This window comes from Apium graveolens, chromosome 7 (genome assembly GCF_009905375.1).
Source record: "Apium graveolens cultivar Ventura chromosome 7, ASM990537v1, whole genome shotgun sequence".
NCBI classification, from domain to species: domain Eukaryota; kingdom Viridiplantae; phylum Streptophyta; class Magnoliopsida; order Apiales; family Apiaceae; genus Apium; species Apium graveolens.
The window spans coordinates 190045458-190117546 of NC_133653.1; the positions used below are offsets into that span (position 1 = coordinate 190045458).

Below are 72089 nucleotides of genomic sequence, written 5' to 3' on the forward strand. Positions count from 1 at the left end.
TAACGCGCTTACTCGTAAGACTGAGAAGTTCGAATGGACAGAGAAATACGAGAACAACTTTCAAGAACTGAAGCAAAGATTGGTGACGGCCCCTATGATGGCGTTGCCGGATGGAAAAGGAGATTTTGTGATGTGTAGTGACCCTTCGCATTAGGAATTAGGGTGCTTCTTATACAGCACAACAAGGTAATCGCGTACGCGTCAAGACAATTAAGGGAATATAAAATTCGATATCCCCACCCATGAGCTTGGGCTCGTGGCAATAGTTTTTCCCTAAAGATTGGAGGCACTACTTGTATGGAGAGAAGTGCAAGATTTACACAAACCATAGGAGCTCTAGTACATTTTTTACGTAGAAAGAGCTCAACATACGCCAGATGAGGCAGTTAGAGCTAATCAAGAATTATGATTAGGAGATTCTTTATAATTCGGGGAAAGCCAATGTGGTGGCTGATGCCCTTAGTAAAAAGGAGAGACTCAAGATGATAATATCTTTGGGAGAGTTTATAAGAGATTTTGAGAAAATGGAAATAGAAGTGAAGGTAACCGGAGTCGGTACCGAAAAACTGTTTGAGATTGCAATACAACCTGAATTATTGGGAAAGAACATATTGTGCCAGAAAAAGTGATGAATGAAGGCAGAGAGCCAATAAATAGATAAGAGATTAATACCGAGAAAGATGATAAGGGAATAATGAGGTATTCCTACAGAATTTGGGTTCCAAATGTTCAAGAGCTTAAAGATGAGATCTTAGATGAAAGCTAGTTTGAGGAATAAGATTTAGAGCAAACCCTGAACGTGGTAGTCAGGGAGGTCACCATCAAGATAGAAGGAACCCATAACATTATGAAGTGGAAAATGAGGATTTAAAACATGTAGGAAACGTTCAGACTAAGGAAACAGAAGTCGAGTAAGGAAAGGAGACCCGAGACGGTACTCTTATACGACAATTTATGGACCTTTCTAGACAGATTTTAGACTATTATCCCCAACCACCACCCTGAGGAAACAATGCGGTGAGAAATTCTTTCAGGACCTTTAAGTCGCTAAGCTCTCAGAGTTCCAAGGAACAAGCTGATCCCGTCGAGGCAAGAGCCTGGCTAAAGGAAATATAGGAATCATTTGAGATTCTAAATGATTGACGAATCACAAAAGACTGTTTTTGTCACTTACCCTCCTAAGAGAGAGGCCACCCGCTGGTGAAAGGCCAAGGAAGGCACGAAGCAAGAGATTATAATAAACTGATTTAAGTTCAGTCAATTATTTTCAGGAAAGTACTTCCCAAGGTTATGGAGATAGTGTAAAAGCTTTAGAGCCAGAACAAAGGCAGAAGAGTATGATGAATTATGAATCTAAGTTGTAAAAGTTGTCAAGATTCGTTCTGAGGACACGAATCCAGAATGACGGGATGTTTGAAATCAATGCTTATGTTGTGTTGGTTCATGTAATGGTTGTAATGGAAACGAAAATAAAAGACTGAAAAAGGAAGGAGTATAAATGGATATAAAGGAAATAGAGTTGAGAAGTGATAAGGGAGTTAGGTATGGGAAACCGTAAGAAACCCTTGCAATAAATATAGAGAAGTGTGTCATCATCAGCACGATGGTGACTGATCATGAGATAAATTCAAGGTTTGAAGGCGTAAGCGATACGTAAAGTTAATTCCCTTGAAGTTGACAGTATTCGATGAAAATTTGAGATAGATCGATTGATTAATAAGGAAACACGGATGGACTGAGGAGACAAGAAAGTAAGAAATTAGGAAAATTGGATGAAGGAAGTGACCTTCAAGAATGTGAAGTGTAAGACCGGGGGCATGATACCCAGAAACAGAGATGCTAGGTATGAAAGATATCCCAACATTGAGATGACTGTTGAGATAGACAACAAAAGTAAATAAGGAATTATTAAGAAGAAGTTCACGTTGAATATGACCAATATCTTCCAGAACATCCTTGTTATCGTTACCCAATTTAGGCAAGAAAAGCGGATAACCGTTGTTATCTTTTGGAGGCCATATTGATTGACCTCATTTTGAATACAGATGTTATCGTGAAATTAGGCATATACTATCGAGGTGGGAATGATTGAATAAGACACCCTTATCAGGGATATATGACTTGATTTATCCATTGAAGGATGCATGTGCCATTTTAAAGGTGGAATTAAGGATAAAACATCGATAACTTAAAATGAATCCTAGGGGAATGCATAAAGGTTGGCATTTCACCCTTAATAGGGATAGTATGAGTTTGACAGTATGAATTGGAAAGGATTAAGGTAATAACAACCTTTAAGGATCAGTGGAGAAATTTTTCAGAAGTATATAGACAATGATTCTGGTATTAATAAATGGTATCTTGATATGCCCTGTGCCTAGGGTGTACCTGATGAAGGATTTAAGGATAACCTTAGAGGTTTTACAAGGAGAAAGGTAATATTCAAAGTTCTCAAGAATAGAAATTTTGATGAAGGAAATATGGCGTAATTATAATAATGCCAGGTGGGCACGTGTTAAACCATAAGAAGTATAGATTGAACCAATGAAGGTCAGAATTGTTAAAGCAAGAAGGGCCCAAGATAAAAGACGTCCTAAGTATGATCGAGAGTCAGCCATGATAATGTTTATATTTTGAAAGGCATATGTCATAGCTTATTTGTTTATTCGAGGATTTAACTCAACTCAAATAAGGATGTAACAAGTAAATAGTGGTCCTATCGTCAGAGAGATCTCTCAGAGTAACATATGTCAAAGGATTAAGTAATATTGTTCTTCTACAGACTTGATGACTTAATTCACTGGAAGAAGCTCAAGAAATTGATCAAGCCTCAGTGATATAAATCAAGATTGTGGATTTAATCAAGTGACAGAGATCTCGCCAGGGTATCAATTAATTACAAGGATTTAGTCTGAAGAAAATCAAGAGTATCAAGGTCAAGGCATGAAGAAACGTCACGGAAGTTAGTCACTCATGAACCAGACAGTACATCGAGTGTCAGCATTGAAGTGGTGGAATTGATTCATAATTGACAGTGACTTTCAGAAGATTTTCAGAAGAAGGGTTGTTGTTCTAGAGTAGTATTAATTCTCTATTAATTAATTAATCTCAAATATAATGTCACATTTCTATAAATATAAAAAAAAATATACAGAGATGTGACTATTGAGGAATGGCTACTATAGTTTTATTTATAAAACTGTTTTTTGCCTTAATAACTAACTTCAAAGCCTATTTATACACCATTCTAGTTGTCGACCATTCTAGTTCTTGTGAATCGGGATCCCTCATCTACTACACTCATTCAAAAAATTGAGGTTGATTTCCGGCGATAATTTGTAATTATCCAAGTCTAAGAGACATAATCAATTTATTTTAATTAAGAAGAAAAAAATTAATATAAATTTGGAGCCAATTTTGATTTTAATTTTATTTTCAAATTATATCCTTATTATATAATATGCATAAGGGATCTTATTCAAATGTTTGGTAGTTATGATCCATGTACTACCAATTTAATATGAACTGTTAGATCTTTAAATAAATTGATCATAGCCGTTAGATCTAAAATAAATGAATATTATATAACCAACTATAAGTAGATATTCAAAATTAAATAGAATATCCTACACTTTCAATGATTTAAACAAAAAATAAGTAGGTATCCTATACTGAATAGAATAATATACAAAATTCATTATTATTTCTTTTATTCAAATTCTAAATAATATTTTCTGAACATAATTTTTAAACCATCACTTAATTAAACATTAATCTGTGAGTTTCACGTGGGTTATAAAATTGTTAAAATCTGATTTATAGAATTCAAGATAGAGGCAAAACAAAATAAACGAAACTCAGATTTTTTCTTTTTGTTTATTTAAACTTTAATTTGATTTTTTAACTATTTAAAATTAATAAATATTTGTTAAATAGAAAAATTAAATATTCATGCATTAAGAAAGACTGAGTAAGTACACTGGAGATGTTGAGAGAGGAGACATGAACGATAATGGAAGAAGAAATTTTGATGATCGAAGGAGGGATCAAGATGATCAAGGGCGAAAACCCCGACCACGAGACCCGGTAATCAACATGTTCTTTGGAGGACCAACTGTGGCTGGCTCTTCAAAAAACTCAAGAAAGGCTTATGCTCGAGAGGTCATGCACATGGTTGGAGAAGGCCTGAAAAGGGCCAAGACTGGAGTATTAAACTATTTCTGTATCAACACCAAGTTATGATACCAATTGTTAGGCCGTAAATAATACTGTAGAGGAGGAGGTGAGTACAGTATATAACAATCAGTTCGAAACTAAAACTCTAAGTATGAAGAACAATCTTTATATAAATGGATAAAAACTGTTTACAAAACTCTCTCAAATGATGAAGAAATATCCTTGATAGCTGGTAGGTTTTACAGAATGATAAAACAATAATCGACACATCGACACATGTAGTATTATGCTAATCGATACATATAGATTTTATATTTTTGACGGTGTTATTATAAATTTAAATTTTAAATTTTAAAAATACTATAAATATTCAGCGAAAGAATATAAAAAGATCTTTAAATTACGTAATAAATAAAAATTGAAAGAAAGATATTGAAAGAAATAAGAATACAGATACAATAATGCATGCGTCTTAATCGAGGTGATTTTTAATTATAAATTCCAGGAAGTGGGACTAACGTGTCATATCTGCCTGCCAATATTGAATTCGAGCAACTTTTCAACTAAATAAACTGACGCAATAGCAGGGTCTAACGACTTACTAGGAAAAACAACGATTAGATACAAATAAATAGGGTGTGTGTGCCCAGAATACTAACATTAATTGGTTTTGTTTGAGCATTTTTATTACTTTTTTTTTGTATACAGAAATTTCATCATATTTATAATTTAAAAATCAATCTGTTCCACAATCACAAGAGTTATTGTTTATTTTGTGTCATTGAGCACACATTACCAAAATTAAAATATATAATATGACAATTTATTTTTTACTAGTTGGTAACCCGTGTGAAGCACGGGACCAAAATTAAATATAATAGTATCAAATTATTAATTGCATAAAAATGCAATTCATAATCCGTGCAAAATACAGAACTAAATATAATATATAAAATGTTATTATAATATGTAGTTAAAAAAGTCGAAATTAAGTATAACTCTAAAATTTCAACGTATAGTTCTAGTTATGCATGCACCTAATTATTTATTTATATAAATTTGACATGTTAACTTACTAATACAATTATTTTAAAGTAAGCCGACGCTTGAATATTCAGCAACAAATAAAAATTGAAGGGAAATAAAATTTACAGAGAGTAAAAGTTAATTTTTGTCGGTTGAGATTTTATTACATAAAATTTCAAAAATAATTATATAATTTTCTATTGGGTACCAAGATTTAGGACCTAAACATGGTTTCCTTATTAATATAGATAGTTGATAACTCGTGCGACACACGGGTCCGAGACTAAAAATATCGAATTAATATTTGTAAAGAATTATTTATAATCAGTGCAAAACATGAATTAAAATTAATATATTAATATCAATATTAAATTGGTACTTGTAAAAAATAGTTACGTGGTTAAAAAGAATCGAATCAGTTATGAAATTTTCCATTATAATTATAATTTTGCATTGGTTTTACTTGATATAGAAATCTAACATATTAATATTATTTTTGTGAAATGAATTGTATCTCTATCTTATGAACCAAGTATCTGTTCTTTAGATAATTTGATAGTAATTAATATAATTTGATAATTATCTTTTAATTAACTTTTGCAATATAGTTTATTTAATATTACTTAGTTATCGATAAAAATTACGATTGGATGAACAATAACTAAAAATAAAATAAAATTTACAAAGAATATAAGTAGTTTTGTGTAAAAACAAAGTTTATTAAGAATAGAAGTCGAGTTATATCAGGTAAGTATCAAATTTGGTACTGGTACTTTGGTATTTTTAGCACCAAATTATATATTATTTTGCTTATTAATAAAAAGTATAGATATGATCTATAACGGGGCAGTAGAGTGTAACTTGTAAGCGTGTGGTTTTGTGAATATTAAATTTGAAAATAGTTATTTATTTTCTGAATTTTTTTATATATATCTTTCTTAAAAAATTATAAAATTCTTTTCATATTTATAAAATAAGATTTAATCTATAATTTCTATTATCAATAATTATATCCTAATAAAATATAGGTAAAATATTTCAAAATTTTAAAAGATTAATTCACTTATAACTTATAAGTTATAAGTAATATAGGGCCTTAAGAAAGGAACTATACCCAAAAATTTAACAAATTATATTGGTATTATCTAATTAAATGGATTTTTCCAAAACAAAATGGAGAATATGAAGATTTTTGACAATTTTTTCCATTCACTGCCAGGTTGTTTGGTTTTATATGTTAATAAATGCAATTTTTTATTTACTATATATAGTATTTGATTGGGAATAAATAAACCCTGATTGCGTAATTAATATCGTATTAATTGTATTAACATTGGGCTGACAGTTAAGCCCATTAGAAGAGGCCCAAGACCCTTGATAGGCCAGGACCCTTGATAGGGGCAAAAAATAGCCTAGGAATATAATTGGTATTAAAATTAATTAGACCAGATACGGTCCAATAACGAAGCTCAATTAGAAAGGGCCCAAAATCCTGAATATTAATTAATTTCATAATTAATTAATAAGGGATAAATCAGCTGTCAAGATGAGTCCCAATGAGGATATAAATCCTTGAAGATTAGCCCCCAAGGGACCTGATAGGATAAGGAATCAGTTTCGTACTTCCTAGGACTATAAGTCCATTCTAATTCTGAGACTTGCCCACCAAGTCTCCTAACCCAAGTCCAATTCAAGGACTCCCAACATCTATATAAGAGGCCTCACCCCACAAATCAGAACTAATTTTTTTGGCTTGATCCTGGGCAATCAGCAAGGTACGTAGACATCTTGTTAAGGTAGATTGAGTCACGAAACACAAGAGCAGTCAAATCGAGCCTCGAATCTCACGTTCCTTAGTAATAAATGCAGCAATTATTATACTTTAGTTTTTGATCCATAACATTTGGCACCGTCTGTGGGAAAACACAACAACAACCATGGTGAGAACACGGAGAACAATTAGAGCCCTTGAAGGAGGAACACCAGCGGGGAAAACCCAAGTGATTTCGTCAACCGTGGAGGTACCTCCTCATTCAACTTATGCAGCCACCCAAGGAGAAGCCCAGATAGGGGCAACTGAACCTCAGCCACAAGGGACGATTCCCTCGGCTACTCAAGGTACGAATCCCCAACTTCAACAACTACATACACATGTGAATTCTCAACCCATTGGGTATGAGTATTCAATTGTTGTGACTACTAACCCCCCATATGGGATGCCCCTTTACCTCGAGGTTGGAGGAAGTGGACATGCTGGACGGAGTGAAGCATGAGGGCGATCGCCCCCCTATATACAAGGTTTGGCTCCTATCCCTGAGGATCAGGAATTTTCTGGTCCTTACACTGAGAGAGACTCTGAATCTTCAAATGATGAAGTGACCCCAAGAAGGAGGCGTGCTGGCAAAGAGCCGATGCCTGATGGTAACCAACGTCCCAGGAGCACCCGAGGGACGAATCCCCAGGAAGTGCAGGAGAGAATCAGGGCTCATGAGGCTGAGATTCAAAGGCTGAAGCGCGACTTGGAAGCGCACCAGGCTCCCAGGCCCCTATTACCACCTAGGGGGAGAAATCCTCCTCCAGTCATAGACCTGGATGGTCCGTCACAAAGAAGGGTTGTAGTCCCGAGAACTGATCCAAGCACTCTTCTTCCCCTTGGAGATCCTGATGATCCTACTCCACCATTCACTGAAGAGATAATGAATGCCCATATCTCAAGAAAGTTCAAAATGCCCACTATCAAAGCTTATGATGGCATGGGAGATCCCGCTAATCATGTCATGACATTCTCCAATGCACTGTTGTTGCAGCCCGTGAATGATGCTATTAAGCGTCAGACCTTTCCTCAAACCCTGTCGGGTATGGCCCAAAGATGGTATAGTTGTTTGCCCCCGAACTCTATTGGGTCCTTCAGAGAATTAAGTCAGGCTTTTATTAAGCAATTCATCAGCGGGAGAGTACATGAGAAAAGTTCAGCATCCCTCATGAGCATTGTGCAGGGAGCGAAGGAATTCTTGAGAGACTACCTGAATCGTTTCACAAGGAAGCTTTAAAAGTCCCGGACCTTGATGACAAGGTAGCTATGATAGCACTGCAACAGGGAACTAGGGATGAGTTCTTCAAGATGTCCTTGGCCAAGCGCCCCCCTGAAAGCATGTTGCAGCTCCAAGATAGGGTCGGGAAGTACATCAAGGTGGAAGAGAGCATGAGGAAGACAGTAGTAAGTAACGAGTCCACTGGAGGCAAGAAGCAGAAAACTGATATGGAATATATCGCTAAGGACAAGTATCCTAGAACTGAGCAAAACCCTGATTCAACCCCAAAGAAGGGAGGACCTGGGCAAAAGTTCACTGAATACGCTAAGTTGAATGCTCCTAGAAGCCAGATCTTGATGGAAATCGAGAAAGATCGAGATATTCGTTGGCCTAAACCCTTGAAGGCTGATCCGGCCAAGCTAGATAAGAGCAAGTATTGTAGATCCCAAAAAGATGTTGGTCATGACACCGATGGGTGTAGACAACTGAAAGATAAAATAGAGTTCCTCATTCGAAAAGGAAGATTAAACAAGTGCACTGGGGAAGGAGTAGATAGGAATAATAATGAGAGAAAGAACTTTGAAGATCGTAAGAGGGACCAAGACGAACAGGGGCAGAATCCTCAGCATAGGGGACCAGTTATAAATGCAATCTTTGGAGGACCGCGACCCCGAGGGCTTGTGATAAACACAATTTTTGGAGGACCAACTGCTGTCGAATTATCCAGAAACTCCAAGAAAGCATATACCAGAGAGGTTATGCATATTGTAGGGGAAGCCCCGAAGAGGGCCAGGACAGGAGTAACTATGGCATTTGATGATTCTGACTTAGAGGGTGTGAAATTTCCTCATGATGACCCGTTGGTCATGACACCAGTAATAGGGAACAACCCGGTGAAGAGGGTCCTTGTAGATAATGGTGCTTCAGTGGATGTCTTGCTTCATGATACCTTTTTAAGAATGGGTTACAATGATTCTCAATTAACCCCGACCGATATGCCAATATATGGATTCACAGGAGTGGAGTACCCCGTGGAAGGGATAATTAAGTTGCCAACAACCATAGGTCAGGAACCAAGACAAGCAACTCAGATGTTGGACTTTGTGGTGGTGAAGGCTAGTTTAACTTACAATGCTATCATGGGGAGAACAGGGATACATGCCTTCAAGGCAGTCCCTTCTTCCTACCATTCAGTTATGAAGTTTCCCACCCGGAATGGGATTGGAGAAGAGAGAGGAGATCAAAAAATGGCTAGAAGTTGTTATGTGGCCTCACTGAGGGCAGACGGAGTTGGGGGGCAGGTTCTGCCTATTGAAGATCTGGATATTCGAGAGAATGATGAGAATAGAGGAAAGCCAGCATAAGACTTGGTTTCGATTCCTTTAGCTCCCGAGAATCCTGAGAAGGTGACTTTCGTTGGAGTTACATTAGAGGAGCCCCTTAGAGGGAAGTTGGTGAAATTTTTGTAAAAAAATAGTGATGTTTTTGCATGGTCAGCAGCTGATATGCTAGGCATAGACCCGGAACTGATTACTCACAAGCTAAATGTAGATCCAAATCAGAAGACGGTGAAGCAAAAGAAAAGAAGTTTTGCTCCAGAGAGGCAAGAAGCTATAAAACAGGAAGTAGAGAAGCTCTTAGAGGCCTGTTTCATCGAGGAGATACAATTTCCAGAATGGTTAGCAAACCCTGTAGTGGTGAAGAAGGCCAATGGAAAATGGAGGATGTGTGTGAACTTCACTGATCTGAATGACGCATGCCCTAAGGACTGTTTCCCGTTGCCAAGGATATATACTTTGATAGATGCCACTGCTGGACATGAGATGCTGAGCTTCATGGATGGATTTAGTGGATACAATCAGATCAAGATGCACAAGGACGACATCCCAAAGGTATCATTCATCATTGACTTTGGTGTTTATTATTATCTTGTTATGGCATTTGGTCTCAAGAATGCAGGAGCCACCTATCAAAGGTTAGTAAATAAAATTTTTAAGGATCTTATTGGCAAGACCATGGAGGTCTATGTTGATGACATGTTAGTCAAGAGTCTAGTGAAGACTGATCATATAACCCATTTGAGGGAAGCTTTCGATGTCTTGAGGTACCACAAGATGATGTTAAATCCTACAAAGTGTGCTTTCGGAGTAGGGTCTGGAAAGTTTTTGGGATTGATGGTCTCCAAGAGAGGAATCGAGGCCAATCCTGATAAAATAAAAGCAATACTGGACATGGAGCCACCAAAAACTATCAAAGATGTTCAGAAGCTCGCTGGAAGGGTTGCTGCGTTGGGACGATTAATCTCCAGGTCTGGAGATAAGTGCTTGTCATTCTTCAAGTCTTTAAAGAAGGTTAAGGATTTTGTATGGAGTGAGGAAAGCCGGAAGGCATTTGAGGATTTTAAAGAAATATATGGCCCAGGCCCCGTTTATAACGACTCATGTATTTTTGAATTATTTAAATATGTGAGTATGGAAATTATTAATTAAGTAAGATATGTCTATTGGTTTTGACCGCTATGTGTTATTTGATTATTATGTATGTGTGATTTATGATGTATCGGGTTGTCCGCGTGATTAATTAAGGAATTGTATTGAATTGTTTTTACTTTTAAAGGTGAATTTATTTGCATAAATATGTGGATTGTCTCTAAAATTGTTTTTATGACTTTATAATCTCAATATTTATTTTTAGGATTTTATAAAATTCAGAAATCAATATTTCATCAATTATTTAACCTCGTATGATTTTCTGATTGCATTTATTTGTAAAATCTGTATTTAATTCCCGAATTTTTCCAAAATTATGAAACTCATATTTATTTAAGTTGGGAATATTTCGGGAATTTTAAAATTATTTTGAGGATTTTTGAGATTAATCTCACCCGCGCGTTAATTCGTTTATTTGTTAAAAGCAGGTATAAATTACATTTCAAAAATTATATAAAAATTACGAAATTTATGTTTTTATAAAATTCGGGATATTTCTAACATTTTAAGACTATTTTCGTGATCTTCTGAATTTATTTTAAGTACATCTCAGTTCGTTAATTATAAAATGCAGGTATAAGTCGCGTTCCAAAATTTATCTAAAAATTGCGAAATTTATGTTTTATTAATTTGGGGATATTTTTATAATTTTTAAACTTTTTTGACAATTTTCCGAGTTTATTTTTGTACAACATGGTTCGCTAAAATCAGAATACGGTGTTAAATTACGATAAATAAAAACAGACAAACAGATAAGTACTATTATTCTTATCCCTGTTCTGGTTTCACTCGAGAAAACTCTCGAAACCTCTCCTATTTCTTTATCAATTTCTCGGCTTCATTGGAATCAGGTTATGGGGGGATTAAATTCTCTTGTGCTCTCATACATCCTTCATCTTTTTCCTTTTATTTCTTTGATTATGTGTCTTGCTAGTTCCCCTATTTCGAGCTGCTCGTGGTTCGTTGCAGTCCCTGTTTGTGGTAATTACCGGATATTGTCCTCGGTGATTCCGATATACGCGTATGCATATATGTATATATATGCGCGCCTGTTGTGTGGTTGTACGTCTGTGTGTCTGTTGCTCCTTGTCGATTCTCCTATGCCGCCTTGTTCTTTTCTTCCGGCCGCCTTGATGCCGCCTGTTTTTCCGGTGGGGTGTCAATGGTTCGGTGGTGAGGGTTATGTGTGTATTGGTATGTGTGTGTTGTGTATATAGGTGTGTGCTGTGTGTGTGCGTGCTTTTCCGGGATGATTCCCGGCTGGGTTCGCTTGTTTAATTTGTTGCTGTGGTGCCGCGTGTGTTACATGCGCGTGTTGTCCTGTTGCTCCTGTGGGCTGCGTTTTTGGGCCTATTACTTTGGGCCTCTATTGAGGCTAATTTGTGCAGTTGGATTAAATAGTATAAATTCTGATTTACTTCATTTTATTGCAGGAATTATTTGAATAAATATAAGTGATATTAATATTTCGTGTGGGAATTGTTAGTAATAAATCGGTGGAATCTGTGAGTGGAAACCCAACTCGGGTACCTCAGGATTTTACCGCCGTCCGCGATGAATTTCGACGAGCGGATGGTGGACGGTGATGAATTTATTCTGAGTCCTAATTTTATAAAATAAATAAAATGAGTCGTGTAATTAGTTTCGTATGTGAATGGTTGTGGAATTGTGAAAAAAAAATTGGAATATGATTTGTTGTTATTGACGTCGATGATGTTTCGACGGGTAGTCTGATAAACAAAGGGGATGCTGTCCGATTCACGGGAAAATCGAACTACAGAAATACGGGAGCGTATTCGAGGATTATCGGGACGTCAAGCGAGTATAAGTAAATACATATACGTATGTTTTATACAAAACCTGATTGTATGTTGTGTTGAATGTTCTGTCCAAAACTCAATAACCCTAAGTTCGTAAAATGACAAGTATACGTATTTTCTGAAAACGAACATTAAACCGATTTCGAGAACATGAACCCTAATTGTTGTATGTGTTATTATAATATGAATAATTACAAGTCGGAATATGCTATTGCATGGGTAGGTTGCTAGTGAGGATATGTCAAGCATAACTGGGAATTTAACATAGAGTATTTCGAACCTATAGGTTCTAGTCGGAAAATCGAAAGTGATCGTTGGACTAAAGATAACCTAGTGGTCAGTCGACGAGCTCAGTAGAGTTTCAACAGAATAATCTGATTGTCGAAGTCGAATCCAATGTGATCTAGTGGTTGGACGTTAAAGCCTGAGCGGCAGAGTCGGCTCAGAGTTGATCAGTAATAGTTGTAAAGCCCTGTAAGGCAAGTACTTCTAAACCTTTCTCGAGATACAGTGAAATTTTTTCTAAATTCTCTTGTGACATATTGTTAAACATTCAAAATAATTCTGTTTTATATTGTGAGTATTTTGAATCATATAGCCTTGACACCGGATCATATCATTTGAACTTTGAGCCGTAAGCCTTATTCTTTGTAAACCATCCTTTGTTGATTTTCAGATACCAAATCACACATATATGATACTACTCCCCAAATGTATAACTACCAAACACCAAACACTGGAACAAAATTGTTTGAAAACACATAAACTTTATACCCCAACCATTCTTTATAACATCAAAGAACTAAACCTTGTAAAATCATTATTCGTCTAATACTTAATCCTCTTACAGGCTGAAAACCATTTCTTATACATACCTTGATATACCCTTATGATACTCATGAATCGTATTACGCTTTTATACAAGTGCTTTATCAATGTTGATTATGATCTTGCTTATTGAATTACATTGTTTATTACACTGAATTATTTTAGAATTGGATAGTTTTCTAAATATGGACCAGATTCATGGTCAGACCAGATTTGTGGTCAATTATAGGCCAATGTGTGCCTTGGATCCAGTATATAGAGCAGAGTTGTGTGCCTGGCTCGGGGTTAGTGCGTGACTGATCAGCAGCCTAACCTTGGTTTTAAAACTTAAAATGAATATCCAATTCTAATAATTGTTTAATAAGAAACCTGATTCCTCTAAATCATCTCGTTTGATCATTGATTGACCTCAGTTATTGTTATTGAGACTTGCTGAGCTAGTTAGCTCACTCTTGCGAACCTTTTTATGTATTCAACAGTTAAGAAGGATACAGTTGATAGCGAGGTTTCCCAGTTCAATGTACGAGCTAGGACCCCAGATTGAGTTGGATCAAGCTAGCAGGAGCTTATTGCGGTAGTGAGATAGTAAGATTGTAAGAATAATTTCATTATCAGTTGTAAGTTAAATTAGTTGGGATTTGGTACGTTGTAATAAAAGTTAAGGTTGTGGCTTGTTTTCATACTTTAACTTATTGCGATCCGTGGTTATATAAAGCAGGGTCATTGCAAATAATATTTCTTATACATGTTGTTATATGGTGTATGTGTTGTGGACCCCAAACCTCTTACCCGGGTTTGGAGGGCGCCACAGGTTGGTATCAGAGCTACATGTTATAAGTCACTGAAACAAGCCTAGATTGTAGGAATTGGGTAGAGGGTTAGGATTAGGAATATGAAATAGAAAGATTAGACGCTGTGAGGTTGAGTGCGATTGTATAGTAGGTCTCTGGCACGGTTCATTTTGCGATTCGGGATTCTTAACTTGTGACGTGATTTCCAGACAACGGCAATGGCAGATCCTGATTTCCTTGTATCATCTGATCGTTTGGAGCTTTCCTTTCAAGGATCGTCATCTTTTCTCAGATTTGATTTGCACCTTGTTTTTCCATCAGTATTAGTGGTATTACCTTCTGCTATAATAGTTGCACCTCTTCAAGCTATTCTACGCTATTCTACCACCTCTTGATATGAGACTACTTATTTTAGAATCTCCATCTATTTAGTCCTGTTTTACTGGACAATCGGCTGTGAGTGTATCTTTTCAATTTACCCTACATCCTATTCTATACCCTCAGTTTAAAACTTGTCCTATGAAGCAATAGTACCTATTAGTATGGATTCGAGAGCTACAGTAAATGGTGAGTACCTGAAATATAAATAAAGGTGAGAAGAAGTTTAGAAAGAAGATTTAAGTGTTTCGGAGGATAGCTGCTACCAGATTAAAAGAAGCCATTAGTGACTAGGCCACCCGTGATTAGTTGTGGGATAGATTAGATGAATTTTGAAAAAGTTAGAGAGAAAAGTATAAATCTGGAATTTTTGTAGAATTAAATGATGGTGTTATGATAAATGCGATATGTAAAGTAGTAATGTGATGTGATATAAGCAAATTTTGTTATATGAAATAGACTTGTTGACTATTGGATAACCTGTTCTACTTAACAACTGCAAAGTTGATGACGGGAGCATTACCAGTATGGAAGTTTTGATGTGAAGCTACGAATACGATAACACGCAACAACAATTGAAGTGATCGTTAATTAAGGAAGGCAAATGGACCCAATAAAGGAGAGAAGGTAGATTGAAATGAATGGACCTTTATGTGATCATTTCTTTAATTTGGTACCTTGTTATAGGTCGGAAGGACAACAACCAACTCATATAGTAAGGACAACCAGATTTGTGATTTTCAAAATTTTTAACAAGTTTTCGAAAAAGATTTTTTTTCCTTACAAAATTTCTAAAAGACTTTTTGAATAAAATAAGTTTTAAACATTGGTTGTCAAGTTACTACGTGAGTTTCTTGTTTGTTAAAAGACCCGGATCACCTGGAAGGATACTTGTTTCAGACTTAGTATTGTTAATTCAGAGAACAAAGTAACCCGTGATTATGAAGAAGTTGATTATTCCTAATGGTAAGGTGCAAATATTTTTTGACAAGGTTAATAACGGAATCCGCGTACGGAGTAATTATTCATCCAGTTGCAGAGACCATTAAAGTTTAAAGAATTTATTGATTTAAAAGGAGCCTGGGCGTGATCAAAGAAGATTAGGAAGATTTCCAGACTTTTCTAAAAAGAAGAATACTATTAACAAAAGGATCGTTATATTGAATGATTCGTGGTTATTCTAAATTGAAAAGAGGAAACTCGAGGTTATCTGGTAGGAACACCATTATGATCAAATTGTTAAAGTATTATACTTGTAGGTGCGATGTTAAAGACGCAAGACTTAACAAGTAAGAATCTACCATAATGCTTAATTTGAGAAGGCATTTCAGCGTACCTTCTAAAGTTGATTATATGACACAATTGGGATACGATCGAACAAGCTCGAAAGATGAACACAAGTGAAATATGGATGATGACCAATGGTATCATTCTTGTCCTCAATATTACAGCGTATATTCATTTTTGATTCCTAAATATGTATGAACTTCTTTTTTAATAAACTCTTTGATATGATATCGAAAAGGAGGATATTGCATTCCTTTCAAATTTAATTATTTCCCTCAGGTTTTGCTTTCTGATTGGGACAAACAGTGTTATGGTGAGACACTTTGTAAGAATGACGAAGAGTCGGGTGGGACGCCACCTAATCATGTGCTGTATGCCATATGGTATGAAAGACTGGTCATCTTAAGTACCAATGTGGTTGTCTCACTCATATTCAAATCATTACTTCCTCTTTCTTTTCAACTTCAAGTTTATTGAATTATGAATCCTTCTAGTTATTTCGTTATACCGTCGTTCTTTGAACCAAGCGGACAAAGTTCCAGCTACCTCTTATGCACGGAAAGGAGACCAAGGCATATGGCAAGGATTGCAATCACTAGCCCCAGTGAAGGATCCACTAAGAGCCAAGGGAATCTACTCCAATAAGGAATACATCTCCAAAAATGAGAGCTTATGACTTGTCTGTGAAATATGTTATTCAGAATACGGATGCGGTGACGTGAATGATTATTGTAGATACCTTACGCGTTAAAGTATTAAAAGATGTGGGAGAAACTTAATTGTTTATCTCTCAAAGTTTTGTTGATAGGATGAATTACCCTGTCGAATTGATAAGATTATGATTAAAAGACTAGCAAGTCAAGAACGTTTAATTGTTAGATAAGTACCAATGGTAGAAGTAAGATTTCTGGCAATAAGTTGTGAAGAATTGATATCATTTGAGATAAGAGGATTTGACATTATTCTAAGGAATGGATTAACTATTTAAACGTGATGCCCAGACAAACCGTCATGATGAAAGGATAGTTCTGAAGACGTCAAATAAGAATATGATGAGGTATAAAGGAAGAAGGGGGGTAAAGAATTTGTTAATGATGATTACGGTAATCAAGATGTGAGCATTATGGTGATTATGAGATAAATAAAAGTCAGAAGCAAACAAAATTTGAGGATTTTATAGCAATTAAGGAGTTTCAAGATATGTTCCAGATGACTTATCAACATTTCCTCCAGATAGAGAAATGAAGCTCGCGATTAACTTAGCACCTGAAACGAAGCCAGTGACCAAGGCCTTACACAAAATGGCACCAGTTAAAATGAGGAAATTAGCAAAGCAGATGCAAGAGATGTTAGAAGAATGAGCGATTAGACCTAGTGTACCCCATAAGGTGCACCGATATTAATTATTAATAAGAAAGATGGAAGTATGAGATTATACATCGACTAGCGAAAGCTCAACAAGTTTACAATCAAGAGCAAGTATCTGTTACCTCGAACTACTGATTTGTTTGATCAAACAGAAGAAGCAAAGTATTTTCTAAAATTGATTTAAGATTTGGGCGTTATCGATTGGAGATTGAACCTATGGACATATCAAGGATAATTTTCAGAACTAAGTACTGCTGCTATAAAGTTCTAGTGATGTCATTTGAATTAACCAATATACCAATAATATTTAAACTTGATGGACAGAATCTTTCAGGAATATCTGGATGAGTTGTATTTGTGTTACTTAAAGTCAATGAAGGACCATGCGAAGCATTTAATGACAACTGGGAAGTCGGAGAAGAAAGAAGTTGTATGTAAAGTTTACAAGATGAAAGCTTTAATAGCAGGAAGCATAATTCTTAGCATAAATAGTCAGTGAGGAAGAGGCAAAAGGAGATCCAATATGAATTAAAGTTATTATAAATGAAGGAAGACCAAAAGCACCAACAAAAGTAAGAAGTGTTATCATGGGCTGGTTATTATCGAAAATTTATGCAAAATTTCTTGAAAGTCGCAATACCTTTGACGAAGCTAACCAGGAAAAGCAAGAAGTTATATAAAATGGAGAAGGGTGAAGAAAGTTTTGCGGAGTTAAAGTAAAGAATAGTTACAACACCTGCTTTATCACTTTGAAAGTATCAAGGAAATTTGGTAGTTATAGTGATACTTCCCATAAGGGAATAGGATGTGTGTTGATGCAGCACAATAAAGTTATTGTATATGCATCCAGACAACCGAAACCTCATGAGCAGAAGTATCCTACTCATAATTTGGGACTTGTAGTAATAATATTCTCTTTGAAAAAGGTGTAAGATCTATATGGACCATAAGTGTTTAAAATATGTATTCACGAGGAAAAGCAAAAGTAGAGGCAAGTGATAAGCAAAAAGGAGAGAACGAACATAGAAACTATACCAGAAGAATTATCTATGGAATTTTAGAAATTGGAATTGAAAGTCAAAGTTTATAATCTAAAAGGAGAAAGGATGGATAGTATGACCTTTCAGTCGAAGTTGTTAAGAGAAAGATAAGGAGATGTCAAGAGAAGATAATGGATCACAATGTTAGCAGCTAGTAAGAGGAAATTTATGCGCCCAGGAGAACGATCACGATATCCCCAGGTTTTCTTTCAACATTTGGATGCTACAAGTAGAAGAATTAAGAAATGAGATTCCACGGGGAATTCACAATATAAAGTATTTAATTTATTGAGGAAATGCCAAGATATTTGGAAATTTAAAGAAAAATAGTGATAATCAGGTATAAGAAGGAAATTTCAAGATGGATTAAGAAGTGTTGGACATGTCAAAGAATTAAGACGAAGTATTGGAGGCCTAGTGGATAAGACAGACCCTGAAAGTGGTTTTACAATAAGCGAATCGTGAAGTGTACCAATGATGTTAAGGGAGAAAAGGAATGAAATTATGAGAATATGTACTGATTATCGGGATTTTAACAAAACAATGAATAAGAAGAAGTAAGACCCTATAAAGAATTGATTACTAATGAGACCTAATTCAAGAAGTGTGTTATGTCTCGAGGATTAACTTAAGATCCGACCTGAGAACATATTAGAGATTATGATTAAAACGAATTATGAACATTACAAGCTCTAGTGATATTATGTGAAATAACAAGTATATCAGTTGACTATAAGGAATTAAGGAACGTGGTGTATAAGGAGTACTTGGATAAGCGAACTGTATTTATTGATAATATCCTCAGCTATTCAAAGAGTAAGAAAGTCTGTGTGGAATGCCCCAGGACTTTCCTCCAGAGATTAGAAGGGAAGCAACTATACGCTGAGTTTTCAAGTATGAAATTTTGATCAAGGTTAACAAAAGATTCTGATTAATCCATTATCAACTACCTAAATAAAGCCGTATGGTAACAGATGCCTTGTGCAGAAAGAAAGGATTGGACGTAAATGATTTGGAAAGAGTGGAATATGAGTTCAAATACCTAAAGGTGATAATAAGTGAATATATGAGATTAATTTTCAGCCTTAATTGATAGAAACGAATAGGAGATATTTAAATGTTTGGAAACTAGGTTAAAAATGAGCACCGCCTATCATCCTTAAACGAAGGGTCAAAATGAGGAAGCGATTCAGGAAAAATAAGATATGTTGAGAGGTTGAGTTTTAAGGAAAACTGAGATGATCATTTATCATCGATGTCAGCTTTAGAATGCCAATTTAGCAAGTCTTATGTGGACGCAAGTGTAGGTCCCCACCTTATTAAGATAAAGTGGGAGAAAGGAAGTTGTCACATCAGAAGTTAATCCAGTACACCAAGGGCATAATGATATTGATTGAAGCAGTTCGGAATAGACAAAGAAAGAAGGCGGAATTGTATCGAAAGAGAGCATGAATATAGAAATAGGACTAGTAGTGTTAGTAAAATTTTCACCTTGAAAGAGATTGGATGAGTCGGAATAGAGGGGACAAGTTGAGTCCTAAATTTAGTGAACCATTCGAGGTATTAATAGATTTAGATAAAGTTGTTCATGAGTTGATGTTACCGTCACAACAGTGTGTACATATAGTGTGTTTGCATGTCAATGATAAGGCGATAAGTATCAGATGCAAGTTAAGTGATTGATTAGGAGCCAATGTGCTCTTGTCCAAGTTTGTTCTACATATAGTGATCGATCCAAATTCTTGATCGTTAAAGGTGAGTCCTTGGAAATGAGTGTATATCTATAGTGAGTACGTTTAAACCCTCGAGTAGAAGGGTCTACTGGGGAATTAGAGTCAGATATGCTTGACGAATATCCTCACTTGTTTAATTAGACCAAATTCTGTGGATATAATCTTTTTAAGGGGGAAGGATATAACGACTCGTGTATTTTTGAATTATTTAAATATGTGATTATGGAAATTATTAATTAAGTCAGATATGTATATTGGTTTTGACCACTATGTGTTGTTTGATTATTATGTATGTGTGATTTATGATGTATCGGTTTGTCCGCGTGATTAATTAAGGAATTGTATTGAATTGTTTTTACTTTTAAAGGTGAATTTAATGCAACTTTATTTACATAAATATGTGGATTGTCTCTAAAATTGTTTTTATGACTTTATAATCTCAATATATATTTTTGGGATTTTATAAAATTCAAAAATCAATATTTCATCAATTATTTAACCTCGTATGATTTTCTGATTGCATTTATTTGTAAAATCTGTATTTAATTCCCGAATTCTTTCAAAATTATGAAACTCATATTTATTTAAGTTGGGAATATTCCGGGAATTTTAAAATTATTTTAAGGATTTTTGAGATTAATCTTCCCCGCACATTGATTCGTTTATTTGTTAAAAACAGGTATAAATTACATTTCAAAAATTATTTTAAAATTACAAAATTTATGTTTTTATAAACTTCGGGATATTTCTAACATTTTAAGACTATTTTCGTGATCTTCTCAATTTATTTTAAGTACAGCTCAGTTCGTTAATTATAAAATGCAGGTATAAGTCGCGTTCCAAAATTTATCTAAAAATTGCGAAATTCATGTTTTATTAATTTGGGGATATTTATATAATTTTTAAACTATTTGGACAATTTTTCGAGTTTATTTTTGTACAACATGGTTCGCTAAAATCCAAATGCGGTGTTAAATTACGATAAATAAAAACAGACAAACAGATAAGTAATATTATTCTTATCCCTGTTCTGGTTTCACTCGAGAAAACTCTCGAAACCTCTCCTCTTTCTTTTATCAATTTCTCGGCTTCATTGGAACCGGGTTATGGGGGGATTAAATTCTCCTGTGCTCTCATACATCCTTCATCTTTTTCCTTTTATTTCTTTGATTCTGTGTCTTGCTGGTTCCCCTGTTTCGAGCTGCTCGTGGTTCGTTGCAGTCCCTGTTTACGGTAATTGCCGGATATTGTCCTTGGTGGTTCCGATATACACGTATACATATATGTATGTATATATGCGCGCCTGTTATGTGGTTATAAGTCTGTGTGTCTGTTGCTCCTTGTCGATTCTCCTGTGCCGCCTTGTTCTTTTCCTCCGGCCGCCTTGATGCCGCCTGTTTTTCCGGTGGGGTGTCAATGGTTCGGTGGTGAGGGTTATGTGTGTATTGGTATGTGTGTGTTGTGTATATAGGTGTGTGCTGTGTGTGTGCGTGCTTTTCCGGGATGATTCCCGGCTGGGTTCGCTTGTTTAATTTGTTGTTGTGGTGTCGCGTGTGTTACACGCGCGTGCTGTCATGTTGCTCCTATGGGCTGCATTTTTGGGCCTGTTACTTTGGGCCTTGTTGTTGTTGGGCCTCTATTGAGGCTAATTTATGCAGTTGGATTGAATAGTATAAATTATGATTTAATTCCTTTTATTGCAGGAATTATTTGAATAAATATTCGTGATATTAATATTTCATTTGGGAATTGTTAGTAATTAATCGGTGGAATCTGTGAGTGGAAACCCAACTCGGGTACATCCGGATTTTACCGCCATCCGCGATGAATTTCGACGAGCGGACGGTGGACGGTGATGAATTTATTCTGAGTCCTAATTTTATAAAATAAATAAAATGAGTCGTGTAATTAGTTTTGTATGTGAATGGTTGTGGAATTATGAAAAAAAATTGGATTGTGATTTTTTGTTATTGACATCGATGATGTTTCGACGGGTAGTTCGATAAACAAAGGGGACGCTGTCCGATTCTCGGGAAAATCGAACTACGGAAATACGGGAGCGTATCCGAGGATTATCGGGACGTCAAGCGAGTATAAGTAAATACATATACGTATGTTTTATGCAAAACCTGATTGTATGTTGTGTTGAATGTTCTGTCCAAAACTCAGTACCCCTAATTTCATAAAATGACAAGTATACATATATTCTGAAAACGAACATTAAACCGATTTCGAGAACGTGAACCCTAAGTGTTGTCTGTGTTATTATAATATGAATAATTACAAGTCGGAATATGCTATTGCACGGGTAAGTTGTTAGCGAGGATATGTCAAGCATAACTGGGTATCTAACATAGAGTATTTCGACCCTGTAGGTTCTAGTCGGAAAATCGAAAGTGAACGTTGGACTAAAGATAACCTAGTGGTCAGTCGACGAGCTCAGTAGAGTTTCAACAGAAAAATCTGAGTGTCGAAGTCGAATCCAATGTGATCTAGTGGTTGGACGTTAAAGCCTGAGCGGCAGAGTCGGCTCAGAGTTGATCAGTAATAGTTGTAAAGCCCTGTAAGGCAAGTACTTCTAAACCTTTCTCGAGATACAGTGCAAATATTTCTAAATTTTCTTGTGACATATTGTTAACATTCAAAATGATTTTGTTTTATATTGTGAGTACTTTAAATCATATAGCCTTGACACCGGATCATATCATTTGAACTTTGAGCCGTAAGCCTTAATCTTTGTAAACCATCCTTTGTTGATTTTCAGATACCAAATCACACAAATATGATACTACTCCCCAAATGTATAACTACCAAACACCAAACACTACAACAAAATTGTTTGAAAACATAGAAATTTTATACCCCAACCATTCTTTATAACATCAAAAAACTAAACCTTGCAAAATCATTATTCGTCTAATATTTAATCCTCTTACAGGCTGAAAACCATTTCTTATACATACCTTGATATACCCTTATGATACTAATGAATCGCATTACGATTTTATACAGGTGCTTTATCAATGTTGATTATGATCTTGCTTATTGAATTACATTATTTATTACACTGAATTGTTTTAGAATTGGATAGTTTTCTAAATGTGGACCAGATTCGTGGTTAGACTAGATTCATGGTCGATTATAGGCCAATGTGTGCCTTGGATCCAGTATATAGAGCAGAGCTGTGTGCCTGGCTCGGGGTTAGTGCGTGACTGATCAGCAGCCTAACCTTGGTTTTAAAATTTAAAATGAATATCCAATTCTAATAATTGTTTAATAAGAAACTTGATTCCTCTGAATTATCTCGTTTGATCATTGATTGACCTCAGTTATTGTTATTGAGACTTGATGTGCTAGTTAGCTCACTCTTGCGAATCTTTTTATGTATTCAATAGTTAAGAAGGATACGGTTGATAGCGAGGTTTCCCAGTTCAATGTACGAGCTAGGACCCCAGATTGAGTTGGATCAAGCTAGCAGGAGCTTATTGCGGTAGTGAGATAGTAAGATTGTAAGAATAATTTCATTATCAGTTGTAAGTTAAATTAGTTGGGATTTGGTACGTTGTAATAAAAGTTAAGGTTGTGGCTTATTTTCATACTTTAACCTGTTGCAATCCGTGGTTATGTAAAGGGGTCATTGCAAATAATATTTCTTATACAGGTTGTTATATGGTGTATGTATTATGGACCCCAAACCTCTGACCCGGGTTTGGAGGGCGCCGCACCGTTGTTGGCCTAGCCAGCTTTGAATGACGTTTTATATTTGTACTTGGCCATTTCAGAGAATGCCTTGAGCGCTGTATTAGTTAAGGAGGAACTGAAAACCCAGGATCCCGTATACTATGTCAGCAAAATTCTGTATGGAACTGAGTTGAATTATTCAACTATCGAGAGGTTTGCTTTAGCTTTGGTAATGGCTTCAAGAAATTTACGTCCTTACTTTCAGGCTCATCAAATTGAGGTGCTAACAAATCAGCCCCTGAGAAATATCATTCATAGTCACAAGGCTAGTGGAAGGTTGATCAAGTGGGCAATAGAGCTGGGAGAATTCGATATCAAGTATAAGCCACGAACGGCAATAAAAGCCCAGGCATTGGCTGACTTCGTGATGAAATGTACCATATCCGACCAAGAAGTCGGGGGACAGGAGGATACCATACCTCAACACAAGGAAGTTGATAAGAGGGACAAAGAATAGGATGATAAAGAGAAAGAATATTGGGTTCTCTATTTTGATGGAGCATCAAAAACAAATTCAAGTGGAGCAGGTTTGGTTTTACAAAGCCCTGATGGGTTCTTGATTGAGTATGCCATGAAGTTAGACTTCCCGACCACAAACAATGAGGCAGAATATGAAGCTCTGATAGCTGGCCTCGGCCTAGCAAGGACACTGAGAGTCAAGAACTTAAAGGTCTGTGGAGACTCGAAGTTGGTCATATCCCAAGTGAAGGGAGAGTTTGAGGCAAGGGATGACACGATGGCTAAGTATTGTCCGCCTAGTAAGGGCTGTGATGACTCAGTTCGATGAATGCTATGTTGAGCACATCCCAAGGGAGGAAAATACTAAGGAAGTTGCATTGTCTAAGTTTGCTTCATCTGAGATAGAGGAAAGTTCAGGAAGTGTATACTTCCGCGTTCTGAAGACACAGAGCATTGATGTTAAGCTTGTAGCTCCTATAGGTCTAGGGACGTCATGGATAGATCCCATTAAGACTCATATTCAAACCGGTTGGTTGCCTAATGATGTTGCTGAAGCACGGAAGTTGGCTGTTCGAGCATTAAGATTCTCCCTGATATATGGGATTTTGTATAAAAGATCTTATGTGGTTCCTTACTTAAGATGTCTTAGGCCCGATGAGGCACGCTTGGCTCTTGAAGAAGTACATGAAGGTATCTGTGGACAACACTTGGGGGCAGAGCACTAGCTCATAAGATAACTCGTTTAGGCTTCTATTGGCCAGAAATGACGGCTGATGCCAAAGAGTATGTGAAGAAGTATGACCGCTTTCAGAAGCATGCACCTATCGTTAGACAACCCCCCGAGATGCTGACCTCCATCAACTCACCTATCTCCTTTGCTATGTGGGGAATGGATATACTTGGGCCTTTCCACATGGCCACGGCACAAAGAAAGTTCCTGATTGTAGCCATTGATTATTTTACTAAATGGATTGAAGCCAAACCCTTGGCCAAAATCACAACTGAACAGGTTGCACAATTCTTGTGAGAAAATATCATGTGCCGATATGGAATCCCACGCATCCTTGTCACGGATAATGGGAAACAATTTGATAATGCAGAGTTCAGAGAGTATTGCGACGATAACAACATAGAACTTTGCTTCACCTCGGTTGCACATCCTCAGGCAAACGGGCAAGCGGAAGTTGCTAACAGAATCATCCTTGACGGACTTAAAAAGAGGGTAACGCTCGAGAAATACTTGGGTGGATGAGTTGCTGCCTATACTATGCGCATATTGTACCACCTGCAAAGTGACAACTGAAGCTACCCCATTCATGCCGGCTTACGGAGCCGAGGCAGTGGTGCCCCTTGAAATCATACATGGATCCCCTAGGATCGAAGATTATGAATCGAAAACCAATGAAGAAGGCATGAGGCTCACTCTCGATCCCATTGACGAGGTCAGAGATGAGGCCAACGCCCGCAATGCAGAGCATTAACAAAGTGCCTCCCTCTATTTTAATAAAAGGGTTAAAGAAAGGTTCTTTTACCAAGGAGGCTTGATCTTAAGAAAGATTGAGGCTTCAGGAGTTGAAGAGAAATAAAAGCCAGTCCCTAACTGGGAAAGACCATATAAGGTCGAGAAAACATGAGGACGAAGATCCTACAAGTCGAAAATCCTGAGCAGTAATAAAGTGCCTCATACCTGGCGCGTTTCAAAGCTGAAGGATTAATATGTTTAGGACATGAAAGACATGTTCCTGGTATTTAGTAGTAAATGGAGGAATAAGGTCGACTAGTGTACGAGCATCCAATGAATAAAATTCCCAAAGGACCAAAGTACCGAAAATAAAAGACGAATATGAAATCAAACTACAAATGCAGGAGATCCTGAAGGATCAGAAATCAAGTCATGATGAACAATTAGGTTACCCACTGAAGATGTTCAAGTCCATGAAGGACCGCAAATAGATAAAAGCCACGCACGACAAACAAAGCCATGCAAGGCCTAAACACTGAAGGACAATCTATAGTCCAAAATCAGATGATTGACCAATAATGGCAACCTTAGAAACAACCCAAAGGCTAGGAAAGTCCCGCAAATTTACCATATCCGGGTAAGAGCTATGAACAGAGCCAATGGACATATTAACGGAGCGCACCTCATAATTATGGGTGTCCATCATCTTGAATAAGTCTTCCGACCGTCGATAAACGCTAAGAGAGCTCTAGACTCCCAATCCTGAAACTTTCTCTCAAGTTTCTTCATCAATGCCACCAAGGCCATGTGCTCACTCTTTCATTTTACACTCCTAGTGAAAGAAGCTGCGAAGTAGTCGTTGGCCTAATAAGAAAAAGATATTAGAAAGCTAACTTCACGAAATGTATATGGTCAATTGAAGTCTACATTACAAACTCCAGCCTACCAAAGAAGGCTGATCATCCTCAAGAGAAAGCCTTTGACCAACTGGAGATCCCTCGGAGAGGGCTCCAGCAGACCGGCCTCCAAGGGATGCCTTAAGCCAGCCAGGCTCCTCCTTTAATTTGTGAAGTATTGAAAGTTCTAAAAAGAATAGATGTACCAAATACAAGGCATGAGCCCCACACATCCCCGCCTCAGGAAGCTGTTCGCCTAATTGGAACAAACTTAACTAATGAGAAAATAAGAGGGGTTAGGCCAACTTTAACAAGGTTCCTTTGAATTATGAGGACCCATCAAGAACACGAACGTGATAGTTTATGTTCGAGGTTCATCGAGACATGTTGTCCATGAAACCAAAAATGTTTCCCCTTGACCGACCAGAGGAGGTCGAGTAGCCATCCATGAAGATCTTTGACCGTCTAAAGGGTCCTTGGATGAGGTCCCCACCCGGCAAGACACTCCCTCGAATAAAAAAGAGAGAACTCTAATCCACGAATTGATATTGAGAATATTGAAGTTCAAGAACTTCCACGAAATAGGATCCTGAAGGGCCAAGAAGCTCTAGACATTAAGGTTACGGCCGACCAGGGCCTCAAGGGATTGGTCTCTATGGCCGACCAAGAGTCCTTGAAGCTGACTTCTCCACATGGAGGGTTAGGCCGACTAGGACGTCCTCGAAGGAACGTCTATAGACGTCCGGAACTAATAGGGATGACCCATAAGAGAAGGTTCCAAGAAAACCATGAAGTAGAGCCAAGGGATGCTCCTAGTGAAGAGTAGAACGTTCACGAGAACAAGTACATAACGTTCACTAGAAAAAGGGCCAAACGTCCAAAAAGAGCAGAATTTGTCGACCAGGCCACATGAAGGCCTCATAGCCGACCGGAATCCATGTGGGGTTGATCCAGACCCTCCTAAAGGTTTTCTGGTGGAACTCCTATGAAATTCCTTGAGAATTCTTGAAAAGCAGGCGCCTAACGAAGACAAGTTCCGTGAAGGCTAAAGAGTCCATGAGAACAAATTTCGTGAAGAGTAGGACATCCACGAAAACAAGTTTCATGAAGAATAGAACGTTCACTAGAAAATAATCAGAAAAGTCTGGCTGAGGCTAAACAACAAATCGATAGTCTTAAGGGACGATTATGTTAATCACCATGATAAGAAAAAGCTCACATTCCAAAACCTTCCGGAATGTCCTCGAAGATTCTTAACGATTTCTTTGATTCTTAATGGATTTGGAAATATAAAGGCCTCAGTCAAGGTTCAAATTCAACGAATCAAAGCCCAAATCCAAATATGATTTGGAAATATAGAGGCCCAAATCCAAAGAGGATTTGGAAATGTGAGAGGCCCGAATTAAAGACCAAATACAATAAAGAGCCAAAAAGACCAGGATCTAAGTCGAGATCTAGGTCGTGAATCCTGGAAAAATTAGTTCGAATAGGAGCCTAAAGATGAGCAAAATTTTGACCAAGACCCAAGACGTAAACTCGACTAGGATCCAGGTCGAAACCCTGGTCGTGAATCCTAGTCGAAGTTTCACGAACAGGAGTCAAAAAGTGGCATGAATTTCGACCAAGACCCAGGTCGTAAACTCGACCATGATCCAGGTCGAAACCCTGGTTGTAAATCCTAGTCGAAGTTTTACGAACATGAGTCAAAAGGTGGCATGAATTTCGACCAAGCCCCGGGTCGTAAACTCGACTAGGATCCATGTTGAAACCCTGGTCGTAAATCCTAGTCGAAGTTTCACGAACAGGATTCAAAAGGTGGCATGAATTTCGACCAAGACCCAGGTCGTAAACTCGACTAGGATCCAGGTCGAAATCCAGGTCGTGAATCCTAGTCGAAGTTTTACGAACAGGAATCATGTTGCGGCCAAAATTTCGACCAGGATCCAGGTCGTTAACTCGACTAGGATCCAGGTCGAAATCCTGGTCATGAATCCTAGCCGAAATCGTTCGACCAGGGCTCAGGAGCAGGCCCAAATTCGACTAGGATCCAGGCCCAAATTCGACTAGGATCCAGGCCCAAATTCGACTAGGATCCTGGTCGAAAAAGGGCTGAAAATTTTAGAAAAATCCCAGAAAAATTAGGGAAAATTTGAAAATTATTTTTGATAAAATATTCTTGAAATATTAAATAAGTAATATCTGTGAGTATTAGAATATTCTTGAAAATTAGGAAAAAATCCCAGAAATTAAGGGAAAATTCCTGAAAAATACCAGAAAATTCCTAAAGAAAGGGAAAAAGGTAAGAAAATAATAGGGAAGTTCTAAAAATAACCCTGAAGCCTTGTACAAGGCAAATCGTTATAAATGTCCAGGTCGCTCCACACTTTACGCCAAAACGATACCCTGTAAGGGAACAAATGAACTTAACTTCTGCGAAATCTTTTACGGTTTCCCAGAAGTTGGGGGGCAAATGATAGGGAATAAAATAAACCTTGATTGCGTAATTAATATCGCATTAATTGTATTAACATTGGGCTGACAGTTAAGCCCATTAGAAGAGGCCCAAGCCCTTGATAGAGGCAAAAAATAGCCTAGGAATATAATTGGTGTTCAAATTAATTAGACCAGATACGGTCCAATAACGAAGTCCAATTAGAAATGGCCCAAAACCCTGAATATTAATTAATTTTGTAATTAATTAATAAGGGATAAATCAGCTGTCAAGATGAGTTCCAATGAGGATATAAATCCTTGAAGATTAGCCCCAAGGGAGCGGATAGGATAAGGAATCAGTTTCCTACTTCCTAAGACTCCAAAATCCATTCTAATTCTGAGACTTGCCCACCAAGTCTCCTAACCCAAGTCCAATTCAAGGACTCCCAACATCTATATAAGGGGCCTCACCCCACAAATTAGAACTACAAATTAGAACTACGTTTTTTGGCTTGATCCTTGACAATCAGCAAGGTACGTAGGCATCTTGTTAAGGCAGATTGAGTCACGAAACACAAAAGCAGTCAAATCGAGTTTCGAAACTCACGTTAGGAACGTAATAAATGCATCAATAATTATACTTTAATTTTTGATCCATAACAGTATTATAATAAAAATTTATAAGCAATGTTTGAAAAAAGTACATTCAAAATTTTCCGAGTTAACTACTTCTTCCTAAAAAGAAATTTTATTTAAACTTTCATAAATATATTTTTTAAAAATTATTTTTAAATAGTAAGTTTTGTTTTATAATATATAATTTTGATGTAAATTATTGTAAAGTCAAAACACATATCTGAATATAAATTAACTATTTTTATATTAACTTATAATTAACCATTTAATTTACAACCGGTATCTTAATTAGTTAATTGGTTCCAATTTTATAAAATACTGTACGCGTGTGGTGTGGCACATGGAGTGGGGGAGCTTATCTGGTTGAGATAAATAATTACTAGTAATATCTTTGGATACTTTGATAGAAGCCTTTAACCTGATCGTCCCCATCCCCATCCAGTGGATCCCACTTTTAACAAGTCTTCATCCTCATCCTTATCCGAACTTCTTTGCAATTTATTTTTCTTTTTATATTTCAAGCAATCATATTTCTAGTTCCCTCCGCTTCCTGCTACGTTTTATGTGACTATTTCGTACAATTCATAAAATATTTCGTGACGAACATCAGTAAAAAAATTATTTTAAAAATTAGAATCATTTACAAACTTGTGTTCAAACTTCAAATGACAAAAATACCTATAAATTATAATCCATACTAAAAGTATACACTTTCTTACTTATGACAATATTGTGTTATTATTTAAAACTGCTGCACGTAAAAAAACACACAGAGAAATGTTGTGTGACACCAAATGGGTACATTTCTATGGTGCCCCGGTCACAGTGACAACAATAATTGTGTTACATGTTCAAACCAAAATGAAATGTGTATTGGTCAATCTACAGTGCCAAAATGGAAATTGAAAAATATCTAATGAACTGTTCGTTAATGGGTTTCGTTTTTCATCACACATCTTGTTCTATATATAGCAGCCATGTGGTAGCTCGAAAGAAGAACCACCAGCAGCAACACTACTTACGCAGATATATATATATCGAGAGAGATCGAGAGAAGATGTTGGATAAAATATGGGACGATGTTATGGCAGGGCCTCAGCCTCAACGAGGCCTCGGCAAGTTCAGGAAGCTATATGTCACTACTCCCGGTAAGTATGCTGCAACATTAGTGTATGTATTTTTTTTTTCGACTTAGAACTTACGTGATTTTATATATGTTTTGTACTAACATGTGTACATGGTTTGGTTACTTGATAGATACGGCAGGGAGTGGGGAGGAGAGTGGCAAATATGTGAGGTCGTTGTCTATGCCGTCGACACCAGAGGCACCGGCAACTCCAACTACACCAACAACTCCGTCGCCATCGGCACCGCGCAAGGACAACGTGTGGAGGAGTGTGTTTAACCCGGGGAGTAATTTGGCTAGCAGGAGCATGGGATCTCAAGTCTTTGACAAGCCTAACCCCAACACTCCTACTGTTTATGACTGGTACGTACGTATCCATATTCATCAAAGCATTAAAAAATATAGCCTTGGAGTCTACTGATGAATTAGCATAATCAGTCTTACTTTAGTAACTTTCTTTGAGATCCGAGGTTCGAGTGTCGGTGCAGACACACGATAACAAAACAATCCTACTTTAGTAGCTTGAGATCCAAAGTATAGGAATGTTTTGTGTAAATTTTACAACTGATTATTACCTAGAAATTGTTCCTAATGTGACAGATCTGCTACCTATGGTGCTCTACTTAATGATTTAATGTATAGATCTTCGTATAAAAGTCAATAATAATTGATTGTAGATGTTTATTTCTTTGTAATTAAGCAGTTTATATATTAATCTCCTTTATATCATTATTTTCGAGTGATTTTTCTGAGGTAATAATAATTCTGAAACTGCAGGCTCTACAGTGGGGAGACTAAGAGCAAGAATCATCACTAAAGAGAGTTGAAGAGAGCACAGAGCACACACTGCGGCTACTTTGGTGTTTTTTGTTACTTAAGCTTAATCAATGTAAATGGTGTCTTTCAATAATCATCTTTTTGTATATATTTGCTTCAACATGTAAGAGTACTAGCAATAAACTAGTTTTTGAGACTTACTATTAGCTTGTAATGGTGTCCCTGTAAAACCACTGCTACTCTACTACTGCCATAGTTCTATATGTGGCATAGTTTGTTATAAAAAGGAATGTAATGTGTGAGTGTGTGGGTATCTAGACAGATGGTTTGGTTATGAATTATGATGGAGTAATATTATGGTAAAACGCAAGTGTGTGTTTATTTTATTCAAGGCTGTTAGGTAAATGTCGTTTTACTCTCCTACAATTATTGCATACCATCTTTTCTTTCTTTTTCCTTTTCCTCGTTTTCCGCGATCTATGTATGTTTCTTTTTCCTCCATTTTATTCTCATACAATCTATCCTTGCTCACAACAAGGAGTGAATAAAAAAATATTGAAATAGATATATTTATATAAACAATGTATATGTGTACTATATTTTTAGAAAGGTCGGTGTCATAATTTTACGAAAAGAATATTAATATTGGAGAACATCGTATAGCTGTTTTGAATTATTTGAAACAATGTTAAAACCATAATATATTTTACCATTTGATTTAATCCATGTTATGCTATTTAAAGAAAAAAATTAATATTAATCGATAAATTGAAAAAATTAACAAGTTCAACTAATATTTAAATGATTTATCGAATTGAAAAATATTTAATTTTATGAAAAATAATATACAATGTTATCAAGTTATTATAAAACAAAATATTAGAATCATAAACGAATTTTTAAAATGATTTGAACGACGATATTAATACAAATTTATTTTCGAATTCTTAAAAAAAGTTGTGAATATCAGTAGTTAGTTTTTACGATTTATGAATTATTTTATGTCGTATATAGGACTGATGCTCTGTTAAGCAAAAATAGATATTGGTTGATTGTCCTTGCTACTACGACTACAATATATGAATAATCGTAATTTATATTTTAGATAAATATAATTTTTGAATAATTATAAATGCATGTTATTTGAGAAATTAACTGGATAACGATTAGACATATATATAACTAAGCTATCTAACATATAAATAAACGAAACCAACATAATTTACTCAAAAATATAACAAACAATAATTTACATACATACACCCCACGCCTATGACTTTATATTTACTAATTTCAAAAGATTCAATGCTAATGTTGCATTCGGATTTATTGATACACTATAAGAGAATAACACAAATCTTTTATGTTGTGAAAATGAGAATGATCACTTAAATCTAAGTTTGTTTTCAATGTGTTAAAAACTAGGTGAATTATGTCAATTTTAAATGATGAATTATGACACTAACAATTATCTGACTATAATCCATATTTCGAGATTAAGCGCAAAGATGACAGAGGGGACAGGGCCTGCTTATAGACCGTAGAACAAATCAAGCAACTTTTAGGGTTCAACCCTGAATGGGTAAACAACCTTCCCCTTTTTGGCTGAATCAGCAAACCGATCAGCCCACTACCTTGCTGTTGTTGGTCTCAATAACTGGGATGCCATGCACCCGGTTCTTCACCCATTTGGTCGCCTGCAGGAGAAACTCGACTTGGATATGGGATTTGGTCCCCATTCCACAGCTATATAATTTGACGATAAAAACAAGAAAATATAAAATTTGATTAATGAGTTATATTAGAAATATTGTGTACGTTGTTAATGTCTTACATGAAAATTATACACATCGATAAACATTCAACTTGTATTTGATATACTTTAGACGTTATACAATATTTATCAATAAATAAACGATCAAGAATTTTACTAATATAATTGTATGGTATAAAAAAATATATAGAAAATGGCCCATGTCTTGCACGGGTTATTATGCTAGTTATCTTCATACTACTGCAATAAACAATTTTGGGAAAACATTTTATTTCGTGTAAAATTAATATTGTCCCCTTATTCTTAGAGTTATAAACGCTCGTTCTCTGTCTCTTCACTGTACCGTTTATATGAACTCTTCACATCACAATGAAGTTTTATTGAGTTTCTTTCACTTTTGTATTTTTTATTAACGTACAAAACTGTAATTACCTTACTATCCAACCATGTTTTAGGCGAGATAAAACGGGATGAGAGTGGGGAGGCTCTCAAGGAGAGGGATCGTGTAACGCCCTCCAGACCCGGGGTATAAGTCTGGGGGTTACTAGCTAATCACCAAACTTATACAATCTGATTAACAAATAATAAAGAAATGAATCTAAACCCCTTTAACACTAATCAGGATCTTTTTAGGTTGAAGTATGAAAACAAGAACCACTAACTACCTTATTACAAACCAAATTCAAAATATTACAAACTCTCTTTATTACAAACAGTTGTCTAACCAGTTTTAAACTAATTTCATCTTTTATTCAAACACACACACACACTAACTATCTACACTCCACCTGTTCGGGCAACTCAAACCTTTCTTCCTGGATTATGATCAATACCTTGGGTATGAGAGGATCCCGAGGCTTGACCCGCTTCTTTACCACTCGAGTCCTGATGGGTTTCATATTCCTTCTTAACTGAAACAATAAGGTGAATAACAACAAAAAGAGTGAGCCAAAAATTACTCAACAAGTCCACAAAATATAAACAGTGTTTAAGCAGTTTAATTGAATCGATAAACTGGGTATATCTGCAAAGATATAACCCCGCGAGAATAGAAAGAAGGCCATTGCTGGTGAGTAACTGGACACAAATTCGCATCTATACCCTGCTGATCAGCCAGGATACAGTGCAGATCTATATCCCACTATATAGATACAGTCGGGCACCCATGCACTACGGCCCATCTCAAGGATCCGTTTATGTCCCGGTCCTTAGGATTAAGTAAACTTAATCCCCAAAAGTATCACTATCCAGTCCATGAAATAGCAACCGGAACAATCGGTATGCTTTGACATATTCTAATCACCAGAATATATCAACATATGTGAATAACAATTGGAATATATGATTATGATTATGCCTCCTGAGTCAGAGCCTGTAGCTTAAATGCGGTTTACCTTGGTTCACGTGGTTTGCAGGCTATTGCGTGAGCCCGTAGGGTTTACCCAGTGCGCACCCGAAGGGTCGCGGCTGCGGGTTACCTATGATAATAAAAATTGGAATATATGTTACCATGTATGTAACCTTTCAGAACCACTTTTCCTGTAGAATTACTTACAACTTCACAGTGTTCTTCAAAGAAATCCACGTGATAACCTCTGTCACAGATTTGGCTCACACTTAGCAGATTGTGTTTAAGTCCTGAGATAAGAGCTAATGATTCAATTATGACATTCCCAATATTGATATTTTCATATCCCAGAGTCTTTCCCATGTTGCCATCTCCATAAGAAACTCATGGGCCAACTTTCTCCACAAATTCTGATAGCAGGGCTTTATTTCCAGTCATATGTCCTGAACCTCCACTGTTCAGAACCATGATGTTTTTCCTGTTGTCCTGCAATCACAAAGACCACTATTGGTTAGTTTTAAGGACCCAGATTTGCTTGGATCCTTTGGCCTTTTTAAGTTTGTTAGCATTTGCAGCGGATTTAGTTTCAGAGTTTATGCTAACATACTTTTTATCAGACTTTGCATCAGAATTTATACTAGAAGGAATTACACTAACTTTCTTCAAAGAAGGTTTTATTTGATAATAATCATAGTACAAACTATGATATTCCTTACAAGTATAAATAGAATGCCATAAACTATCACAATGAAAACAAGGATTTTGTGGTTTAAACCTAACAGACTGACTCTTAACTCCTGATCTAGGAGGTAAATAGTTTATATCTTTATTTTTCCTGCAAAAAGAAACAAGATGGTTAGAGTTTCCATAATTATAGCATTTCTTTCTAGGAGCATTAGGAACAGACATATAATTATTGCTTTTATTCACACCTTCCTTTTCATTCCTATTTTTCCTAGCTTCCTTGACCTTGTTCACAATTTTAATCTCTTTCAGCTTATACTTAAGTTGCTTCTTTGTCATTAAGCCAACATTTACCACAGTTGGTTTATCTTGTCTTAGTTTGTCAGATGTTAATTTGTCCTTAACTTCCTTTTCAGATTTTGATTTGTCAGAATTTGACACAAACTTGACAGGATTAACTTTAGGCTTTTCAGCTTTCTTGGTAAAGTTTGGTTTAGATGACACAGTTTCCTTTTATTCTTTATTATCTAGATAACCTAGTCCTTCTTTCCAAATTTCATTTTCTAAGATTTTCTGAGTTGTTCTTCCAGAGTTAGTCCAAGTTTTGATTATCTCCTTTTTCCTTTTCCAGTTCATATTTAAGAGATTTATTCAATTTTAGAAGTTCATCTCTAACATACAAAGCCTCATCTCTTTCTTTCTAAGTTTGATGGAATATAACTAACTCTTTTTCTAAGTAGTCATTTCTGTTTCTAAGAGCAAGACTTTCAGATTTTAATCTTCATTTTCTAAAGTCTGATCTCTAAAACTAATGAACATGGTTTTAAGATATAATCTAAGCTCGGAAATATTATCAGTATGAAAAGCAAGAGTTGAATGAGGTACCTTCAATTCAGCAGTTCCAGAACTGCTATCAGCATTTGCCATCAAGGCATAGTTCACCTCTTCTTCAGAATCTGAAGTGTCTGGCCAATTTTTCTTCTTTGTGATAAGTGCCTGGCCTTTGTCACTTTTTCCTTTCTTATAGTCAGGAGAGATGTGCCCTCTTTCACCACAATTGTAGTATTTGACATTTGAGTTGTCTCCTCTGTCAGACTTTCCTCCTTTGCCTTCAGACTTTTTGAACCCTTTCTTTTCAGAACTTCCACCTTTCCTAGAAAACTTCTTGCCCTTTCTGAATTTCTTGTAGGCTATCTTTGTGATACCCTTCACCGTAAGAGCATACAATTGCATCATCTCTGCATCAATATTCACTTCAGATAAATTTTCAGATTATGAATCATCATCATCAGAATATGATAACTCTAAATCAGACTATATGATGAGAGCCTTTCCTTTGCCCCTCTTTGAGACAACCACTTTAGGAGATTCCTCCTCAGCTTTAAGAGCAACTGTCTTTGACTTTCTTCCATGCCTTTTGCTCCTTTGATCCATCTCAAGTTCATGAGTCTTGAGCATACCATAAATTTCATCAATAGTAGTTTCAGCAAGGTTATAGTTATCTCTTATGGTAGTAGACTTCAAATCCCAATTTTCAGGAAGAGCTAAAAGGAATTTTAGATTTGAATCTTCAAGATCATATTCCTTGTCCACCAGTGACAGATCATTCAAGAGTTTGGCAAATCTGTCATATAAATCAGTTAGTGACTCATCAGATTTTGAGTCAAAGTGCTCATACTCCTGTGTGAGTATTGTCTTCCTGTTCTTTTTGATGGCTTCAGTTCCCTGGCATCTTATCTCCAAAACATCCCATATTTCCTTTGCAGTCTTGCATCCAATTACCCTGTTTGACATGACATTGTCAATTGCACTATGAAGCAGATGCCTTACCCTTGCATTCTTGGCAATAAATGAGATGTCTTCAGGTGTGTAATCACCTTTCTCCTTTGGTATCATCTTTGCTGGTTGATCAACAACTGTAATAGAGAGCTTGGTAGGCTTATATGGTCCATCATTAACTCTATCAAGGTATTCTGGATCTGTGGCTTCCAGAAATATAGCCATCTTTACCTTCCATATAGGATACTCAGATGCTCTCAGTATGGGAACCCTAATACTCTCATATCGACTGTATGTTTGATTGTTTTTAGTATCTTGAGTTTTGGTGGGCTTAGGTGGAGTTTGTGTTTCATCAGGCATGATTGTAAACTGGATCTCACTGTTTGTATATCAACAGGGAGGCTCTGATACCACTTGTTAGGTCACACAATACTATAGAAATGAGTTGAATATAGTGTTTATACAATCAAATCGATTTAGAACACAAGTATGTAACGATAATCAAGTTTATTCAATATAATAAGCTCTGTTATAAAGTAGGTTAAACTACTCTCTCAGTGATGAACAATATCACTAAGAGTTACTAGGGTTACAATGAATAATCTTTCACGTGAATGATAACACTTATAGTGTAAACCCTAAGCTGTGTTTATATAGTACATAGTTACAAGATATTTTCTAATTGATATGGAATATAATTTTATCTCCTAAAATATATCATTCAGATATTATCTTCTGTAGTCCTATAGTTGTCCAACTCCTAAAGCATATCTTCCAGTATTTTAGTCCAGATCCTCATTCCTTATCTGAAGTACCCGCACTTAAGTTCTGATATAAATCCTGACGGCCTTAAGTTCTGATATAAGTTCTGACTTTAGTAAGTTCTGATTTCCAGTAAGTCCTGATAAGTCCTGGTATTAAGTTCTGAAATTAAACACAACATAATAGACATGACATCACAAATATATCTAACAGGTGATCGCGGTGCGGGCGATGCGGTTTTTTTACCGAAATCACCAATCAAATCGCGTATACGGTTTGCTTAAATTCTCAAACCGCAACCGCACCACGGAATTCTAAAACCGCATAAACCACACCACGAAAATATTGTGCGGTGTGGTGGGTTCACCGTGGTTTACAATTTCGATATAATGACTAATTAAATTTGCATAAATTCAAATCTGAATTAAAGCAGAAAATTAAAATAGATGGAAAAATTTAAATTTAATTGGTCTTCTGAAATTTAAACAAAGTCGGGACACATTCTTGAATAAAATACAAATGACAGTTTAACTCAATAAAACATCATTACAATTAAAAAATATATGAAAAAGTAGCAGGATCTGGTAGACTTTTTCGCAAACATTAGCTTGAAACCTTGAATATCCATTCCATTTTCTTCCAAAGTTAGCCTGAAAGATCGACATAAACATTAGCTAATACTAGAAATAGAAATAAAAATAATTCCTTAATAAGAACATTTGATTATGGCGGTATTTCGTGTCTCCTTAAACAACAGCTTTGTTGCCTGTAAACAACATGATTAAAATGACAGGACTTAAGGTACTGAAACTTTGCTATGGGAACCAACAAAGAGACATGTGAGCTGCAAAATATTATTTTCCACTATGTTAAAGTCTACCTCTAAAGTCTAGAAATGCTGGAATATTAACTTTTCTTTGTTTCCTCAAATATACAGGTGCAACGACAATATATAAACATCTAGCCTTAACTAATAATAATGCTATAATAATAAATTAATAATAATAGCAGCAATAAACATAGCTAAGTAAATAATTCAAGAGACATCAATTGATTGTAACTTTCAAAGCTACCTTCAATAGTGATTTAAGCTTGAAAAATGTTAACTAGATTTGCTAAGAAAAAATTGCGTATATGCGAAATATTGTGGCTAACCAATGTTGATGAATCCAGAATATTTTACACTCCTTTCGCATGCTAACCTGGCTAGTCCTCAAATGGATGATGTTCATTTAATAACTCTTACATAACAAGGACCATTGTCTATATATAAACTATGGCTAATAGGGTGACCCCTGTGTACTTGCTGTGTTAAAACATTGCAATAGGTAATGCAGACAACAATTAAATAACCTTACATGTGTAAATTTGTAGAAACCAATAACCACAAATTTTATTCTAAATTTAACAATAAAATCATTGATGAATAAAAGTATATAAATCGTAAGATTCGGAGATTAAGAAGATCTCTAACACCTAAATGTAGAGAACATATTATATTTCTTTAAAAATTACTACTGCTAGTACAATTATAGTTCATGTTTCAATTTTATATGTGTCCCTCTTAAATAATAAATCACATGAAACTTAATTATAAAAAGAATACAATATATTTTACTACAAAAAATTCTGTTCTGTGTCATGCACTAATGTATTTTGATCTAATCAATCCATTTACCTATGCGAATACCAATTGTCACCAAGTTGTAAGAATATTCATTTCAATTTATTTTGGAGAGATCAATGCATCAAAGCTTAAAATGTGTAGCTTAGAACTGTCCATCAAAACTTCAGGGGTTGCAGGACTTTAAAATCAACCAATACAATGTGGCTAACCGATACATTTAAATACTCTGATCTTGTGTCTGTTTTGCTCAAAATAATATAGCTCCCAGGTTTTGGTAGTTGCAGACCATATTAAAGTACTATATCAAAGTTGTGACGCCCCGATCCTGGGATGACCTCAGAAACCCGACCCGGGAATTCCAAATTAAATATAAATTTTATATATGCTTACAGAACTATAAAATTAATTAATAATATAAAATTCGTACAACATCTTCAGTCTATAACAAAAGTTTACGATACATGAAAAGACCCTAACCGGGTACAAAAATAAGTCTATTACACCAACTTTATTCATTATAATACTATATGCTTCACGCCATCCACTAAAAACTTAATTCATCAAATTTTTTATCCTTTCCCGAACATCCTTCTCTGAAACCCTTTCCTGTGAGAGTTAGTGACATAAAAGAGGGAGCTCTTAAAGCTCAATAAGCATACATCGTACATTTCAACTGAGGTTTATCTAGAAACTAGAGTTTCAAATCATCAACTAAAATAAAACAACTTTAAACAAGAGAATCATCAAAAGCTTATCACAATCATCAAGAGTTCATCAAAATAGTTCTCACAAGATTAAAATAGGGTATTCAAGCACGATAGGTTCATCAATTCATCAATTCATCAAGTTGGGATCCCGGCCAGCTAAACAATTGGTTTAGCTTACTTCCAAAAAAAGGAAGAGTCATCATCAGTTCATCAAGTATCAGTGCCATAATACTCATTTTTCATCAGTGAATCATCAGTCAAATCAATTCAATCATCATTTAAAGATCAAAACATCAACAGTGAAATAGTACAGTATACACTTACCGTGGACCGCTTAATTTATTCTCTATGAATCCCGAACTTTGAATTAATTTTACTATCGATCTTTCATCCACATGAATCTATAGTGATATGGTTGCTAAAACTTGATTTTACTTGTTACGAGATTCGACTACTTGCGTGCTAAAATCAGAGTTGGATAACGCCTTCAAATCCTCGTTTGATTATGAAGAATACTATGAATATACGTATTTTCTCTGGGTAATTACAAGATTTTTCTGTTTGGTTTTCTTTTTTTGAACAAGGTACTGTAAGGGCTATTTATAGTTACAGAAAGATAAGTTAGGATTGCACGTACTACGAAAAGATAAGATAGGATTGCACGTACTACGAAAAGATAAGATAGGATTGCACGTACTACGAAAAGATAAGATAGGATTGCACGTACTGCGAAAAGATAATATAGGATTGCACGTACTGCGAAAAGATAAGATAGGGTTGCACGTACTGCAAAAAGATAAGATAGGGTTGCACGTACTGCGAAAAGATAAGATATGATTGCACGTACAGCGAAAAGATAAGATAGGATTGCACATATTGCGAAAAGATAAGATAGGATTTTAATCAAAATATCTCGCTTATCAAAAATATCTGATTTATTGGTTTACCGAAAATAAAAATTATATCGTAAAATTTTTACCGGGAACCATATGGGTAAAACCGTACTCCGGATTGAAAAAGTCAAAACACGGAAAATACTCGAACTAATCAAATTAAGATATAAATGAGTTTTCCCAAAACTTTTGGGTGGTGAAATCGTAAAAACCGTTAAAGTTGGACGATTCACAGCAAAATAATTAATATCTAATTTGAAAAATAAGTAATTAAATCTATAGGACCGTATATTGACAGATAAATTACTAGAAAAATATAAAAACTATTTATACTTTTTTTAGATATATAAAAATTAAAATTCATAAATTTTATCACATGTAAACATCGAACACAGATGTCAAGTAACATATAATTAGAATATTTATTTCATTCATTCCATCTAATATTTATTTTTAAGTCGGGGGTGTTACATTCTTCCCCCTTAAAATAATTTCGCCCTCAAAATTCAAAAGTTAATCCGTACATGTCTTATCAAATAAATGGGGATACTTTGCCCTCATCATTTCTTCGGGTTCCTAACTTGCTTCCTCTATCTCATGATTTCGCCAAATCACCTTCACGAGAGATATAACCTTATTTCTCAATTTTTTTTCACGACGATCGACTATTTCAACAGGTAGTTCTTCATAATGCATATTTTCCTGAATTTTTATTGGTTCATAATCTATTATATGCGATGTGTCCGAAACATACTTTCTTAGACATGACATGTGAAAAATGTTATGAATATGACCTTGACTAGGAGGTAGTGCTAACTCGTATGCCACTTCTCCAACTCGTCTAAGAATCTCAAATGGTCCAATATAATATGGACTTAACTTTCCCTCCTTCCCGAATCTCATAACGCCCTTCCAGGGAGAAATTTTACAAAAATCCCCTTCCCTAAATATCACTTCTCGATAATCCTTGTCTGCGTAACTCTTCTGTCTACTTCGAGCTGTCAAAATTCTTTGTACATCTTCGTAGATCTAAGGTGTATCGAAAAAGATGATGAATGAGCGTTAGATAAAATTTCTTTCCTAATTTCTTCATTAGAAGGTACACATATTCGATCTCGAAACCTTATGACATCGTCATTTCCTTTTTTGAAATATTTCTTTCCTAATTCTGAATTTAAATTATTCCAAATCTCCTTTAAGCGTTCATCTTGTCTATGACTTTCCTTTATCTTTTCTAAGAAGAGGGGTCGAACCTCGATTTGATACAATAAACTTTCATTCCCTCCTTGTTTAACGAATTCAATTTCAAGTCTTTCCAAATCTTTAAGATTGGCTGATTCTACTTCAATACTTGTACAATTCTTAACTTGCTTCTTACTTAACGCATCAACCACTGCGTTTGCTTTTCTAGGGTGGTATAGAATTTCAAAATCATAATCCTTCAAGAGCTCCAACCATCTTATTTGTCTCGTATTTAAATCCTTTTGTGAAAAGATATATTTTGAACTTTGATGGTCGGTAAATATTTTGTACTTTTCTCCATACAAGTAATGTCTCCACGTCTTAAGAGTAAAAACTATTGCAGCCAGTTCCAAATCATGTGTGGGGTAGTTCTTCTCATAATTTCTTAATTGTCGAGATGCATAAGCAATTACCTTTACATGTTGCATTAGTACACACCCCAAACCCTTTTTTTGATGCATCACTATAGATCACAAAATCTGCAGTCCCCTCTGGTAACCCAAGTACCGGAGTGAACGTTAGTCTTTTCTTTAACTCAATTAAACTTCGCTCACAATCTTCTGACCAGACAAACTTAATGTCTTTCCTTGTAAGATTTGTTAACGGTCCCGCTATCTTCGAGAAATCTTGGACAAACTTTCTATAATATCCGGCCAAACCTAGGAAACTTCAAATTTCTGTCACATTCCTTGGTCTTTCCCAATTCATTATTACCTCAATTTTTGCAGGATCAACTGAAATTCCCTCCTACGAAACTACAGGTGTCCAAGAAAACTTACTCTCCTCAACCAAAATTCACATTTTCAAATTTTGGCATATAACTTTTCTTTCTTCAAAGTTTGTAGGACTATCCTTAAATGTTCCTCATGTTCCTTCTCGCTTTTCGAGTATATAAAAATATCATCAATAAAACAATTACAAACTTATCCAAATAATTCCTAAACACTCGATTCATTAAATCCATAAACACTGCCGGTGTATTTATCACTCCAAACGGCATTACTACAAACTCATAATGACCATATAGCGTCCTAAATGCCGTCAATGGAATGCTCTCTTTATTTACCTTTAACTGATGATATCCAGAGCGCAAATCGATCTTCGAAAAGTAGGTAACTCCTTGTAATTGATCAAAAAGATCGTCTATCCATGGTAGTGGATATTTATTCTTCACTGTCAACTTATTTAGTTCCCTATAATCGATGCATAATCTTAAAGAACCATCCTTCTTTTTCACAAATAATACAGGTGTTAGGGCTAGAACATGCGCTAAAATTTACGTAAGTATACGCGATCGCAAGTAATATAGAATTAATTCTAGTTCGTTCCCACAGAGACTGGTTTAGGTTAATTTTAATGAATGTATTTATGCAACAATGATATGGCTATTATCCAATGCTAAAACGAATAACAATTTGTGGTTGTTTATAACTAAGATTAACTAAGAGATTATACTAAAGAACATTAACTAAGAGAGTAAAAAGAGTTGAATACTATATGACACAAACATGGGATTCTAAATTCATTAAATACTTCATTCAATAACCTTTTCATTCTTAACCTTAACATGTAATGGTGATGACACTAATCAGATAACACGAAATTGATAAATGCCAACTTTGGTTGTACGAATACTAGACTATCAGACATCCACAAAATAGATAGAAGCTGAATATACACCAATTATATTGAGACCCTATAAGTCTATAGAATTTGACAAAATAACGGTTTAATGCACAAGTTATCTATCATGATTATATAGGACAAGTAAGATGGTTAAAATTACCTACGAATCATGCATAACAAATACATGAACCTATGCTAGCATGGCAAGTTTTAAACCCTTAAATTCACTTCCGCTTCCTTAAAAATTAACAATCGCTATCTTATAAATTCGCGATGCTCATAAGATGAATAAGCACAACCAATACTAAGCTATCATACAATCACCACACACTAAGGTATCGAAACCAATTAACTAAAGAAATCCATAAATAAATCCGTTGTAACCCCATGATAACGATTAGCCCATAATCAGACTCATCATCAATATGGGTTACGATGAAAGCATGGTATAACAAACGTAGTCTTTATACTGAATAAATAATAAACCAAGTATGAAATATGTGTATAGGTTCACAAGCAAGAAAACTAGCATCCAAAGTTACAACTTAAAACAAAGAATCATAAGAATAAACTAGATCATCTTCGCCTTGGTTAAATTGTGCTATACGGTCTTCTTATGCCTTCTCCTTAAGCTCTGGTACGTCTTGTTATGAAAAACGACCTTAAGTTATGTTTATATAGCAGCCCATGCAGAGTAAAAGTCTTCTGGATCAAAATCATAGGAGAATCAGGATTCTGAACTCCTGACCCGGCGCGGCTGCGCGCTTGACCAGCGCAGGCGTGCTGTACTTCTGCCATCCTGGCGCGGCCACACGCTTCTACAGCGCGGGCGCGTTGACTCTGTGGAAAATTTCATGAATTCTTCTTTTCTTGCTAATTTGAGCTTGTCTTTTCACGAGCTTTTATTCTAAACATCATCCTAACACCATATTAGCATCAAAACAATATCATTTCACCTGTATTCCTGTTATAAGCCTGAAATGCAAAAACACTACAAAACACGTTAAAAACACCAACAACTTGAGTATTAAACACCAATTCAAAGCTTTATGGAGTGTAATAGAGTGACATAAATGTCATTCAACATACCCCCAAAAGTTGAATTGATGATTGTCCTCAAGCATAAATATACTCAAAGAACAAGAAATAAAAATGCATGAATGCAAGCTATATGAATGCAACGATCCCCATAGAATAACGAAACCAATCAACAGGCAGCATCTCAACACATGCAGTTATTCGCACAAAGATCAATCAAGCCCCACAAATCAACTTACAATCCAGAAACGTGCGTGGGTGGAAATGCTTACAGATATACTATCGCAACTAGATCAGTAATCATGACTCACTACTCCTCAAAGTAATCACAAGGTTATAAATAGACTAAAAGCTAAACTTAAAATAACTTATAACACTTCAATCCTATATCGGAGTTTTACATGAATTTATGCTTTTATTCACAACACATAAACAACACAAATATGCTTATTTGACCATGCAATGAGTGAGGTCCACAAAAGACGTATACAATAATACCCATGTAGCGAGCGTTAGGTTAATGGATCCCAGACTATAAAAAGCCTTAGGTCACTAGGCACAAAGTCCCCTAAGAACTTAATAACTCAAGTATTAAAGAGCTCACTCGTGATCAATTATGCATAAACACATATATTTTATTCTTTCTTTTTTTTCTTGTTTTTTTTCTTTTTCTTTTTTTTCATAATTTCTGAACGAGTGTGTTTCGCTCCATCTCGTTCAACCCTAGACTACTCATATAAAATGAGCCGGCTATTAGCCATTTAACACCTAGCCACAACAACTAGCAATGAAATCTAGTTTTCTCCAATTTTTTAAATTTCCATGCTATTTTATCATTAAGAGAATATCCTAAATTCTAAATATAAACAAACGATTAAACTTTGACAAACAAATAAACCATAACCATGATCTAGCCCTCAAGCAAACTATAAGACCTGGTGAATTACAACTGTCTCTAGCATGCAAATCAACTCAATAAGACTTAATATTACTAAGCATGTCATCACTATACTAGCATAAATATCACAAATCAATCGGTAAAATTATCTAAGGGATCATGTTATTATGCAAATGCATGAAACTATATACAACAAACTATTATACCAAAATAAAAAAAAACTACAAAAATAAAAAAAAAATTACTACATGGCAAATATGCAATTATATGAACTAAACTAGCATGAATATGCAAACTATATGCGAATCACACAAAACACATAATCCTTAACTACTACCCCCAAACTTAAAATATTCACTATCCTCAGTGAAGGTAATAGCAGGGAATCAGGCATACCTAATTGGAATCAGGATCATCACCCTCAAGGGGTGGAGTGTCAGGAGTGTCTAGAAGTGGATACACAGAATCCTCACCGAATACTAGCCACTGGATGTCAACTCCTGTGGCTCTGAATGCAGTCCCCAACGCCTGGGTGAGGTCATGTGCAAATATGCTATGGATGTCATGCATCGTATCCATCCTCCTAGCTAAATGCCTATACTGCGTCGTACTCAAACCCGCAATGCCATGTGCTTCCTGCTGCTGTTGCTGCTACTGCGATCCCGAAGGACCAGCCCCCTCTCCCAACTGAGCTCTCCAAGCTGCTCGACAGGCCTGCAAAAGTCCCATCAGCATAAGTCTGATCCGCTGGCCTTCCACCTGATAGATGGTCATAAGAATATCCAATCCCTTTAAGATCGGGCTTCCCACCATACCACTCCGTCATATTCAACAACGTCGAACTATCAATCAGAGCACTAGGGACCTGCAGCTGCTCATGTGCGGGCCAATGAACGCCAACCGCCACACACAAATTCATCACAATGGACGCATAGGGTATCGAACTCGTAGTACTCCCTCGCAAGAACCGCAGAATACCCTGATGAATCACCATCCCAAGATCCATATAGTCTTCCTGCAGAATACCCCACAACAAACGTGCACGTTCCACAGTAACATCATGCACGTGAGAAGATGGAATGATGTTAGCACAAATAAAAGAATTCCATGCATGTGCAAACATGTTCAAGCATGACGCAGGGATAGTGGCATACTCGTTCGTGCCCTTCTTGAACTTCCAATGAGTCTCAGGCACACACATGGTAGCAAAAATCAAATCCAAGTTAAACTCCTCTGGAGTCTTCTCGTTCCAGTTCTCCTGATCTGGCCTCCTCTCGGGATGTTCAATCGCCCTACGAATAGCCTCAGCACTGTACTCCACTGTCATCCCCCTAATCATCGTGAAACCATTCTCCCGCATTAGCATTGGCATAGAACTCACACACCACACTCATGGGCATAGAAGCGGGTGTCTCACAAAAAGCAACCCAGCCCATCTCCAAGATCATCTCCAACAACTTACCATCTTTCCATGATGGCAGGAAAATCACGCTCCTTGGCTATAGGCTTCGAAAGCAGCCCCGTAGACTCTACCTCAGCCTCGGGTGTTGAAAATCTAGGCCTCACACCACCTGCACTCAAAGAATCAGTGGTGCTGCTGCTTACTTGGGTTCGCTATCTTTTTGGTGCCATTGAGATTGAATAAGTTTGAAAGAATAGAAGTTTGTAAGAGATATTTGTGTGTTTGAGAGTTTGAGAAGTGATGGAGAAGTTTGTGTATAAGTGTATGTATATATAGGAAATTGGGAGAGAATTAGTTATGGAAAAGGAGTGGGAATTGATTATGGGAATAATGGGTTTGATTTGGAGAGGGAAATTTAGGATATGGGTGAGTAAAATTCGGGTGGGAATTGATTTTGTATTAAAATCCCCGAATTTCTCTTTATTCTGACTTATATTTTTTTTCGAAAATAGTGACCCAGCGCGGCCGCCCCGCGTCTCAGCGCGGGCGCGCCGTGCTACTGTAGTTGGCACTGAATTTTTCTGATTTTTTTGTATTTTTCTCCTTTCTTTCTTCTTCCTCTATCTACTAATGTACATCAAACTTGGGTTGCCTCCCAAGAAGCGCTTGGTTTATGTAGTTAGCTTGACGTAGAATCTCGAGATCAAGTAGGTAATAGAACGACACTAACCACCTCACGGTTTTCCGTATCCCCATAGTAGTGCTTCAATCTCTGACCATTTACTTTGAACGCTTATCCTGGATCATCCTTAAAAATCTCCACAGCTCCATGTGGAAACACAATTTTGATTATGAAAGGCCCGGACCATCTCGACTTCAATTTTCCAGGAAAAAGACGGAGACGAGAGTTAAATAACAAAACTTGTTGCCCCGACTCAAATAATTTGAGCACTAGACCCCTATAGTGCCACCTCTTGACTTTATCCTTGTACATTTTGTTGTTTTCATACGCTTGAAGCCGAAATTCGTCGAGTTCATTCAATTGAAGCATCCTTTTCTTAACAGCTGCATCCAAATCAAGGTTCAACTTCTTCAAAGCCCAATATGCTTTATGCTCGAGCCCCATAGGCAAATGATACCCCTTACCATAAACCAACTGAAATGGCGACATTTCTAACGGGGTCTTTTATGCTGTTCTATATGCCTAAACAGCTTCATCAAGCTTCAAAGACCAATCCTTCCTTGATGGACACACCACTTTTTCTAGAATAAGCTTGATCTCTCTATTAGACACCTCAGCTTGCCCATTAGTCTGAGGTTGGTAGGCTGTAGCAATGCGATGATTCACATTATACCTTTGTATCATGGCAGTGAACTTGAGATTACAGAAATGCAATCCCTCGTCACTGATTATGACTCTTGGAGTCCCAAATCGTGTGAATATTTGCTTATGAAGAAAATTAGGCACTACCTTCACATAATTTATCAGGAAAGCCTTGACTTCAACCCATTTTGACACATAATCGACCGCCAACAAGATATACTGATTATCATGATGAGAAAAATGGCCCCATGAAGTCGATTCCCCAAACATCGAAAACCTCAACCTCGAGAAGCACATTAAGAGGCATCGCAACCCTCTTGGACATATTACCCACACGCTGGCATCGATCACACTTTAAAATAAAGTGATGTGCATCCTTAAACAATGTAGGCTAGAATAATCCCGCTTGAAGGACACGAGATGTTGTCTTCTCTCCACCATAGTGGCCTCCATAAACAGTCGAATGACAGTCTCGCAAGATCCCCCCGTTTCGCTGTACGGAATATATCTCCTGATGATTTGGTCAGCTCCTTGCATAAGCAAATGTGGCTCATCCCACATGTACCAGTTCACCTCATGAAGAAACTTCTTCATTTGAGCGTACGACAAGTCTAGAGGCATGATATTACTCACAAGGTAGTTCCCAATGTTTGCAAACCACGGTTCTTCCTCTTGCACTCTAAAAAGCTGCTCATCGGGAAAGGACTCATTTATCAATGTATTATCTTATGAAGTTGCACTTGGATCTTCCAAACGAGAGAGATGATCAGTGACTTGATTCTCAGTACCTTTTCTGTCCTTGATCTCTAACTGAAATTCCTGAAGTAAAAGAACCCATCTAATCAATTTAGGCGTCGAGTCCTTCTTCGATACGAGATATCGAATTGCAGCGTGATCAGTGAAAACTATCACCTTCGTCCCAAGCAAATAAGATCGAAACTTCTCAAAACCGTAGACAATGGCCAAAAGTTCTTTCTCCGTAGTAGTATAATTCAGTTGAGCACCATTGAGGGTCTTACTAGCATAGTATACCACATGAAATATGTTGTTCTTTCTCTGCCCAAGAACTGCTCCAACTGTATAGTCACTTGCATCGCACATCATCTCAAAAGGTTCATTCCAATCAGGTGCAGTTATGACAGGTGTCGTGATCAAACTCTTCTTCAAGAACTCAAAAGCAGCTAGGCACTCGTCATTAAACTTGAACGGGACATCCTTCTCCAGAAGATTGCACAAAGGTTTAGAGATTTTTGAAAAGTCCTTGATGAACCGCCTATAGAAACCCGCATGACCAAGAAAGCTGCGAACTCCCTTAACAGAAATTAGTGGAGGAAGATTTTCAATGACCCCCGCCTTGGATTTGTCCACCTCAAGACCCTTATTAGAGACCTTGTGACCAAGAATAATCCCCTGTCGCACCATAAAGTAATACTCGTGCCCAGCCAACCTGTCAAGCATCTGATCAATAAAAGGTAGAGGGAAGTGATCTTTTCTTGTGGCTTTGTTCAGCTTCCTATAATCCATGCAAACTCTCCACCATGTGACTGTTCGAGTAGGAATGAGCTCATTCTTCTCATTAGCTACAACCGTGATACCTCCTTTCTTCGGCACATATTAAACTGGACCCACCCAAGAACTGTCAGATATGGGATAAATGATCCCTGCATCCAGCCACTTGAGAATTTCTTTCTTCACCACTTCCTTCATGATTGGATTAAGTCGTCTCTATTGCTCAATAGTAGGTTTGCTACCTTCCTCTAGCAGAATTTTATGCATGCAATAAAAAAGGTTGATTCCCTTAATATCTGCTATAGTCCATCCAATTGCCGACTTGAACTCTCTCAGAATTCTTAAGAGTTTTTCCTCGTCACTACCTGAAAGGTCAGATGCAATAATCATAGGCAAAGTAGATGCATCACCTAAAAAACATACCTTAAGTGTTCAGGCAATGGTTTAAGCTCAATTGTAGGAGCTTCCTCAATAGATGGCTTGAGGTGCTTTGGAGATTTATTCAGCTCCTTTATTCCAAGAGATTCAAAAGGCATATCCATCTTCCGCTTCCAAGGAGAAGCATTCAGATATTGCAAGTGCTTATCACCTTCATCATCTTCACTATCCAAATTCCCCAACAAGGCTTTTTCTAAGGCATCAGACCTTAACAATTGATCAAGTTCTGTAGTAACCACCGAATCGACCAACTCCACCTTTAAGCACTCCTCATTTTCCGTAGGGAATTACATGGCATTGAACACATTAAAAGTTACATCCTAATCCAGCACTCGCATGGTGAGCTCACTCTTCTGTACATCTATTAAGGTTCGGCCAGTAGCCAAGAAAGGCCTTCCCAAAATTATGGGAATCTTCTTATCCTCCTCGAAATCAAGAATTACAAAATCAACATGAAAGATGAGTTTATCCACATTGACCAAGACATCCTCAATAATGCCTCGTGGATATGTAATAGAACGATCGGCCAACTGCAAGGTCATATAAGTAGGCTTTGGACCAGGTAAGTCCAACTTCTTAAAGATTGACAAAGGCATCAGATTGATGCTAGCTCCCAAGTCACATAAGCATTTGTCAAATAACACTTTTCCAATGGTGCAAGGAATAGTGAAGCTTCAGGATCCTTAAGCTTCAGAGGCAACTTTTGTTACAGCACAACACTGCATTCCTCCGTGAGAGCAACGGTCTCTAAGTCATCAAGCTTCACTTTCCGAGAAAGTATACATTTCATAAACTTTGCATAACTAGGCATCTATTCAAGAGCTTCAGCGAAAGGTATATTGATGTGAAGTTTCTTGAACACCTCCAGAAACTTCTCAAACTGCTTATCCAGCTTTTTCTTTTGCAGCCTCTTAGGAAAGGGAGGTGGAGGATAGATCTGTTCCCCCCTGTATTACCCTCAGGAGGAGTGTGTTCAACAGTAGTCTTTCTTGGTTCCACTTCTGCTTCCTTCTGTACTTCTTATTCTGCTACAACTTCTTCATCCGAAACTTGAGAGTGTTCGGGATTCGCACCCTTCCCAGATGTCAATGTAATTGCCTTTACCTGCTCCTTAGCTTCCCTCTTTCCTACTACTTCAGTGTCATTAGGGAGTGGACCAGGTTGACGATTTAGCAAGGCATTGTCAATCTTCCCAGTTTGATTTTCCAAGGTCTTGATAGAAACCGCTTGGCTCTTGCACATGAGCCTCAACTCCTCCAATTCAGATTTTTCATTAAACTGTTGCAACTGGAGTTGCTGCCTTGGTGCATATTGCGGTTGCTGAAAACCAGGGGGGTTGTACTACTTTGCTGGATACTGCTGATAAGGATGCTGAACCGATTTCTGAGTGTTGTTCCAGCTAAAGTTAGGATGATTGCGGTTATTGGGATGATAGGTGGCTGGCACAAGTTGATGTGACCTCTAAAAGTTACTCACGAACTAAGCTGATTCACTAGAAATAGTACACTACTCTGTCTCATGGGCACCGGAACAAAACTCACAGACACTAGTGATCTGATTAACCCCATAATTAGCCAAAGAATCCACCTTCATCGTCAAAGTATTAAGCTGCGCAGCTATAGCAATAGCTGTATCTAACTCCAGAATTCTTGCTACCTTGCCTTGAGATAGTCTCTGAGTAGGATTCTGGTATTCATTTACATCCATCAGTTCAATCAATTTATAAGCTTCATCATAGCTTTTAGCCCACAAGGCTCCTCCTAATGCTGCATCTAGCATGATTCTAGAAGTAGCACCCAAACCATTATAGAAACAGTTATTGATCATCTAGTCAGGCATCCCATGGTGAGGTTACTTTCTAAACATCTGCTTATAACGATCCCAAGCCTCACATAAAGATTCTCCAGATTGCTGAGCAAATTGAGTAAGTGTGTTTTTGATTACAGCAGTCTTCGCAATAGGAAAGAATTTAGTTAAGATTTTTTGAGCAAGATCCTCCCATTTGGTGATAGACCCTGGTGGCATAGAATATAACCAGCACTTCGCTTTATCCCGCAGAGAGAATGGGAAAAGCCTCAACTTAATAGCATCTTCAGAAACTCCATTGAATTTGAAAGTGTCGCAAATCTCGATGAAATCTCTGATGTGCATGTTGGGGTCTTCAGTCGGAGAACCCCCAAACTGAACTGAGTTATGTATCATCTGAAATGGCTGTCGAACAATACTAGACTGCATATCATTTATCTTCGGTTGAGACTAATCCATCAAAGCCTTCGGATTCGCTTCTGGTTCTCCCATTACAATAAGTTCTTCTTCTTTCTTCTCAACTAAGATCCCTTCTTCAACTTTCTCCTCTACTACAACTTCTTCCTCATCTTGATCCATTGTTCTCTTACGAGACCGAGAATGTGTATGCATACACGCTCACTAGATTACCTGAAACATGACAAGGAAATAAGTAAGTAACAATGTCCGAGTCAATGGACTTTCACGACCAATGATGATAAACACATAAACTAAAAATTAACATCGAAGTCCCTGGCAGCGGCGCCAAAAACTAGTTAGGGTTAGAACATGCGCTAAAATTCACGCAAGTATATGCGATCGAAAGTAATATAGAATTAATTCTAGTTCGTTCCCACAGGGACTAGTTTAGGTTAATTTCAATCAATGTATTTACGCAACAATGGTATGGCTATTATCCAATTCTAAGACGAATAACAATTTGTGGTTGTTTATAACTAAGATTTACTAAGAGATTATACTAAAGAACATTAACTAAGAGAGTAAAGAGAGTTGAATACTATATGACACAAACATGGGATTCTAACTTCATTAAATACTTCATTCAATAGTCTTTTCATTCTAAACCTTAGCATGTAATGGTGATGACACTAATCAGATAACACGAAACTGATAAACGCCAACTTTCGTTGTACGAATATCATACTACCAGACATCCACAAATAGAAGCTGAATAGACACCAATTATATTGAGACCATATATGTCTATAGAATTTGACAACATAATGGTTTAATGCATAAGTTATCTATTGTGATTACATAGGGCAAGTAAGATGGTTAAAATTACCTACGAATCATGCATAACAAATACATGAACCTATACTAGCATGGCAAGTTCTAAAACCTTAAATTCACTTTCATTTCATTAAATATTAGCACGCTATCTTATAAGTTCACGACGCTCATAAGACGAATAAGCACAACCAATACTAAGCTATCATACAATCACCACACACTAAGGTATCGAAACGAATTAACTAAAGAAATCCATAAATAAATCCGTTAGAACCCCACGATAATGATTAGCCCATAATCAGACTCATCATCAATGTGGGTTCCGATTAAAGAATGGTATAACAAACATAGTCTTTATACTGAATAAATAATAAACCAAGTATGAAACAAGAGTGTAGGTTTACAAGAAAGAAAACTAGCATCCAAAGTTACAACTTAAAACAAAGAGTCACAAGAATAAATTAGATACTCTTCGCCTTGGTTGAATTGTGCTCTACGGTCTTCTTACGCCTTCTCCTTAAGCTCTGGTACGTCTTGTTATGAAAAACGACCTTAAGTTATGTTTATATAGCAGCATATGCAGAGTAGAAGTCTTCTGGAAGAAAATTAGAGGAGAATCAGGATTCTGAAATCCCGACCCGGCGCGGACGCGCGCTTGACCAGCACGGGCGTGCTGTACTTTTGCCATCCTGGCGCGGGCGTGCTGACTCTCTGTAAAATTTCCTGAATTCTTCTTTTCTTGCTGATTTGAGCTTATCTTTTCACGAGCTTTTATTCTAAACATCATCCTAACACCATATTAGCATCAAAATAATGTCATTTCACCTATATTCCTGTTATAAGCCTTAAATGCAAAAACACTACAAAACACGTTAAAAACACTAACAACTTGAGTACAAAACACTAATTCAAAGCTTTACGGAGCGTTATAGAGTGACATAAATGCCACTCAACAACAGGCGCTCCCCAAGAAGAAACACTTGGCCAAATAAACCTCTTCTACAATAATTCTTGTACTTGAATCTTAAGTTCCGCTAATTCTGCGGGTGCCATCCGATATGCTGCTTTCGATATTGGTTGGACTTCTGGCACCAGTTCAATACCAAACTCAACTTCTCTTTCAAGTGGCAACCCCGACAACTCTTCCGAGAAGATATCTAAAAAAATTCTGACTATGTGCATATCCTCAACTTTATTTTTAACTTCCTCGTTTCCCACAACATATTCCAGAAAACTCTCACAACCATTATTTAACATCTTACAAGCCTTTAAAACCAATATCATAACCTTGGGTTTATCTACACTATCTCCTTTAAAATATACTCTCTTTTTATTTGGGTCGATTAAACATATTCGCTTCTTACTACAATCTAGATTTGCCCTATGTTTTGACAACCAATCCATCCCCATAATCACTCCAAAGTCTCTCAATTTCAAAGGTAACAAATCTACCAAGAAGGTGTGTTTACCAATAAATAAGGGACAGACTCGATAGATTTTATCTACGAATAATTTCCTACCGTTTGGAAGTTTTACAATCAATCCATTATCTAGGATTTGCATAGATACATTTAACTTATCCACATATTTTGTATCCACAAAAGAATGGGTTGATCCCGAATCAAACAAAACATGAACATCTTGAGCACAAAGTTAAAGCGTACCTGACACCACATCATGAGATTTTTCGGCATCTAGAGTCATCATTGCGTAGGTTCTTGCCACTGCCCTAGGCGCTAATTGCTGAAAAGGTCTGGTTGTATAAGTGACCTGGTTATCCGCAATTGTAGCAAGAAATCGCTTTAAGCTTGGAACATTGAGATGCTATATGTCCCTTTTCTCCATAATTATAATACAACTCATCAGCTCGATAACAAATATCGCCACCATGTTTCAGTCCACATTTCTTTACACTCAGGTGTAGTGATCCTCTTATCACTTCCCCAAAAATTCTCCTTCTTCCTTATATGTAGTTTCTTGTTGTCCTTTTTAAATCCTGAGTTAACACTCAATTCTGTCTCTCTCCGTCATTTCTTATTATTGAAGAATTGAGTGCGAGCTTCATAGTCCCTTTCCGCAATTCTACCTTTTCCAACCAACTTATCAAATGCTCCAGCTCCAATAAAGAAACCCTTTCTCTGATTTGAGGTTTCTGTCCCTCTTGAAACCTTTGACATTTCCTAGCTTCTGTATCGACTTGATGAGGAGAAAATCTAGAAAGTTCTAAAAATTTGGATAGATATTCCGACACAGACATTCCTTCCTGCCTCAGTCCTAAAAACTTCATCTCCATCTCATCTTTTCATACATTTCGGGAAATACTTATCGAAAAATAATGCCTTAAACCACGTCCAAGTCATCTTAGAGCAATCCTCAGTCTGTTTAATCGTATCCCACTAGAAAACAGCTTCCACCCTTAAGGAGTGTGTTGCATATTTCACCTTCTGTTCCTCCAAACATTCAGATATCTCTATTACCTTTTCATTTCTTTAATCCATGTGTTTGCTGCATGTGGATCTAAATCTGCTTTAAATACGGGGGGATCCGCATCCTTAAAAGTTTTGTAGGTACATCTTCGCTTATTCTCACCTTTTCGATCTATATTTTCCACATGCTCAGAATCCATGGTAGGATTATCCACAAGTGTTCGCTCCTCAGTTAAGCTCTTCAACATATTTCTCATCTATGCTAAAACCAATTGCATCCCGGGACTAATTTGTACACCAGATCCACTTCCACTAGAGTTGCCATCAGCCATCTTTACTTACAATTCAACACATACTATTAATTCCACTTCATTGCGAATATATGTTGCAATAACTATTATTGAGTACTACATATATCATGTCATACGCCACACTAACGATCAATCGAGTACTGCACACGTCATAATGTATGCCACAATAACGATCATCGAGCACTATACACGTTATACGTCCTAAAGTGGTCAAGTCCAAAACCTAATCTTATGCAAACATTCCTCGAGCCTAAAATTTTACTACTCGGGATTCTAAATCTTATATTCGTCCCCTTTCGAAACCCTAGCTCTAATGCCACATGTGACGACCCCGACCCCGGGATGATCTCAAAAACCCGACCCAGGAATGCCAAACTAACTACAAATTTGATATATGCTTACATAACCATAAACTTAATTAATAATATAAAATTTGTACAACATCTTCAGTGTATAACAAAAGTTTATGATATATCAAAAGAACCTAACCGGGTACAAATATAAATCTATTACACCAACTTTATTCATTATAACACTATATGCTTCCCACCATCCACTAAAAACTTAATTTATCATATTTTTATCCCTTCTTGAACATCCTTCTTCGAAACTCTTTCTTGTGAGAGTTAGTGACATAAAGGAGTGAGCTCATAAAGCTCAATAAGCATATATCGTACATTTCAACTAAGGTTTATCTAGAAACCAGATTTTTAAATCATCAACTAAAATAAAACAACTTTAAACAAGAGAATCATCAAAAGCTTATCACAATCATCAAGAGTTCATCAAAATAGTTCTCACAAGATTAAAACAGAGTATTCAAGCACGATAGGTTCATCAATTCATCAAGTTGGGATCCCGACCAACTAAACAATTAGTTTAGCTTACTTCGAAAAAAGGAAGCATCATCATCAGTTCATCAAGTATCAGTGCAAGAATACTCATTTTTCATCAGTGAATCATCAGTCAAATTAATCCAATCACCTTTTAAAGATCAAAACATCAATAGTGAAATAGTACAGTATATACTTACCGTGCACCGCTTAATTTATTCTCTATGAATCCCGAACTTTGAATTGATTTTACTATCGATCTTTTGTCCACTTGAATCTATAGTGATATGGTTGCTAAAACTTGATTATACTTGTTACGAACTTCGATTCGACTACTTGTATGCTAAAATCGGAGTTCGATAACGCCTTCAAGTCCTCGTTTGATTATGAAGAATACTATGATTATACGTATTTTTTCTGGGTAATTATAAGATTTTTCTGTTTGGTTTTCTTTTTTTGAACAAGGTACTGTAAGGGCTATTTATAGTTATACAAAGATAAGATAGGATTGCACGTGCTACGAAAAGATAAGATAGGATTGCACGTACTGCGAAAAGATAAGATAGGATTGCACGTACTGCGAAAAGGTAAGATAGGATTGCACGTACTGCGAAAAGGTAAGATAGGATTGCACGTACTGCGAAAGGTAAGATAGGATTGCACGTACTGCGAAAAGATAAGATAGGATTGCACGTACTGCGAAAAGATAAGATAGGATTGCACGTACTGCGAAAAGATAAGATAGGATTGCATGTACTATGAAAAGATAAGATAAGAATTTAATCAAAATATCTCGCATGTAAAAAACATATGGTTTATCGGTTTACCGAAATGAAAATAATATCGTAAATTTTTTACCGGGAACCATATGGGTTAAACAGTACTCCGGATTGAAAAAGTCAAAACACGGAAAATGCTCGAAATAATCAAAATAAGATATTCAAAACCGTTAAAGTTGAATGATTCCCGATTATTCAAAATAATTAATATCTAATTTGAAAAATAAGTAATTAAATCTATAAATAGTTTATAAAATTATATAATGATAGATTAATATTAGAAAAATATCAAAATTATTTATACATTTTTTTAGATATAAAAAAATTAAAATTCATAAATTTTATCACATGTAAACATCGAACACAGATGTCAGGTAACACATAATTAAAATATTTATTCCATTCATTCCATCTAATATTTATTTTTAAGTCGGGGTGTTATAAAAATAAATTGACTAACTATCAACTTCCATGCGAAATATTGTTAATCAAGGTCTACAACTTCGGATATACTGAGCCGTCTATAAGAATAGAGAGAAATATGAATTAAAAAATTATTATTATATGCATCAGAGGATTAAATTCAAGTTCTAACAATAGTAAAGTACTTACCATAAGCATACGAGTGATACGTGTCGATATCTTCCAGCACTGAGCCCATATCCAGTGGCAGCGAAGACGATCTTATCCAATTTTGACAATAGATCAGAGCTTGTACCATGACAGGATTCAAAGAACTTCTAAAAAAATCAAGAACCCTTCGTCCGGTATTGAAAGCTGATTTAGAAGCTACGGTGGAAACTTGAACAACAAGAACATCACGGGCCATCTCCGTTAAAACTGGATATTTGGATGAACTCATTCTCCACCATACTAAGATATCAAAGTCTTTATTTTTCCTATCCTCATTACGCTCCATCAGGTATCTATCCTGCTCATTTTTTGTATCCAAGGCATCATCTTCATCGCATTCTTTATCAAATTCAGATTCGAACAGATTAAAAGAATCATCATATCGGAATTAATCATGGTGCTCTTGTTGTCATGATTAGCTACTCCACCTTGAGGAGTGTAATCTTCTGGATTTTTTAACTTAAGTTCACTTGAATAATGGTTCATCAATTTTGAAAAACAACATTTCACGGACGATAATATAGCATTAATATCATCCTCTCCATATAGTTTCCTCAAGCAACACATTACAAATTTCAGTTTATACCTCGGATCTAGTACCACTGCCACATAAAGCAACATATTTTGCTTTTCAATATTGCCCCGATACTTGTCGAATTTCAGTTTCAACTTTAAAGCCATGTCCTTCAATATTAATTTATCGCTTGAACACCACTTCAAAAGCTTTTCACGGACGGCACACACTTCATGAAAATAGAAGTGACAAACAAAAATGCACTGAATTTAAGAGTGGCCTCATAAAATACTCTTAAAAATCTACATAAAAATACACAATTTTCCCAATCTTTTGAATTTGGTGGCCCTATCAAACTCTTTCCATTCTTATCTTTATCAAAAAATATCTTTATCAAAAAATTCTGCATTTGGAGATGCTTGTGAGAGTCCACCAGGATTTTGATGTATGTTTGTTGAATCTGCACCAAGAATGTGAGAGCATGTACCTGTGTATTGTGCAAGACATACTTGTACTTTAACAAGACTAAGTCAAATTGATAACCCTAAGTAAGTTGTATTGTAATCTTAGTTTGCATTTTGTACTTGTAACATTTAAAGTCTGTAAAAATGTCAAAGGAGCAGACTGGAGTCTTTTTCTTTAAATAGTATTAAGCCTAAGAATTCTATCTAGAAGAAGATCAAGAAGATCATGCCTCATAAAATTTATGAAGAAGCTTGGAGTTGAATAAATCTGTTTTGGGAAAAATGCTCTAAGTCAAGATCTCTACAAGTCACAGATTTAGTGTTAGAGAGAAGTCATTCGAGAACTCCAGAATGACTTATAGAGAACTCAGGAAAGCTAACTAGAGAACTCAGAGATATCGACAAGCCAAATTGAAGACATGAAGATTGGAGATATCGACAAGTCATTTGTTCACTAGAGAACTCAGAGTTATCGAAAAGGTAACATTCATTAGAGAACTCTGAGTTATCAATAAATCAAATTCCATTAGAGAACTCAGAGATATCAATAAGCCAAAATTCACTAGAGAACTCTGAGTTATCGACAAGTCAAATTTGACTAGAGAACTCTGAGTTATCGACAAGTTAACAAGCCACTAAAGAACTCAGAGATATCGATAAGTCAAAGTGAAGATATGAAGACTAGAGATCTCGACAATCCAAATTCTCTTATAGAGAACTCAGAGACCTCTACAAGTCAAATTAACTATGAAGTATTAGAGATCTCGATAAGCCAATATACTTATCGAGACATCAAGTTCTCTATAGATCAAACTGGAGATCTCGAGGTAAAATCTCAAAGTACAAAATTGCAGACCAGTTCAATATCCAAGATTTACAATCAACAAACAATCCAACTAGCTGGATTGACAAGCCTACAAAAAACGGCTTGAAGAGTGTGCAAGATCAAGGGTGAAGATTAACTGACAAAGGAAGATCAAAGTTAACACAATATGCAAAGATATGCTAAGCCAGAAATGTAAGATATAATTTTCCTAAAATGGAAATGATAAGTGACAGTTTACTAAAGTTAATAGCATATCTTATTATACACTGTGTAAACCAGCAGTTAACTAAATTATAAAGTTAACACTGGTCCTTTGTTAGAAGTAACAATTTAGACCAAGAACTCTTGTACTCTCTCAAGATAGAAGCTAAGCTCTTTATCAACAAAGAGCCTAGAAATTTTATAGCAAAACATTCTTAATTTTAATATAAAATTAATTGAGTTTTGAAAGATCCATGTTCCTTATCATTGCATGTTTAATTTCTGCATTAACACATTCCACTACAAGATTTGATTTACTTTGTTCACAACCATAAATAGTTCAAGAAAAGCATAAAAACACAAAAACACATTCACCCCCCCCCCTCTGTGTGTAATTTATTACCTAACAAGTGGTATCAGAGCAAAATCTTAATATAAACATATTCAAGATCTTGGAAGAATGAATACACAGAAAATCAGTAGCATCAAAATTCCTTCTTTTGACAAAGCTAATTACACTCTTTGGAAAAAGAAAATGTTGCTTTTTATCAGGATGGCCAATCCACTCTATATTCAGATTCTCAAAAATGGGCCCTTCACTCCTATGGTTAGAGTAGAGGAATCAACAGATGGTGATATGGTCATCCCAGCTCATTATGCTCCAAAAGACCCTTCTGAGTACTCTGATCCTGAGAAAGAAAAAGTTTCCCTGGATAGTGGCTTGCAGCTGATATTGATAGAGTCACTTAATAATGTAATGTACAACAACATCGTCAATTGTGACATTGCTAAACAAATCTGGGAAAAGATTGAAATACTCTGTGAAGGAACTGAGAAAGTTAGATATAATCAAAGAAGGATACTGATTTCAAAATATGAGGGTTTCATGGCCAAACCAAAAGAAAGTATTATTGATGTGTCCGAAAGGTTTAATAAGTTGATAAATAACTTGCAGCTCCATGACAAGTACTATGAAGCTGAATAAATGAATCTAAAATTTCTGCTTACACTTCCTGACCATTTGGAACAGAAAATTTCTGCAATCAGAGAAGGGAGAGATCTAAGCAGGATAACACTGGAAGTTCTTTATGGAATCTTTAAAACATATGAATTAAAAATGATTCAAAGAAAATCATTAAGATCTGGTCAAGGGCATGTTGTAGATGGTTCAAGTGCTCTAATTGTCAATGAAAGCCAGATCTCTAATGATGAGCTAAGATCCCAGACACCAGTTACCTCAACAAGTGAGCAAAGAACCAATGATTCACATGAACAAGTCATTCTGGAATTGGAAGAAGATGAGTTTTACACCCTAGATGAACTTGATGAGCTTGATCAGTCAATGGCCTATCTAGCAAGAAAGTTTTCTAACATTAGAGTAAAGAAGCCAAGATTCCTCAAGGGTAAAGGACAATAATTCAACAAAGATAGCAGCTGGAAAGGAAAAGGGAATTACATATCTGATAGCAAAAATGGTTACAAAACTAGATCTGTTGATAGATCAAAGATAAGGTGCTTCAACTGTGATGAACTAGGCCATTTTGCTACAGAATGCAGGAAACCCAAGAAAGAAAAGAAAGACAAAGCTTATCTTCAATCGGAAGTAAAGTATGAAGCTCTTCTGAAGAAACAGCAAAGCAAAACTTATATTGCAGAGGGAAAAAGTTGGGATGATTCTGATAATGATGAAGATGAGGAAGTTGGAAATTATGCACTAATGGCCATGGAACAAGGAGAGTCATCCTCATCAAAATCACAGGTACCAACTCTCACCACCATTAATTTAAATGTGAGTCAATATAAGGAAATTGTAGAGAAGATGAGCACAAAAATGTTTCACATACATACAAGTATGGTTGCTGCTAATGAAGAAGTTAGCAAACTGACAAAGATAAATGAAATACTTGAAAGTGAGAAACAAGAAGCTGAATTGTTGTTGGTGGAGCTTGAAACTGTAAGACAAGAAAATGCATATCCGAAGAACAAGCTCAAGTGTGCAAGTGAAATTAAAGCAGTGCTAAGGGAGAAGGTAGAAAAGAATGAGGTGAAGTTGAAGTCCTTCAAGAATGCATCTGAGTTGGTTGGACAATACCATGATAAAAACAAGCCATGTGCAAATATTATTATTGGTCTTGATTATGATACCTTGAACATCAAGAAGAAAAATATAGGTGATAAAGGGAAAGCAACAGAAAATGAAAATGTTCCAACAATCCCGAAAAAGGTTGATTTACTTATGTTCAAGGCATATGAAGTCAACTTCAGTGAAGAAGAGTTAATTATGAAGCAAGAAATTATTGATAAAGACAATAAAAAGAAAGATGCACAAGCAACTCAATCTTTCAAAACTGAAAAGAAGCTCATGGATAATCAAGGTTCCAAGACACCTGTCAAAGAAACCAAAACTGAAGATGCAAGAAAGAAGAAGAAAAATAGAAATGGGAAAATTGGGATAAACAAGAGCAACAACTTTACTTATGTGGCATATGCTTTAAGAAAGAAATGTGAAAATGTGGCTCTATAAATCATCTAACTCACCTTTGTAAAAAGGCTGTTAGCAAGCCATTTGAAGGAGCTTGCAAATACAATAAAACAAATGCAAATGATCCCTACTCATTTTATGACAAGTTTGATTGCATCCCTTGCAACTTAAAAGTGATGAAGAGTTGCCACAAACTGAGAGTAGACCTTAAAGAAATAAAAATTGGATTTACATCAGATAGGGAAAATGCACAACAGTCATTGAATTCTATTTTATCTGAAACAACTCATTCTATTTCTGCTAAATTAGTTAACAAGAAGAAAGTGCCCAACACTTCTTGGGTTGCTAAACACACTTAAAACTCATTGTGTGCAGGGAAAAATGAAGAAGGTCATATGGATCATAGATAGTGGATGTTGCAGACATATGACAGGTGATAAGGCCCTGCTATCACAGTTTGAGGAGAAGGCTGGCCCTTTGGTGACCTTTGGAGCAAAGGATTCACAATGAGATATGGCAAGATTGTTTCTGAAAATGTTATCATTGATGATGTAGCACTGATAGCTAGTCTTGAAGTGAATCTTCTCAGTGTAAGCCAATTTGCAGACAAAGGCTTTGAAGTTTTATTCAATAAGGAAGAATGCACTTTTATCAACAAGAAAACTGGTGAAGTTGCTCTGAAAGGAGCAAGGAAAGGAAGCTTGTTTGTTGCAGACGTGGAATCAACAAATAAGGATGGTATTTGTTGCTTCTACATCAAGGCATCAGAAGAATAAAGCAAGTTATGGCATAAAAGCTGTCTCACTTGAATTTTAAGGCAATTAACACCTTGGTCAAAAAGGAGCTAGTAAGAGACATTCCTAATCTAGAGTTTTCTCAAGCTGAAGTTTGTGAAGCCAGTCAGAAAGGAAAAATGAAAAGATCAAGTCACAAGTCAAAAACTGTCATTTCTATAAGTGCACCATTGTAACTTATTCACATGGATTTGTTTGGACCAGTAAATGTCTTATCAATTTCAAGAAACAAGAATGCACTTGTGATGGTGGATGATTTCTCAAGATACACTTGGGTAGAGTTCATGCACTCCAAAGATGAGACTCCACACATCATAATTGAACACATCAAGAAGATAGAAAAACAGGCTGAAGATCATACTTGTGTAAAAAGATTGAGAAGTGATAATGGAACAGAATTCAGTAATGCAACATTGAGTGAATTCTGTAAAAATAAAGGCATTGTTCAAGAATTCTCAGCAGCTATAACACCTCAACAAAATGGAGTAGTTGAAAGGAAGAACAGAACATTAGTTGAAGCTTCTAGAACAATGATGCAAGATACCAAGTTGCCAACAAGTTTCTGGGAAGAGGCTGTTAACACTACATGCTACACTCAAAATATATATCTCATTAACAAGGCTCATCACAAATCACCTTACTCAATCATGTCTAAGAGAAAGCCCACTGTAAAGTATCTTCATGTGTTTGGAAGCAAGTGTTACATTTTGAAAGACAACTCCGAATATGTGAGAAAATTTGACTCAAAAGTTTTTGAAGCAATTTTTCTGGGATATTTATTGGTGAGAACTGCCTACAAGGTCTATGTGACAAATCAAAAGAAGATTATGGAATGCACAGATGAGACTTTTGATGATAACAAGTGTCCAGGCTTGGAATGCCTTGATGATAATAAAGTTGAAGCCCTTGTATTTGAAAACCTTAACATCGATAGTGATTCTGATAGTGAAGATGAAGTCAATGCACAACAGATGTTGAACAAAGAGACTAATGAACATAAAATCATGGGAATGGAAGCTCATCTCAAACACCTGAATTGGATAGCACAAACTCAGGGGGAGAAAGAGAAGAAGAATCTACCAGTCATACCAATAATGAAGAAAATGATGATGGCACAAGTCAACAAACTCACACAAGAAAATGAGATAGAAGTCATACTAGAGAAGCAATTATTGGTGATCCTACTGCTGGTGTGAGGACTAGAAGTGCAACTGCTAATGAGTGCTTACATGCATGCTTTATGTCTCAAATAGAACCCAAGAAAACTGAAGAAGCTCTAATGGATCTTGATTGGAAATCTGCAATGCAAGAGGATCTTAATCAGTTTGAAAGGAACAAAGTTTGGGTGTTAGTTCCTGCACCAAATAAAATAAGCATTATACGAATAAAATAGGTGTTCAGGAATAAGATGGATGAAAATGGTATAGTTACTAGAAACAAGGCAAGGTTGATTGTGAAAGGCTACTCACAAGAAGAAGGAATTGATTATGATGAAAACCTTTGCTCCAGTTGCAAGACTTGAAGCAATAAGGATTTTTCTAGCATTTGCTGCACATTGAAATTTTAAAGTGTATCAAATGGATGCCAAGAGTGCCTTCCTAAATGGTGAGTTAGAAGAAGTGGTTTATGGGCAACAGCCACCTGGCTATAAAGATCCAGAATTTCCAGATTTTGTGTACAAGTTACTCAAGGCTCTATATGGACTAAAATAGGCACCTAGAGCTTGGTATGATACATTGTCAGAATTCCTACTAAAATATTATTTCACTAGAGGTACTATAGACAAGACTCTCTTCTATAAGAAGCATGGTGAAGATATGATCCTAGTTCAGATTTATGTCGATGACATCATCTTTAGTTCTACAAATGAAAAGCTTTGTCAAAGATTTTCCAAGCTTATGCAGAGTGAATATGGAATGAGTATGATGGGAGAATTAAGTTACTTTCTTGGACTACAAGTCAGTCAAAGAAGTGATGGAATCTTTATCGGCCAAACTAAGTATGTCAAGGACTTATTGAAAAACTTTGGTATGAATGATTGTTCACCTGCTTCTACACCTATGTCTACAGTAACAAAGTTGGATGAAGATAGAAAAGGCAAGAGTGTAAATATTTTAAGCTATAGAGGAATGATTGCATCATTACTTTACTTAGCTGCAAGTAGACCAGACATCATGTTTTTAACATGTCTATGTGCAAGATTTCAAGCCAATCCAAAAGAATCACATTTGATGGCTGTAAAGAGGATTTTTAGATACTTGAAGGGGACTCCAAACTTGGGATTATGGTATCCTAAGTGAACTGGTTTTGAAGATGTTGGCTACACAGATGCAGATTTTGCTGGATGCAGGGTTAACAGGAAGAGTACTAGTGGAAGCTGTCAATTTCTTGGAATCAGACTTGTATCCTAGTATAGAAAGAAACAACAATTTGTATCAACTTCTACAGCAGAGGTTGAATACATAGCTGCAGGAAGTTGTTGTGCTCAAGTGCTTTGGATTAGAAATCAACTAATAAATTATGGCCTAGTGTTACACAAAATTCCTATCATGTGTGACAATACTAGTGCTATATCTATAATAGCTAATCCAGTTAATCAATCTAGAACAAAGCACATTGATGTAAGGTACCATTTTATTAGAGAACATGCTACAAATGGTACCATTGAGTTCATTTTTGTTCGAAAAGAAAATAATTAGCTGACATTTTTACTAAATCTTTGGATGAAGCAACTTTCACTAGACTTGTAGGTGAAATTGGAATGCTTAATTCTTAATCCTAAGGCAAGAACTCATCTAATGTGTTGCAACAGATTTATTTCTAGTAAATTAAAATTAATTTGATTTAATTGGAAATTAACTGAAATATGAATTCTAAATATTTTAGAAATCTCTGCATATTTATTTTTCAAAATAAAATTTTAGCTTGGAATTTTTCAAATTCGAAGTAAACTGATCAGTTGTTAATTTACATCCTTAATTTGTAAAATTAACACAAGGCATAATTAAGTTGATCAAAAGTATATAGAGAACTGAGTTTTCGATAAGTCTAAATGACTTATCGACAAGTCATTTTAAGTCTTCTCGAGTGAGTTCTCGATAAGTCAATTCACTGACTTCTCGAGTGACTTCTCGATAAGCTTTATTATGACTTATCGATAAGTCCTTGTAAAGTTCTCTAGTAGTGTTAATTCACAGAGTTCTCTACAAGTATAATTTTTAGACTTCTCAATAACTCTGAACTGAAATAATTTAACTTAATAAATTATTTTGATAAAATACTTTTTGGAAAATTTATTCTAATTTTATTTTGAATTTATTCAAATAAAAGTTGGAATTAATTCAGTCCACTTTTGGACAAACTGGGTATTTCTTTGACATCTCGATAAGTCAATTTTTAGTTCTCTATAAGAGTAATTTAAAATGACTCCACGATATGTTTTTCATTTCTTAAAATGACTTCTCGATAGACTAATTCCAAATGTCTATTTTTGAGTTCCCGAAAAGTCATTTGCTTTTACTATAAATACCCAGACATCTCGATACATATACATACTTACAACTTTCGAGATCTCAAGTAACCTAGCTTTTCAATCCAAAACCGATTTTTCTTTCATTTTTACTCCTTTCTCACTAATTTTTCTTACCCATTCACTCTTACCAATCAACAATGGCACTCAATATTGTTAGAGCTACTATCCCAGAGAAAGGAACAAACTACCTAGCCTTTAATGATGCTAACCAAGCCCCTGATAGTTTCAAGGGGTTTGTAAAATTTATGTCTGAATCTTATATTGTAGGAGCTTTAACTGCTAACCTGGTGTTGTACTTGGATGTGCTGCATGAGTTTTGGACAACAGTTGTGGTAAGGACTGTTACGAATGACAACTCTGTATCTCTGGTGGTAACTTGCTCAGTTGGAGGCCAATAAATTGAGTTTAATGAGAAAGATGTGAACATAGCTTTGGGTCTTCCAACTGCAAACTTAGTGGAGGTGCCTACTTCTGATGAATTGACTGAGTTTATGGACTTCACCAACTATGGTGGAAGAATCAACTTGTCAAGCCTAAACATGACCAACTTAAGGAAGGAATGGTCCTTTGTGTTTGATTCTGTGGCGAGGGCATTCATATGCAGGAAGACCGTGTATGATAATATTTCAACTGTAGTGCAGAAGCTGGTGTACTCAATAGCCCACAACGGACACTTGAATGTTGGTCTATGTTAGTCCCTAACAATGCAACAAGAATTACAGAAGGGGGATTGAATGAAATTCTTGAAACTTTTTTCTGAATTTGTAAAATGTTCTAACTTAAGATATATATATATATGACAATGTTTTGATTTGTAAAGTGCGGAATAACAAGTTAAATATGAATCAAAACATAAAGTAATAAACACGCAAGTCTTTAAAACTTTCTGGTGGATTTAAATGTATCCACCAGATATATATATATATATATATATATATATATATATATATATATATATATCAAGAGAACTCTGTGAAGCTTGAATAGCTCACAGCTGCTTACAAAATCAGAACAACTAAACTTATAGAGAAATGCTAAGAATACAGCTTACAAATGTTTCTCTGAGAATTTTCTTGCTTAGTCTTCTAGTTGTTCTAATTACTACTCTTGGTTTATACATCACCAAGATTACACAGTAATAAGACAAGATAATAAAACAAAACCTATCAAGTCTAATACTATGCTGCTTCATTACTCTATTCCAGCATCTTTGAATATCTTCATATTAGCATAGAAATGACAATGCTTCTTTATTCTCAAAAAACCCAGTTAGTAGGCTTCCACATTATTTTTGCATACACTCGACGCATGTGATTGTGTTGTCACTGTCGACTGATGTTTGAACTGATTATCCGTCGGGTACATGATCATCCGTCGGGTTGCCTTGTTGATCATCCGTCGAGTAGCTTTGTTGATCATCCGTCGGGTAGATATTTGGCACTTGACTTCATTTCATTTATGTAGAATTACAAGACATCATCAATTAATCAACCTATTATGCATATCTAATTAAAATCAACATGACTTATATGCCACTACTGAATCTAAATAAAGGTGTTTGCAGAAATGTGCTTCATGACTTATTATTACATAAGCTACTCACTCGATGGATAACAAATCATCATCTGTCGGGACTATATTGAGTCATCCGTCGGGATTATATTCTTTATCCGTCGAGTGCTACAAAATTCACTATATTAAATCTACTAAGGTATTTTGTTAATGAAATCATCAAGTTCACAACATATACACAACAGTCTGTTGATCCTGGAAGAACTTGCAACCAGGCTGACCATGCCCCTGTCTGCTAGAGGTAAGGAAATTTTCTTTCCTAGATTCATTATGTCCACTTTAAATCATAAAGTAGCAGACATACATCTGTTGAATGGTATAGATAGCACTAAAATAGGTAATTGTAAGCAAGTGTCCAAAATAATATTTGGTTCACTTACTACAAAGAACAAGGTAAATGTAAGTTTGAAAATCACTCCATTCATGTTGGAGAGGTTTAGGACTTACCCTTACCCAATGCCTAACATGAGATCCAATGCACAATCTAACACAATAATGATTCATGAACCTGTGGAAGTACAAACACAAGAACACCCACCGGGATCTTCCCGAGCTGAAACCATTTCATCTAGATAGAGGTTTAAGTCTGAGAATTCCTTGATGTCACAGATGTAAATGATGTCTCCCTTGTTGACTTTGGTTAGGGACTTGGATCTGAGAGTTGAGGGCTTCACTTTTTTGACTGCTCTGGTCTTTGTCTTCTTTGGCTTCATGAATTGAGGTAGATTGAGTTCAGGTATTGGTAGACTATCCCAGTCTATTAGCTCATCCTTTGGAATGATAGGTTCACCATGAAAGTTCTTGGATGGATCTATCTTGAATTCTCCATGTGCCACAGAGGGCGTGGATGTTTGAGTTGTTGCAGATGTAGACTCTTTGGGAAAGTACCCTTCCATCTCCTCATCACTGAAATCCAACTTTCTCTTTATTCTTTACTTGTACCTTGGCTTCTTTGTCTGTGGAGGTTCATTATACATTACTTGATCTTGAGATTCAACTATTTCAGATGGTTGTGCGGAAACTTGTTGTGTAGGTTTCACAGCTTATAGCTTGGCCAAGATATCAACTTGCTCCTTCTTTTGCTTGACCTTTTTAGCATCTAGAGCAGTTTGCTCATTTTCTTGCTTCAATCTTGCCTTTTCTTCTCTCTTTGATTCAGCAAATTGAGGGTGTCCAGCCACCACACAAATTTCCTTACCATTCCTGAAAACTTTAGCAATTATTCTTTTCAATGCTGAATCAGCTGGATCCTTGTAAAATACTATAGACCTGGCCAACAGCTTCTTTTCATCAGGCTTTGGTGTCACATACATTGTGTCCAAGGGGATTTTAATGAAGATTTTGGATAGTTCACCCTTGGCTTCAAAATAAGCTTAGCCTTTGGAGATTTGATGCAGGATGGCTGTCCTCTTTCCAGATTATTCATGCTCATTTCATTCACAGAGATTTGCCTGACTTAAGAGTGATGAATGACTGATTTTTCTGGCTTCTTTGCTAGCCCAAACTTCTTTTGTATATCCTCATCAATTTTCTCCCAGTTGATTGGACTCAACTGCTTCTTCTCAGATGCTCTCAATGTGGCTGCTGCTTCATTTATTAGATCAATACTATTTGTTGTTGGTGTCTTGGTGAAAGTAATTGTAGGCACAATTACTTTACTGACTTGAATGTTAAGCTGTTTCTCCCCCTCACTTGATCCTTTCTCCCCATTTTTGTTATCATCAAGTTGTGTGGGAGGGAGCTGAGCTGCCACCAATTGTCGGAGTAATGCAGTCTGAGCTTCTTGATTGTTTAGTATCTTGGCCATTGACTTCTCTACAGTAGATAGTCTTGAGTTCATGGCCTCAACTTTCATGTTTAGATCAGCCTCCTTCCTTAGTTTGTGAGCAATTTCAGTCATGGTGGTTGCAAAGAGTCTAGCATCCATCCTGTCTATTACATCCTGCTTGACTTCAGAAATTTCCTGCTCGATGGCATCCACACTCTGACTATGTTGGAGGGCTTGAATCTTATGCAGATGGAGTGCTTCAAGATATGCTTTGAGTATGTGCTTTGTGCAAGCATTGGAAGATGCCTGAATGGCTGCTTGGGTGTCATGAATCAGCTTGAAAAGTGTTGATTGGAGATGTGAGTAGGATCATTCTTTTATGAGCATCCAGGCAGGAATATCCGCATACCCCCCTATGTCCATGCTATCTTCCTCATCATCACCACCATCATCCCCAAAAGAAGTCTCATTCGGTTCCAAATCACTGCCAATGTTGGAAGGCATAGTAGTGATTGCATCATTTTCTCTTTGTAAAGATTGTGTTGTATGCACCAAGTTCAACAATCTTTCAGCCTCCTCATTTCCCTGTACAGCTAGAGTTTGGTAAGCTGTCACAGGGTGAGTAAATATCTCAGCATCCAGGGAAATAGAATCTATAACAGCTTGATAATCTTGCTGAAATAGCATTTCCCTTTCTGCATCATTGACACTCATTGACTCACTTGCAATGGTTGTCACCCTTATCACTCCTGTACCTGCATTTCTCTCTTGATCCCTCTTTTGTTGCATCAAGGTCTCACCTTAGCTCCCCACCCTCACACCCTCACCTTCACCATCTAAGGTGGGACTCCTCACACTCACTTTTGCCAATCCTGAAGAAATGGATTGCATTTGTTCACTCTTTTCCTCTCTTTTTTCCTGGGAGCAACCCAGACTCTCACTCATTTCACTCCCTTTCGTCAATCCTAGGAGTGATTGCACTACCACTAAGTCTTCTACATTTGTAATAATTGATGAAATTTGAAGCTGTGCAGAGACACTCGACATATAAGGGATATCCGTCGGGTTAGCATTTTGACTATCCGACGGATAACTGCTGTTAAGCTTATCCGTCGGGATACAATCACTACTCGACGGATGAACAATATCCATCGAGAGAGTAGAAATAAATGAGTTTGGAGTGGACACTATTGTAGACTCTGTGCAGATTGATGAAAATTTTGGCACATATGTCTCAATAGTCTCAGAAAGAAATGGCAAGTGAGCCAACAAATCATCTAAAAGATTATGCTCACTTGCTTGAATTTTTGGCTTCTCCAAGAGAGTTAAAGATGGAGAATTTGGAAGTGATGTGTTTATCATGTCA

At 36.3% G+C, this 72089-nt stretch overlaps 1 protein-coding gene and 1 non-coding gene across 2 annotated transcripts; both read left to right on the forward strand.

Moving 5' to 3' along the window:
- Positions 1-30511: 30511 nt before the first annotated feature.
- Positions 30512-31884, forward strand: LOC141671374 (dormancy-associated protein 1-like). The gene is made up of 3 exons (XM_074477594.1): positions 30512-30743; positions 30853-31084; positions 31499-31884. The coding sequence occupies exons 1-3, from the start codon at positions 30512-30514 to the stop codon at positions 31536-31538; spliced, it is 504 nt and encodes a 167-aa protein (XP_074333695.1). The 3' UTR covers positions 31539-31884.
- Positions 31885-52386: 20502 nt separating this feature from the next.
- On the forward strand, positions 52387-52493 carry LOC141675641 (small nucleolar RNA R71). The gene has a single exon (XR_012556284.1). It is a non-coding gene; the product is annotated as a small nucleolar RNA R71 (small nucleolar RNA).
- The last annotated feature ends 19596 nt before the right edge of the window (positions 52494-72089 follow it).

Bases quoted from the DNA above. Each gene is read 5' to 3' on its own strand.
- LOC141671374 (XM_074477594.1), top strand. From the start codon at position 30,512: ATGAACTGTTCGTTAATGGGTTTCGTTTTTCATCACACATCTTGTTCT. The intron at 30,744-30,852 runs GTAAGTATGCTG...GTTACTTGATAG, and splicing joins GCTATATGTCACTACTCCCG to ATACGGCAGGGAGTGGGGAG. The intron at 31,085-31,498 runs GTACGTACGTAT...CTGAAACTGCAG, and splicing joins ACTCCTACTGTTTATGACTG to GCTCTACAGTGGGGAGACTA.